This window comes from Acanthochromis polyacanthus, chromosome 21, assembly GCF_021347895.1.
Source record: "Acanthochromis polyacanthus isolate Apoly-LR-REF ecotype Palm Island chromosome 21, KAUST_Apoly_ChrSc, whole genome shotgun sequence".
Classification (NCBI taxonomy): Eukaryota; Metazoa; Chordata; class Actinopteri; family Pomacentridae; genus Acanthochromis; species Acanthochromis polyacanthus.
In genome coordinates, this window is record NC_067133.1 from 25,715,542 (window position 1) to 25,787,630 (window position 72,089).

The 72,089-nt window shown below is 39.2% G+C and overlaps 2 protein-coding genes and 1 long non-coding RNA gene across 5 annotated transcripts in view; 2 read left to right on the forward strand and 1 right to left on the reverse strand.

Moving 5' to 3' along the window:
- Window positions 1–6,482: 6,482 nt before the first annotated feature.
- On the reverse strand, window positions 6,483–52,348 carry grapa (GRB2 related adaptor protein a). Its single transcript, XM_022209402.2, has 5 exons — window positions 51,954–52,348; window positions 43,619–43,716; window positions 42,477–42,596; window positions 26,282–26,450; window positions 6,483–7,806 (listed from the first exon to the last, which is right to left on the reverse strand). The coding sequence occupies exons 1-5, from the start codon at window positions 52,029–52,031 to the stop codon at window positions 7,621–7,623; spliced, it is 651 nt and encodes a 216-aa protein (XP_022065094.1). The 5' UTR covers window positions 52,032–52,348; the 3' UTR covers window positions 6,483–7,620.
- On the forward strand, window positions 18,570–22,091 carry LOC127531578 (uncharacterized). Its single transcript, XR_007938703.1, has 3 exons — window positions 18,570–18,865; window positions 20,461–20,628; window positions 21,731–22,091. It is a non-coding gene; the product is annotated as an uncharacterized LOC127531578 (long non-coding RNA).
- Window positions 52,349–66,971: 14,623 nt separating the features above from the next.
- The window catches only part of epn2 (epsin 2), a 22,361-nt gene continuing 17,243 nt past the window's right edge, over window positions 66,972–72,089 (forward strand). For 2 of the 3 annotated variants that reach the window (XM_022209404.2, XM_022209405.2), the window contains exon 1: window positions 66,973–67,175. The gene's annotated coding sequence lies outside the window, so the exon portion shown is untranslated. Of the gene's footprint in view, window positions 67,176–72,089 lie in introns of all 3 variants that reach the window. The other variant, XM_022209403.2, reaches the window with a different exon arrangement.

Genomic DNA, 72,089 nt, shown 5'->3' on the forward strand with positions numbered 1-72,089 from the left:
AGAATAGATCTACAATGTAACCTTCTTATTTTTTCTCCATGCACAATTCAAGTGACAATGGCTTGATATACTGTTGATACAACACATAAAAAAAAAGAAACACCCCAAAAAAGGCTAATTTAACAATAATCTCTCGACACAGTCACCTCCCGCAGCTTGACTAATTTGTTCTGCCTAACAAGGGAATTAGCATCAAGGTGATTGGCATGTGCTTTAGTCTTGTGGCTGCATTATTATGTGTGCACTGTGTGAAAACATGCACCCTGGAAGCAAACCTCATAGGGATAGTGATTAGTAGGAGTTTCCAAAATAAAAGTTTAAGTATTATTTTTATTGAACTTCACACCATCAATATGACTGTTTTCACCTTCTTTTATATTTTAATGACAGCAGCATCCAAGCGAGCATGCCATCTCAGTTTTATTTTGCATGATCTGAAACCCGTGTTATACCAGCATAATCTGAAGGCATTGCTTGTGATGCCAGAAATGTTTGGCTTTCTCAGTCTTCAAGGGTATCAGTACACACGTGGACAAAATTGTTGGTACCCCTCAGTTAAAGAAGGAAAAACCCACAATTCTCACTGAAATCACTTGAAACTCACAAAAGTAACAATAAATAAAAATTTATTGAAAATTAAATAATCAAAATCAGCCATCACTTTTGAATTGTTGATTAACATAATTATTTAAAAAAAACAAACTAATGAAATAGGGCTGGACAAAAATGATGGTACCCATAACTTAATATTTTGTTGCACAACCTTTTGAGGCAATCACTGCAATTAAACGATTTCTGTATTTGTCAATGAGCGTTCTGCAGCTGTCAACAGGTATTTTGGCCCACTCCTCATGAGCAAACAGCTCCAGTTGTCTCAGGTTTGATGGGTGTCTTCTCCAAATGGCATGTTTCAGCTCCTTCCACATATGTTCAATGGGATTCAGATCTGGGCTCATAGAAGGCCACTTTAGAATAGTCCAACGCTTTTCTCTCAGCCATTCTTGGGTGTTTTTGGCTGTATGTTTTGGATGGTTGTCCTGTTGGAAGACCCATGACCTGCGACTGAGACCAAGCTTTCTGACACTAGGCAGCACATTTCTCTCCAGAATGCCTTGATAGTCTTCAGATTTCATCGTACCTTGCACACTTTCAAGACACCCTGTGCCAGATGCAGCAAAGCAGCCCCAAAACATTACTGAGCCTCCTCCATGTTTCACCGTAGGGACAGTGTTCTTTTCTTCGTATGCTTGGTTTTTGAGTCTATGAACATAGAGTTGATGTGCCTTACCAAAAAGCTCCAGTTTGGTCTCATCTGTCCAAAGGACATTCTCCCAGAAGCTTTGTGGCTTGTCAACATGCATTTTTGCAAATTCCAGTCTGGCTTTTTTATGAGTTTTTTTCAGCAGTGGTGTCCTCCTTGGTCGTCTCCCATGAAGTCCACTTTGGCTCAAACGACGACGAATGGTGCGATCTGACACTGATGTACCTTGGCCTTGGAGTTCACCTTTAATTTCTTTGGAGGTTGCTCTGGGCTCTTTGGATACAATTCCAACGATCCGTCTCTTCAATTTGTCATCAATTTTCCTCTTGCGGCCACGTCCAGGGAGGTTGGCTACTGTCCCGTGGGTCTTGAACTTCTGAATAATATGAGCCACTGTTGTCACAGGAACTTCAAGCTGTTTAGAGATGGTCTTATAGCCTTTACCTTTAAGATGTTTGTCTATAATTTTTTTTCGGATGTCCTGGGACAATTCTCTCCTTCGCTTTCTGTTGTCCATGTTCAGTGTGGTACACACCTTTTCACCAAACAGCAGGGTGACTACTTGTCTCCTTTAAATAGGCAGACTGACTGATTATGAGTTTGGAAACACCTGTGATGTCAATTAAATGACACACCTGAGTTAATCATGTCACTCTGGTCAAATAGTTTTCAATCTTTTATAGAGGTACCATCATTTTTGTCCAGGCCTGTTTCATTAGTTTGTTTTTTTAAATAATTATGTTAATCAACAATTCAAAAGTAATGGCTGTTTTTGATTATTTAATTTTCAATAAATTTTTATTTATTGTTACTTTTGTGAGTTTCAAGTGATTTCAGTGAGAATTGTGGGTTTTTCCTTCTTTAACTGAGGGGTACCAACAATTTTGTCCACGTGTGTAGTTGCTCTGTAAATTGGAGGTCAGATGACTGTGGAGAAAAGTCCATTATAGTCTGAAATCTTAGTTAGTTTGGGCTCTAGTATGAATCCTTCTTGACAAAGATGCAAACCAGACAGTGTAGCACATCGCGAAATATTGAAGCGCTACTTCTGCTTGGTCAGAGTGGAGTTAATTTGGTGCAGAAATAGTAAACCACCCCCAGAATTGAATATCTCCACTGTCGTAATCCACTGTTGGTTCAATTTGCTGCTGTGTAATTATCTCTTCCTTTCCTATTCGTCAGGCTTATTTACCAGTCATCTACAATAAAATGCTGGTATATCGTAGCCAAAGTGTAGTCACATTTTGAGAGAAATTGCATCTTTATCTCTACTTCTGTAATTTCTGGTTCGTTTTTGGAGGTTTTGAGATTGTTATGTCATCAGTAAGTCTCAAGACCTGATGACAGAAAGGACTTTCTGAGGTTTTTGAGTTGGTGGTATCTGAAAAATCTCAGTGTGTCTTGGGGGCTTGATATGAGATTTAAGAGTTGAGACTCTTTTAATGTATCCAATGAATAGGTAACTCCTTAAATGTGACCTGCATACTTTGGTTGGTGGTTTTCTTTGGGTGTTTATGTTGACCTATAGAATTCTGTATGCTGGTCTTCCTTGAGACGTTTGTGTAGTCCTTTTAACTGAGTGGACCTCAAAATTCATACCTATAGAGGAGGTTGGTTAGATTATACTATAAAATACTGTAGTGCAAATTCTCATTAGTAAGTCTATTTTATACATTTTTCTTCTAATAATAAAAAATGTTTTTTTTACATGCATTCACTGCCAGATCAAAGTTACCTGCGACATTAATTCTGAGCCCAAGGTTGTTATATGGTATAGTCTCAAGTTGATATTCCTAATATGAGTTGATTTTTGCCTTCCTGAGGTCTGGGCTTTAATTGCGCCATCTTAATTTTGTTAAGCTTGACTGTTAGTCCAGGTGTTCTTGTTTCGTGGGTGACAGTGACGGTAGGTCATCGGTATAGAGCACAAATTTAACTTCCTTTTTGTTAAAGGTTAAACCAACAGTTCCAGGTTGCTTCAACATTGCTGCCAAGTCATTAATATAGATATTAAATAGAGTTGGAGATAAGCTTTTACCCTGAAAGATGCCTCTGCCTTGAGTGAAGAGATTTTTATGTCACATTTTTGTTATGGTTGACATACATTAACTTGATTCTGTCAGAATTTTTAAACACATACCAAATTTAATAATTACTCCACCAAGGAAGTGGAGTAATGTGATGATCGGCATTGGTTTGTCTGTCTGTTAGCAACATTATTCCAAAACTGATTAACGGATTGGGATAAAATTTTCAGGGAAGGTCCCAAATGTCACAAGAGCCAATTGATTAAATTTGGGCAGCAATGCGGATTATAGTCTGGATCCACGGATTTGTTAAAGATTTCTGTATCAATGCGAGATTACACCACAGCGTCACTTTAACTGTGAAAACAGTGAACTCTACATCAGATGCCTGTTGATGATCACGATTGCGATTCTACTTCAAATCCACTGCTGCAGAGTTATCGGGATTTATCTGTCAGAAATGATAGAAGGAAAAAATGATTAAATTGTGGGGGTGTTTCCGAGTCCCATCTCATTCCTGCCGCCCGCTACATATTTGAGTAACGTCATTTGGTATCTGTACATAACGTACACATGTATAACACACGCCTGTGCTCAGCGCAATGTCATTTTGTTTGTGGGTACATTTATATTAAATAGCCACATTTTATGTTGCTGGTGTTTTCTTAGCATCAATAACTAATAAACACATTTATTTAAAAAAAATTGCTGTATCTTTTGACAATGCTATATGGAGGAATGAACAGCCATGGCGGATTACTGTGCTCTCTGAGTGCTTTTATTGTTTTCTAATAGCTTTGTTAAAATCAGTCAAACATGCAAAAATTTTGCCCTGGATTTTTATAGTGTACATGATGATTAATTACAGTGTGCAAGTGGTCAGTAGTAGAGGTTTGGTACAAAGCCAGTTTGTCCATAACTCAGGCCCTTGTGTTCCATATTGAAGACCAGCATCTGGACATTGATATTAAAGTAAAAAACAATATTTTCAACCAGAAAACCTGACTTGGTTTGGCTTCCTAATAGATGACATTAACCAAATAACCCTTAAACACCTCCAACTTTTACAATGTCTGCTTTTGCTGCCACTTCTGAGAATTTCTTTGGTGACTCAGAAGGTGAATCTGCTTTGCTGACTCATTAAAATCCAATCTCATTCTTTGCCGGCTGGCGGTTTATGACTAATTATCTGATAAACTGTCCTGCTGTTGTAACAGGGTGTTGGAGAGGTTCACAGACTGATGATTTCTCTCCGCGCGGTCAGGGCCCAACCAGCCAGAGGCCAATCAGTCAGTCAAACTGGTTCAACTGTTTTGTTTTATTTGCTTCAAACGCCTGTGAATAGGATTGATGTCACAGCTCACACACCTTCCCCTGCTGTTTGCACTTTTACTGTCAATCTCATTCATGCTGCTGACACACTGCTTGCTCACCCTGCCGCTCCATCGTTCGTCAGTATTCTGGTTCGTCCTGTTTTCTTCTCCCCTTTTACCACACTACCTTTTAGTTCTTATTACTTTTCTCTGTCTGCGTTTTTTGCTTTGCTTTCAGTTTTCTTATATTGTCTTACTTTTAGTGTATGACACAAATACTGTATATCATTACAGAAGCGTTGGTCTCACGCTCCACAGCCCTTCATTCCCAGCACAGATGCTTCAAAGTGACTCAGCAGATTTAAAAATATCAGTGGAAGAAAACAGCAGTACTATTTCTGGTGCACCTTTAACTCCTGTCGTCTTCTCCCCGGTTGGATGACGGAAGTTTTATTGACTAAATGTCGTCGGCAGCCAGAGGTGACTCTTTCAGGAAGAATGAGAAAGCGGTTTGCATTTTAAGAAAGCAGAGGAGACAACAGAACAGAAGTGACTTGGTTCTAGAAGAGTTACAGGATGAAGCCATGTGTCCTGCTTCATTTCAAACATTACATTCTGGTGTGAGAAGCAGCGCTGCATTCCTCACATAGCACCAGTCAAATGTCAGACCACACTGTACTGTACTAACATTAATGACATGTTGACAGCAAGAAATATAGGTCAATGATGTCCTGCCTGGCTTGTGCAAAAGATGCTAAGACATATTTAAAATGTGTCATTTTACAATGTTATTAACATATAAAGATATACACTTTAGTAAATGGTTACAGTAAGACCTGTGTGTTTCAACTGCAAGGACATTTTATTTTTATTAGCAATTTTACAGCCAATTATTTAGCCTATAAAGCAATAAATGCTAAAAAGAGATTGATTTTTAGAAAATAAATGACTCATTGATGAGTCACAGATATGTTCTTCTTCTTGGATTAGATTTACCATTGTTTCTATTCCAGTGGTAATTGTATGCACAAAAATGTGTTCCATGCAATTACAATAAGTGCACAGCTATATCCCAGTAAAATTCCTTTTATAATATTAACATGCATATTCCATCAAATATCATGTCTGATATCATAAAATATGCACATAAAAGTAAAGGTGGAGTCTATGATTCTGGAGAAAGCTTGTCAATATTTAGTTAGAAAGAGATGTCGACTGAATTGCTGTTTTATTCCATTAGTCTATTTCAATTGATGAAAAAAAAAAATCAGAAATGTGGATTGCAATTCACAGGTGCTGAACTGCAAACACCATTAGAACAACTTCTGGAAAGTATCCATAGAGAAACAGTGATCGCAATTTGAAGTGGGGCTCACAAAGCCATTAAGTCGATCATTAGACTGTTTCCACTTGTTTATTTAAGTGAAAATTACAGATGCAAGCATTTGGACTTCTGCCAGTTTCAGATCCTTTTTCCCGATTGCCCATGCTGATATATGCACATATTTTTTCCACCTCATTGCAGAGAGCATTGGGTCTCCCTGTACTGGAATTACCATATTATTATGCCACTTTTGCCGTGATGGTGCACCGGCTGGTGCAGACATCAAATACAATACTTTTCATATGTACTCATTCACCGGGCAACGTATGAAAACTGCTTCAGCTTACGTGCAAAAAATGCTACTTATATTTTTATGTAACGTTTTTAAAAAAAAACTTCAAAATATCAATTTGACAGGCGTCTGTCAGTGTAGATTTTGGGCCAGTGGTGATATATGAACAAAATATTTCTGATCTTTTCATATCAGGGTTTTATTGCATGGAAAAAGGCAAATTAAGGCTCATGATTTCCAATTACAACAATGTCCAAGCTTGAGGTTCAAAGAGGTAAATGTATCACTTTATTTAAATGATTTGTCATTACAGGTTAAGGAAGACCGGTCCATGTTCTTACTGGTAATCACATAAAATGTGGTTCTCTTAAACATTTGTTGCAACAAAACCTTTATACAATGTTTCATCTTACTTGCTGTATATGTTGTTTTTTTAAGATTACACATGAATAAGAATAAATACATAGAAACAAACAAATGTTCCGTAAATGAAGTTGAGCATATTACATTTTTAAGCATTTTAAAACAAAAGCGGCACCTGGGCAGTGTTCATCTCACTGGTCGCTGTAACACACTAACCGGGCTGCACACACACACGTAAAATCACACAACCAACATCTTTAAACTCCTGCAGACATGCAACACTCTCAGTAGCACACAGCTTGCATACATGTATGTAAAGTTTGCAGGTTTACATGTGTTCAGACCCACATTCTACACACAAACCTCGTTACACACACACTCATGCAGCAGCCCAGTGAGAGAGGAATCTGCTGTGTCAGTATCCTCGGAGTGTTTGGCCCAAATATTCACAACACACAATGACTTTCTGTGTCTCTCTGCTCAGTTCACCGGATCTCCTCGTGGGAACGACAACAAAACACTGGAGCAAATCTGCAGTGGAGAGAAAACTCTGCCCTTCTTTCACAACCTCCCATGGGCCACACACACTTTCGCCCCCCCCTTCAGGTTAGTGTTTGTGTGTGTTACTTCAGTTTAGTCTGCACCAGTGCTGATAAGCTCTAATAAATGATTATGCCTAGGAGTATATGTGTGCATGTGTTTCACTGTGTCTATGTGAGAGTTCGCCACAGTGTGTAGGTCCATGTCTGAATTTTTTCTTTTTCTTTTTACATGTTTGAAGAGAAGCGGGTTCTGTTGGAAGAGACTGACGAGCCTGAAGCAGCTGACTGGGCGAGGCTTTTTGTCTGAGAGGTGACATCACAAGGAAACGGGAGGAGTTGATTATATAATGAGCAGCTCAATCAATCCTTCACTCCAGAAATGAATGGACAAGTGTCGAGCGGTGGGTCAGTGTGTGTCTGTCTGTGTGGTTGGGTGTGGTCAGGGTGGCTCATTGAGGAACCTGCAGGAATGGTTGCGTGTTTGTTTAACGTGTCAGGTCACTGGCAGTGGTAAATCGGCTGGACGTACTCTGGAGGGAAGTAGCCGACGCGTCCATGGCAACGGCCTCTCCAGCGCAGCGAATCAGAGCAGTCAATGAGTTCGATGACGTCGCCGCGCAGGAAGCGCAGCTGGGAAGGATGGTGTGGGGTGAAGTCGAAGAGAGCGTGGGCATGATGGGGACGCTGGAGAGGGGTGAGAGGAGGGGAGAGAGAGAAGGAGGGGGAGGAAAAAGGAGAGCGTTAATGAAAAATTTACATCTTTACTTTTGATACAGTGTAGGACCAATAAAACTGGGCCATGCTGAAAGACATTTTTTTTAAAAATGGTCTCATAAATTAACAGAATATACAAACTCTACATAACTATAATGCATAAACTGTATATAATGCTTATACATCTTAGATCCTATAGTTTATATTGCTCACATTGTAGGTCTATATTCCTCAACGCATCCAAAATTCCTCTGTAAACTATTCCATTTTGACATTTTAAACTGCCCTTTAAGTGCTGCTTTAGCACTTCATTGGATGCTGAACTGAATTTCACTGTTTTGTGCAACGACAATAAAGTCTAATCTAATCTTATCTAATCCAAAAGCGTAACACACTAAATAGTCATTCTCACTCCTGTGCTGCAGAGTCACAAATGATTGTCACCACGGGATATTTGCAAATGAGCACAACAAAGCTGAATGATAATTTTATAATTTCACAAAATGTGTGTAATAATGAGGCTGAATTTAAAGTTATAGTTAATTATTTTATTGAAAACTGGTGAAATTACTTGCTCATCAAGAGATAGAAAGCAGGGGAAAAACCTGGTTGTCTGTCTTGCTGTTTTTTAATCTAATGAGCTGCTCCTTTAGTTTCATATTTAACACACAAACATATGAGTGGTATCAGTTGACTATTAGCCTATTTCCAAAATGTTAATTTTTTTCCCTTGACCAAGGCACTAGCTTACAGCTGGAGCTGGTTCCTCATTGCCCAGTGGTGGCTTCCCACTGCCCCTAATATGTAGGATGGGTTAAATGCAGAAAAGGAATTTCCCTTTGGGGCTCATTAAAGGATAACTTTAATTTTTTTTAACACAATCCATGCAAGCGTTTCTAAGTGCATGTATTGTTTCAGCTCACGTGGGTGGAGTCTGACTCACCGGATGTAGATTGCGGGTGTACGCTCGTCATTGCCTGCATATTATATGGATTTGTCTTTCATCTCTGCTATTTACATGTTTCCAAAATCCCCTTCAGTAGGGAAACAACAACCTCCGATCACACTGAATATTTCAAGTTTTTCCGTTGACTTGGATCATGCAATTCCTCCCGATGCCAGTTCCATCACTGATTTAGCTATGCCAAGACGATTGTGATTGGCTTAAAGAAATACCAACAAGCCATAGCGTTTTTTCAAATGAAAACAGACCTTTCTGCTTTTAAAAATGGTCTAACCACGCAGACGTGGCAGCATAAAAAACAAATAGTTGGTTTTAGTGGAATATAACTTGGAGAGGAGGGCATGATGATTAATAAATCCACTCTTAGCCAGTCACATGACAGCAGTGCCAATCGCAGTGATGCATCTCAACAACAGTTCAACAAATAGAATAAGATCTCTTGAAGAAATGATGTTATTTTCTAAATGGTGTTGCATGCACAATGTGAAAACACATCTCAGATCTGCAGTTGGAGGCAGATGGTGTGTTTTTTATTTAATTTGTACAATAATGGTACACAGAAATGAAAAAATGCTGATGAAGCCGTTTATATGACTGCATCCACCCAGCGCTGCATCAACCCAGCCACAAAATGTGACACAACAGCATTTTGCGCTGTGATATATTTCAAAAATAAAACATAAAATGCAACTTTTTCCAAAGAGAAAAGTTGCAAAGGAGGCAATACACGAGAACGAGCTGCTGTAATCCAACATCTTCCACATAAATGACAGAATATTGAGTCATAAAGTGTCGGCCTGATGTGTGTAGTATTCAGTGTGGTTACACTTCTGCAGCCTGGTGTTATTTGGATGTGATTTTATAAAGGGTAAGTCAGTGGATGTAATGCAATATAGCCAATATGTTTGTCCTGCTGCCTTCAGACGGCTGCAGGGATTTAATCAACTGAAGGACAAACTTGTTTTACAAAATGTATCTGGACAAATGCGGAAATCATTTAGTGCTGATCTGACACATTGCTTTACCAAAACACGTTTTTTTTTGATACATATTAAATCCTTTAAGCAATCAGGGGTTACTTTCGTTTTTCTTTCTTGCTGACTTGCTGAATCTATTTCTTAAATACATTTGACTATAAGTTAAATATTTATGTGTGCTGATACTTTTTCGATTTGTCTTGTCATTCTTAAATTGTTAGGCAGATTAAATATTGGTTAGTTTTCCAAACTTTCTTTAAAAAAATGTTTTCTCTGTTCAAAGATTGTGCGATCTTCCGTTGTTTGCAGAATTCCCCACTGAACGAAGTGAACAAGTTCACGGTGGTCAAGGTTTGTTTTCTAATCTTCTGAAAAGTTTGAGCGTTGTTATTTAATTCAACAGCTAGGATCTGGTAGATGAATTTGAAATGGAATGGTGTTTCTTTGAAGCTGGTGCTCTTGTTTGTTTTTTTTTCATTCTTCTATCGTTTCTTTTATTTCTTTTTTTAACCTCTATCGTATTATTAAAACAAAACAGAGTAAGAACGTGTGATCCAAGCAGTTAAAATAAGTTTCAGTGCATTTTAAAGATCTGTCTGTATTCAGGTTAAGAAAACCGGTCGACATCGCTCCCATTTAATAAGCAATGTGTTCTTTGTTCCTGTAAAGTACAAATATATTTTATTTATCATTTTCATTTAACATTTATTTGTCAGACTGTGGTCAGTCTGGCCACTCTGGTTAAATATTAATTGTGCACAGGAGGTCTGATTGGGTCGGCATCATCTCTGCTGCAGCTATGTGGTGAGGAAACAGGTCTGTGCAAGCTGTCAGCTGAACATTAACACAAACAGAGAACAGGTAACTTATATACACTAACATTCAAAAGTTTAGGGTCACCCAGACAATTTCATGTTGTCCATGAAAACTTACACTTTTATTTATGTGCTAACATAATTGCACAAGGGTTTTCTAATCATCAATGAGCCTTTCAACACCATTAGCTAACACAGTGTAGCATTAGAACACAGGAGTGATGGTTGCTGGAAATGTTCCTCTGTACCCCTATGGAGATATTCCATTAAAAATCAGCCGTTTCTATCTAGAATAGTCATTTACCACATTAACAATGTCCAGACTGCATTTCTGATTGATTTAATGTTATTTTCATTGGAAAAAGAACTGATTTTCTTTGACATTTCTAAGTGACTCCACATTTTTGAATGGTAGTGCATATACTGTTCTCTTATATGATGATAGATTTCATGCGAGAAGCTGCCCCTCCGGATTTTTTATGTTAATATCCTTCAAAATTTAAACGGGTGCAGTAACATTGAGATAAGATCTGTCCTGGTAGGGAAACAAAGGAAACTGCTGTCCTGACTGTCGAAGGTTAGCACCATCAACTCACAAACATCTCCGGTGGTCAAAAAAAAAAAAAAAGCATACAGAAGACAAGTTTTGGTTTTGCTGGAAACTACGTCCCTGTTTCTGGTCTGTACTAAGTCAAGCGGCTGTTCCATCTGTTTTTATAGTACAAACAGAAGAGTTGTATTGATCCTCTTCCACTTTCCTGTAAATGCCAAATTATTCCTTTATCATAAAAAAGTTGTTGAGTTTTGTAGTTTCTGCAACATTTTATATTAGATTATATAGTATTATATATACTTAAAAATCTGATCGGCCAAATTATCAATCAATCAGTCCCAGATAGCAAACTATGGGTAAATCAATGTTGAATCTATGTTGAGACCTAACGTAGAAATTATACAGAAAGCGCAAGGTTGATAAAATGTTGAGTCAACGTTTGCTTACATAGATTACATGTTTGCAAACATAGATTCAACATTAATTAAACATTGACCTGTCAAACATTTTAATTAAACCAAAATACAATGTAGATTCAATGGTATCTTTTAAACACAAACTTCAATGTTGACAAAATGTTGTTGAATCAACGTTGATCCAACCATCAATCTTCAACCGTAACCACAATTCAACCTTCTTAACCCTAATTCAACATTGATTTAACATCTTTTGCTATCTGGGTAAAGTGTGATTTATGGTTGAAAAGCAAACGTTGACTCAACATTTTATCAACCTTGCGCTTTCTGTATAATTTCTACGTTAGGTCTCAACATAGATTCAACATTGATTCACCCATAGTTTGCTATCTGAGGTTGCATTTAAAGAACAGAATCATCACACTGATAAAAAATAAAATTAAAAAATGGAATAATAAACGCAACTGTGGAAACAAAAAAGTTGGCTTCAGAGGAGTCATAGGTGTCTTGGTGGCCTCCCCTACACATCTGTTTCTTGCACAGTCACTCAATTTGTAAGGACAAGGCAAATTTACACTGCTATATTCCTTCCATTTCTTAATGATGGATTTAACCAAAGGGCATTACGTGACTTGGAAATTTCCTTGTACCCATCCCATGACCTTTGCTATTTAATTTCCTTTTCAGTGTTCTTTAGTCTTCTTGGTGTGATAATAGTCAGAAGTACTGATTCATCAATAACTAGACTTTCCAGTTACAAAGTGTGTTTATACTGCAGTCACTTAAAACACATTAACTGTCAGAAAATCTCTTTTCCACTAATTGTGAGACATTAACTGGCTCTACCTGTGTTGAAAGAGATGAGCCACATTAAAGAAGTTAGATACTTATGCAATCACTTATTTACACTTTTTGTCTTTTATTCCACCAAGGAAGGCGACAGAGTTATGTGACAATCGGCATACGTTTGTCCGTCTGTTTGTCTGTCTGTTAGCAACAATACTCAAAATCGGAAAAACAGATTTGGATTAAATTTTCAGGGAAGGTCAGATATGACACAAGGAACAAGTGATTCTATTTTAGCAGTGAAGCGGCTTACAGTCTGGATCCACAGATTTGTTAAAGATGTTTGTATCATGGGCTGCTCAGCGGAGTACTGGTTAGCACTTTCGCCTTGCAGCAAGAAGATCCCTGGTTCGAATCCCGGGGTGGGCCTGGGATCTTTCTGCATGGAGTTTGCATGTTCTCCCTGTGCATGTGGGGGTTTCTCCGGGTACTCCTGCTTCCTCCCACAGTCCAAAAACATGCTGAGGTTAATTGATTACTCTAAATTGCCCGTAGGTGTGAATGCGAGTGTGATTGTTCGTCTATGTATGTAGCCCTGCGACAGACTGGCGACCTGTCCAGGGTGTCCCCTGCCTTCGCCCAGGTCAGCTGGGATAGGCTCCAGCACCCCCGCGACCCTGGTGGGGATAAAGCGGTGTATAGAGAATGGATGGATGGATGTTTGTATCATTGCGAGATAGCGGCACAGCGTCACTGTAAGTCTGACAACAAGTGAACACTACGTCAGCTGCTTGCTGACGATCACATGATTCCGACTAAAAACTGACTGCTCTGGACTTATTGGGACTTATCCGTTAGAAATGAAATGAGGAGCAATTGATTAAATTGTGGGGGTGTTTTCAAGTCCCATCAATTCCCGCTACATATTTAGGTCATGCAATTCGGTATCCGTACATAACGTACACATGCTAAACACACGCCTGTGCTTCGCCAGCGTAAAGTGATTTTTTATTAAAGATTTCATCCGTCAGAAATAATATGACTAAGCAGCCACGGCGGAGTACTGCGCTCTCTGAGTGCTTTTCTTGTTAGTAAACTGGCATTACTTTATAGAAATCTGTTTTTGCTTTGACGTTAAAAAGTCTTTCTGTGTAAACTCATGTAAAAAGCAGAATTAATTATGAATATTTGCTTTTTCTGAGCTTTGTACATCTTGGGAATGTTGTCTGCTTTTTTCTTTTTCTTTCTGGACTTTCTTTACTATTTAATTTTTTTTTTAAAAAACAACTGCATAGTTTGTCAAAATAGGGCAAATCTTAATTAGGGAATTGTTATAGGCCTTGGGGGTTTAGTCTGAAAAACATGAAATGTTTCTCATAAAAATGTTACGAAACACGACAATCATACAACTTCTTACAGTCTGGACTGTCCAGAGACTTAAGCAGAGCAAGAGGCAACAGTAACTGGGGGAGGAGAAAAAGAGACCACAGATATGAGACAGAGAGGTGTTAGAAATCCATGATGATGTACCAGATAACAGCATTCGCTTATTATTATTATACACTGACACACCTACTGAAAATAACAACAACAAATAACAGTATTAAGTTTGCTGCTGTGATATTTCATGGCAATTGACGGCAAGGTGAACCGCTTTCAAATCAATCTCCAGACGCTTTGCTTTCTCGGTCTCGCTGCATTTTTTTTGCTTTAAGTTCACAAAAGTAGTGTTTTTCTTCTCCCCTGATAGCCAGCCTCCTCTGATCTCTGTTGACTCGTGAAGTAAAAGCAGTTTAAGGGGAGCAGAATAAAAAGTGGCTATTTTAAGGAGAGCATCTTGAACTTAACTAACCCCTTAGCTGTCAGTTGCACTCCCACAGAGGAAAGTGGATGTGATATGAACTGTGAGGGAGCTGAGAGACTGGAAGGAATACCAATATACTGTTTTTTAAAACATGTGTGTGTGTGTAGATGTCTGTGTTGTAATTCTGCACTTTATTGCTGTGGACGTCTCCGTCTTAGGCCCAATGCCATCCCATTCAAGCAGAGTTAGAGGCACACGAACACTAACCAGACAGCAGGATTAGGATCAAGAGGCACAGACACAATTTATCAGTCTCAGAAAATCTGCAAAATCCTCACCGTCTTGCACCTTATTGTTTCACTGATCTAGTCTAGACTTCTAGTTTGCGGGCATGTATGTACGAAAAGAGCGTTCGAGCGTGTGTGTGCAGGCCTCTTTTTGCTTTCGAATGCACCACCCTGAGTCTTTTGGATGTGATAGTGCAGAGAGAACCCATTCATTTCTCCATGCCAGCTTTTGAGGAGCAGGGGTTTGGAAGGAGAAAATATGCCCCATCCATATCAGCTGAGCTCTGCTGCCCTGTGATCAGCGTCCTCGCCTGCGCCCACTCCGAGAGAAAGCAGTGACAGTGGAACAAATTACTCTGTAACATCAATGGACCACAGCTTTTACTAGATTCGTCTCTACACACACACAGGGAGCAAAAAACTCTTTTGTACTGCTTGTGTCTGCACTTGAAAAAAATGACAAGGTGTCAAAAAATATGTCCAAGCTTTGCATGAGCGAGATTTTTGTTTAAAGAGACACAATGATGTGTTGGGCTGGAGAAACGGGGGGGAAAAAAAAAAAAAACGAGAACTATTTCCCATTCTGTTGTGCTCAGATAAGAAGCGATCTGGAGCCATGTAATGAGCTGATGTGGAATTAGTTTGGAAGTGCACAATAGGAGGGACAACGCAAAAAAGCACTGCAACATGATTCATGGGCTTAGACTAAACCTCGACAGCGTGTTTATGCCTCTGAAACTGACCCATATAGTTGGAATTGAAGAAAAAAACTGATAATCAGCTTAAGGCAACGTTTCCATGAAACATTGACATTGCATGCGTTGAAGTTAACAAGATTTCTCTATACCATTGTTTTATTTAATAATCTAACAACCTTAGGGGACTAGTTAACTCACTTTCCTTTTGTTTTTGTGCTTTTAACGTCAATGCCTGACACTGTACGGAAGACATAATAGTGTAATTGCAACAGAAGCGGCGAGTTTTCTATTAATATTTCACCAATGCATAGAGCGAACACAACGTGCTTACAGAGAAGGAGGAGGGCTGAAGAATGAATAGAGAAGTCTGGTATAATACATGAGGCGTGAGATTGTTTGTTGCAGCTTTAGTTGTCTTGTCGTCTGGTCTGAAGGGCAAAAGTAGAAATGTTTTTGCGTTTCTTGTGTTGGTCCTGGTAAAGCTCTTTAGGTTGATGCAGTAGTAGATCGTAGAAGAAGCTCAGTGAGGATGATGATGCTTCGCATCTTATTTAAATTACAAAAAACAGCCAAATAGGAACCCTGCCAACCCTTACTATAGCTTTGTATTGCATTATATTATTGTATCATGTTAGGATATTCAAATATTAATCTCTGCCGGTAAAGGAAAGTCTTAATATAGCAAAGACTATGCTTTAAGTCTGTGTGCAAACATTCTCAGTAACAGACTGTGGGTGTTAGTTAGCTTTGTTGATGCCGAAGGCCAAGACAAAACCCCACAGATACAAAGACCAGCTGAGTGTGATTTTATGTAACGTGACAGTCAGAAAAGCCAGTTGGGACCTTGGCCAAATGTAATGTTTCATATGCGTTTTTAATCTGCAGTTCTACCTACAGGAGAACCGACATCAGTGACGTGAATTGAAGATGACCGTGATATCCTGAAACATCTAAGAAGCCAACACCGAAATGAAACCTTCTCTTTGTTGGTTAAACAGACTTTATGATGAAGCGGGGAGGATTAAATTAATTCAGAGTTGAGATGCAGGCCCACAATAATGTCTTGCTTTTTTGTGAATGTCTATTGTATGTTTAAAATAGACCATATACCCAAGTTAAACCGATTACACATAGTGAACACAGATATGAACATAAAGATGCCAAAATGAAACATTCTCTTTGTTGGTTAAACAGACTTTATGATGAAGTGGGGAGGATTAAATTAAATTAGAGTTGAGATACAGGCCCACAATAATGTCTTACTTTTTCGTGAATGTCTACTGTATGTTTAAAATAGACTGTACACCCAATTTAAATCAATTGCAAATAGTAAAAACAGATATAGACTTAAAGACATGACTAAGCTGCTTTGATCTTATGTGGAAAGACATGTTTTTCTCAGGCTACATAGTCTTGTAGGTAAAGACAGCACCTTCAGCACGCCACCCTCAGCTCCGGGGCATGTTGTGATTCAGGTACTGATTGTCTCATGATGGAGCAACATGTTGACCTACAGTACAATAAAATCACGGGCAGCGTGCTAATGATAGAAGGTTGTGGTATTTCAAACACGCAGATTTCTTTAAATCCGCAGCAGGGGGTCACGCTGGTGGAATAACTTAATCTGTTTTTTCAAGTATTCTGCATTAACTGATACATTAATTCCAGATTATAGTATTTTTTAAACCTAATAACTCATTTTTATGCCTTGTATGTATACAAAGTCCACCTGACACGCTATCCTTATTAAATCCTTACATTGATATAGAATGGCAAGGTGACCCTTGACCACAGAATTCAGGCCTCAGGCAGAAAAAATACAGAAAACCATCTGATGAACTTTAAATAGATGTGATAGCATTAACTCTCTGACCTGAGGCAAAATAAAGTGCATAATGTACAGACTGAGGGTGATCTGGTTCTATGTAAACAACTGACCAGTGACTCACATCACAGAGCAATGGAACACATTTCACGAAAATATAGGAACAGAAAATAAAACAGAACAAAGTAAACAACAAGTTTTTTTTTCCAGAATCCTACATACTGATTATGTTTTGTACCTAATCAAGCACATTTAAATCGACTTGACAGCATATTCAATGTCCAGTTGATTTTTTTTTTTAATGGAGCAGAAGCATCCTAAAGATTAGAGCAAAATAATTTGCCAATACTGAATTAATCTGCAGCTATTCTGACATTTGATTATTGTAAATTGAATCACTTTGGGTTCTGGACTACTGAAGTAGAATTTAAAGATGCGACTTTGGAATCTGTTATATTATAAAGGCCTTTTTAAAAAAAAAAAAAACCTTCCATTGTGCAAGATCGCCAGGACATGTTCTTACAATTTTACATACTATAGTGCAATTTTTTTTGGAATATTTTTATTCGCTTTACATTTGCTTTACATCAATACAACCCTTAAATCCCAAGTTTTAGTAATATGTAGTGATTTATGTCTTAACTACTACAATAAATTGCTTAAAAGTGCAAAAAACCTTAAAAAAATGACATTTTTTGTTTTGTTTCACATATATTTCAAAATACAAAAATTGCATAGCTGTATCCCTCAAATTTGTAAATGTAAAAAAATTGCACAATATCCTGTGGTCTCGTTTATAAAGATTTTTATGTGCGCTTTATTGTGTATTTTTACAAACCCATCACTGCAAGGAAAAAGCACTCTGGGACCTAGTAAATGTGTGAAATGATAGTGTAACGCCCCAGATTTTATATGCAAACAAATAATCGATCTATCTTATCTGGTTTCAAATCTACCGCCAATAAAAAATGAATATGCAAATTGTAGCACTGGCACTGGGCTCTATAAACTATTTTAGTCGCATATACGTTACTGATAGCATTATTAATCAATTAAATGGAAAATAATTGTTAGTTGAAACCCTACTAAAGATAAGATTTGTGAACAGATGGTCACTGGTTAAACTGCTGGATTAGTTTATGAGTGGGTTGGCAGTAAGTGAGCTCTCTTCTTCTTTCTATAAGGGACACCAGCCGTTAAATTATCAGAAAATAATGAGTCACAGCTGACTGCTAATATGCATTTGTTCGCTGAGAATGATGAGCAAATCACCCACGTTATCATAGTAAAATGTAAAAAAGAGAATAAATAAAGAGCGTGAAACAGCAATGAAATTAACAGGCATGAACAGTCTTCAGTCTGTTTTATAGTAGCAATAATGAAGCATCTGTCTCGGTACCCAAGCAAAAGTTGCTTTACTTTGCTTCACTTTGTGGAAAGTCGTAGAAGACGAAGTGCAAAAGCATACACGGCACCCTCAGTTTAGTATTTTGCACCCTCAGTTGAAATATGAGTACTAACTTATCGTCATTCAGTTGTGAGCAGTGAGTGGGACTTCCTGCTGAGTGCACTGTATCATTAATCCAACCGTATGCAAAACGGTGTTAAAATGTTTAGAGTTTTGCTGTACTGCTGTGTCACATTGGTCTGTGCAGCTGTGCGTGAGCTGGATAACTACTACTGTTAGCTTACATGGTTCCATGGATATTCAATAATGGTTGGGTGGTTGAACACCAGCATCAACACATGTTCCACAGCTGCAGGGAGCTTCATGGAGAAAATTAACCAGGACACAAGAACTCACATCTACCAATTGTTCCTTTAGCAACTTCAGGAAGTGCCAGATGACCTTGGTATGAAGAAGTGTGTCCAAAGGGGTCTAAATGATTTCCCTATGCAGTGAGGTAAAGTGTGTGTTTTGTTGCTTATCATTTAAACAGGGAATAGCAGTAAAATTCCTGCAACAATTATGCTATATTTTTCTATGTTTGTAGAAATTTTGCATCAAATAGCCATGAAAATGTGTTATGAAATTATTACAAGGACATATACTACCATCCAAATGTTTGGGGCCATCCAGGCAATTTCATGTTTTCCATGAAATCTGACACTTTTATTCATGTGCTAACATAATTGCACAAAGGTTTTCTAATCATCAATTAACCTTTCAACACCATTAGCTAACACTGCGTAGCATTAGAACACAGGAGTTTTTAAATCAGCCGTTTCCAGTTAAAGTAGTCATTTACCACATTAACAATGTCAAGACTGTATTTCTGCTTGATTTAGTGTTAGATTAATTGAAAAAAAATGCTTTTCTTTCAAAAATAAGGATATTTTGAACGGTAGTGTATGTATTTTTGCTATTATGGACATAAAGTCATGTGCATTTGCACTTTAAGACTGTCTGATGCAAATTAAAGCAGTTATAGATGCATGTAATCTGGACAATAATCAGTCTTTGGTGGACGACAATCACTTTTCAGCCCTGTTTCATTTTGAATGCACTGTAACTCATTTTGTTCTGGAACCAGCCCCGATTCAGCGCCAGCAATCACGGACTGCGATTAAACTTGTCCTACCATATGTCTGAGCAGACGGAGGAAGCAGTTATTGTTATTATGCTAGTACTAGCACAGCCACAAGGTCAGAGGTCATGACCCCGGCTCAAGACAAGACAACTGGTGCTGGTAGTACCCTTACGTAAGCTACCGCATGATCACGAGCAAATAAAATCCTCAGGAAACCAAAATGCTGAGAAAGTCCTGCTGTTGTTTTCATGCATTACTTGGTCCCATTAGAAAGATTTAGATTGGCGCAGTATTTAGGTCATACAGTTTATTAGGCGCCATGGGACGGCTGTCATTATTCGTTTAACTGCCATCATAACGCCCTGAAGGTAAATCCATTGCTTCCACCTGCTCCAGCTTCACAGAGCTGAATATACTGTGCAGAATCCTCCAGTGGTTTGAAACATACTTGGAACTGTTTAGGAGTGAGACAGGATGCTACTAAACAAGACCTACATTTATGAGGAGCCTATTTTTAGGATCAAACCTGTCACGCTCATTTGAAAGTTTTACCGTTCCACCAGGTGAAATGCGGCTCCACTCTAGCTGCTTTCCAAACCCTCCCTGGATAAATAAAAACTATGATCAATCTCATTGAACTTTTTGTGGCAACAACTCCGTCTAAATGACATAATCGTGCTCTATAAAAACTGATGAAGAGCTGAAACCTCCATCACAGCAGGACTTTTTTGAAGCTCATACATCATGAAGATCAATAAATGTGGATCAAACAAACATAAGATTCATATTCAAGACATTTAATTTATTTATGTGATTCTATTTATATATTGTTGAAGTCATTGCGCTCCAAATTTTAGGCCAAAAGCGTAACACAAATCAAATGAGGAACAGAAATAGTGAGAGAAATACAATGTGTTTTCTTGCCTGAAATATGCTTCAGCTTTTTGTTATTTCCTCTCTCACTTTAGGTCCAATAACACCGCTGACTCATTGGCCACTAACCTCACTTCCTATCTGATCATCTGCAAAATACCACAGAGCAACAGTGACTGGCTATCTGCAGGCCACCACCTCACATGTCAGCGGCTCTTCACTTCTTCTGCTTTAATGGATGCGGCGCAGAGAGCTGATTAAGGGTAAGGTTTTGATTTTAAAGGCAAAATGAATCTGGGACGTCGAAGCAGCAGTTACAAAGGGATTCTATTTGCAACACTGCTTTGAAAACAGATGGTAGCATTAAGGACAAAGCACCTGGATATAGCTCTCATTTGTTGTGGATCTGCTTTGGGATGATGCTTTCCTAATGAGGGTATTAAAGGATGAGGATATCAAAAAAAAAACTTATTAAAATGGATACAAATTTTCAACATAAAAAACCTCGGACAATGGCATCTCCAAGCAGCTTTGCTTTGCTTTCAACTATTATATGAAGCGCATACATTAAATGCATGCATAATATTTAATGATAAGTACTGTGCTACATGTAAGACACCATGGATTCATACACGCAGTGATCAGTGGCCAAAAATGGAGGATCAATGTATGCATCTTTTAGAATCAAACTGTGAGACTATCGATCATTTTCTATAACAAACATTCAGAAATTACTCAGAATAAATCCAGATCCTTAAATATGCATAATAATCTAGTTTAAATGAGTGAATTGTGTAAAAATGTACCAACATACATTCATGAACGCAACATGTAACATGCACTTCAGCTGCTGACAAGTGCCTTTAAGAACGGCTCTCTTCAGGTGTGGTGTTAGATCCACATCGGTCTGCTCGAAATATATGTCGGGCAACACATTGTTATTATTGACACTGTTAAAATCACCCATATTGCTTGTTTTGAGCACCATAAATACAATCCTGTATGTACGCCTGCAGTACTGTACAAAACACCCATTCACACGTATTCCTAATATTGCTGCTGTGCAATAAGCATTATTTACATTTTCGCTGAATTTTGATTCCCACAATACCTAAAAAATAATATAAACTGCATAAATTATAGTTAACACCAGAGTTAGGCAACTAGATTTTACCATCTCAAAGCAGCCACGCCTTAAATATGCATAGTTTTGAGCCTTCGTGCAATATAAATGAGTGCGCTGTGTAAAAATTTACCCCCCATACAGTTGTCATGACCTGGTAAACTAGCTATAGAGGACCAAAATCGTTCCTTTGTACCAGGCTGTCAACATGTTTATTTCTGCTGTACATCTATATGTTGCAGGTCTACAAGGACTGACTCACTTTTGGAACCAGTCTCTCGTGGCTGTTTGAGAAGCTGCAGCTTTTGACACTTCCACGCAAGCCTCACTTTCCAGCACTGAAGGTTTCTGCTTAAGAGCAAAGGGCTCCTCATCCACAGATGATGAAATGCATCTCTAATGAGTAATGGAACCTGAATCTATCCTGTCACACGCTGTTGAACTTTCACTGGTAGGGAGCACGAAATGCGAGGAAGCTACAGTTAAGTGCAATATGCTCCTGTCAACTACTTATGAGCACTCCTGTATGGATTTTGCATTGCAGTTATTAAGACACAAATTGTAAAAAATTCATTGGACATGACAATTTCAATTATGCTAATATTACCCTTATGTTGTTAAAGCTTCCATGTGGGAATGAGTACAAATGACTTAGAGTGTACTGAAAAATTCATCCTGATCAGATTTAAGTTAAGCAGTCAGCTTTTTTTCCACTTAATATGATTGCATTCTATGGCACCACAATGTCAAATGAATGAATATATAATAGGTGTTCAGAGAGACTTCACTAAATATTTTGGCAATAAAAAAATTACTGTTTATGCAACATGATAGCGCAAAAATCTCACTAAGCTTTATAAATGAGGCCCCAGGTCAGCAGTGTGATCTTATCCAGGCTTCAGCGTAAAGCCCTCTTCTTTTCAAAGGTTCGATATAAATAAAGTTACTTATATTATTTATTTTTATTATTTTCTATTTGTATTTTTAATTTTTATATTGTTTTTGCTGTCTAATTGCCTTTTTTTAACTTCATTGATTTCATTGTGGGGCTGCACAGTGGAGTAGTGGTTAGCACTTTCGCATTGCAGCAAGAAGATCCCCGGTTCAAATCCCGGCCTTCCTGGGATCTTTCTGCTGGAGTTTGCATGTTCTCCCTGTGCATGCGTGGGTTTTCTCCGGGCACTCCGGCTTCCTCCCACAGTCCAAAAATATGCTGAGGTTAACTGGTTACTCTAACTTGTCCGTAGGTGTGAATGTGAGTGTGATTGTCTGTCTGTGTATGTAGCCCTGTGACAGACTGGTGACCTGTCCAGGGTGTCCCCTGCCTTCACCCGAGTCAGCTGAGATAGGCTCCAGCACCCCCCGCGACCCTATTGAGGATAAAGCGGTGTATAGAGGATGGATGGATGGATGATTGTTTCTTAGTCTTTGGCCATGCAAACTGCCAAATGGATCTTGGGAACTAAATCAACGGCATCAAAAATGCATCAGCAAGTCCTAGGTCTCATTTTTAGATTTCTTATGGTAACACAACCATCCCTACACTGTAAAATATATAAATCAATTAAATAAAAAATGTATTTAAAAAGAAAACAAAAGAAAACAATGTGACCTTTTTCCATATTTTTGAAACAAAATAAATGAAAATCAAAATTAGTAAAATAATAATAAATTTGCACAGACATATGTTACATTTCCATATCTAATGCAAAATAGTATTTTAAAATTGTTACCGTGAATAACTCACCGAAAAATATTTTTTTGACAATCAAAACAAAACTGGTTTGTAATTAATTTGCATTTTTTATATATGAATTTTATCTAAAATATTTAAATAACAATAAACTTTAACAAAAATCCGAAATAATTCCCATGAACTTGTGTAAAATAATTCTAGAAATTATTATTTTAATGACATGGTTACTTTATGTGATTTTACAGTCTGTTTTTGGCATCTCAGCAGCCAAAATATTTGAATTTTATATTTTTAAAAATGTGATCACCACTTACACACGACACCTCTCTCTGATCTGCAGCACGATCGAGTTTCCTAATGAACGGAGGCCTATTCCAGTCGCTGAGCTGCACCAGTGAATATGATGTGATAAGTATTAGCACGCAGCCGGTGTTACAGTGATACAAACATGTTGTCATGTCAGGATTGCTGTGGATCAAATCCCTCCATAGTAACTGAGTTGGCCTGCGGGTTCGGCTTGGCTGCCACTCCCAGGAATACCTACCAATGTGATCTTGTCTACATGATGACAACAACAACAGCAACGGCTTTTCCCATGCTGACACCATCCTGGGAACTACTTGTCATTTATATTCTGAATGTATTGTCAGGAATAAGCCGTGACTAGTTGTTGCACCACACCAGCATTGTGTAGTATTTCTAAATCTGCATATTATTATAGGATAAAGACATGTACAAGTATTGTTAATAGATTATTCCAGAGCATGTGACACTGATAAGAGGCTCATTAGGTGTCTGCAGGGGAAGTGGGAAGTATAATTTGTCCAAACTTGATCTGCAGCAATTTAATCACGACTGATGCAAACAACTGCCTTAAAAATCTGTTTTCTTTTGCGCCGCTGAGCTCAGTCCCTCTGGCTCGCCGTCTCAGATGACTGATTTGGTTCTGCTCCAAACTGGCGGCAGTCCTCTGATCTTTCATTACGAGCTGCACCTTCTACGTCAAACCCTGCCGAGGCAGTAACAGCTCCAGAAATTTCATCAACATATTGAGTGTTCCCATAGCTGTCAGATCTATTTAAAAAACTGACTATGCCTTGAAGTCACAGTGAAATTAAAAAAAACACACACTTGGGTAGCTTGTTACATTAGTCCTGTCACACTGATTTGACTACAGGTACTGTAAGTGTTTCGCAGTATCTCACTGTCTCACTGATGGTGGAGGAGAAGGAAACGAGATGACAACAAGATCAGATGTGTTTCAAATGATTTGATATATAGTGACACTGCAAAAAGAAAATGTAATTCTCCATACTGATATGGATATCAGTGACGTATTGGAAAGTGATGTGAAAAGAGAAAGTTTGGAAACACAAACAAAGCAGTACTGTCTGCTGATGTGAACGACACAATTAGGGAAATTTCAGTAAACAAATTGAAACTACATTCTACATGAATATATTTTGGGTGGGAGAGGCATGATGCAAGATAGTGAAAGTCAAAAAGAATCTATGATATCGGGAAAATGAATCATTACATTTAAAATAACATTTGTGGAGAGTCGTTATTTATTGTCTTATTATTTAAACTAAAAGATAGTCTACTTTTTTAAATTGATTTATCATTATAGGACAGAGGTGTCAAATGTGGTTAGCAGACCAAAACTGGCCCACCAGAGGGTCCAATCTGAGATAACAAGTACAGAGAAGACATTAACTGCAAATTATAAATTTGTAAAACTATAAATTTAAAATAATTTCTAGCCCATGACAAGTTGTTTTGATCATGAAGTACAATACTATATTGCTTATTGTTCTTTTGTCATTTTGTGTCATTTTTGTAAGATTTTGTCCAGTTTTTGTTGGTTTTTTGTCGGACCTTCGTCATTTGTCTCATGTTTTTGGTCATTTAGTTTCTTGTTTTTGTCATTTTTTGTCTATTGTTTTCGTGCTTTGTAACTATTTTGTCTTAATTTTTTGTCTTTTTTGTTTTGTTTTGTGTCGTTTGTCTCATTTTTGGTTGTTTTGTTTCTCGCTTTTGTCATTTTGTCTCTCATATTTGTAATATTTTGTTGTTTTTTTGGCCTTTTTTATCTGAATTTTGTCATTTTGGTCGTAAAGTAAAATACTACATCATTCAGTTCCAGCTACTTGTGACTAAATGCTTTGTGCCGTTGTCGATACTTTGTGGTCTGTAAGTTGTAATGTGTAAATGATAAACTGAGGTATAATGTTGTTGAAATTGAATTCATTTTTCTTAAGAGGTTTCAGGTTGTTCACAGTGTTCTTTTAAAAAGATACTTCCTTGAATGCAAACTTTTTAGCACTAAGACAAAGGAAAAATTCGGAGTTGTGGTTATTTATAGGTTATTATGCTGTGATTTTGCTGGTCGGCCCAAGTGAGATCAAACTGGGTTGAATGTGGTCCCTGAAGTAAGATGAATTGACTGTTTTTGGATGTCAGTGTAAGCATTTTAAATAAATTATTGATGATTTAACCTGATGATGATTTAAGGTTTTCTTCTGCAACAGGTCACTTACTTCTGGTCACTTCCTTCTTTAGCTCTGGCAAACCAATCATAACTGACTGTAAAATCCATCACTGCCAGTGTGACAGCAGACTTAAAACCCAAGTATACGATGAAATACAGGGATTTTCTTGGTGCTCTTAGTCTTAATCGACGTTGTGTGAATTTGCTTGGCGAGCATTTGAAAGAAAAGGATGTTCATACATAGGTAAAAGTCTCTCACTCTAGCTTTTAATAAGAAAAAATATCTTTAAATACAAACCTCCCCATGTCTTTCCCTTGCGTCTTTGCAGCAAACGTAACCTATTCTGCTAACAGAACAGGTTACATGCAAGTTACTGGAAGAAAAATCCAGAAAATGACAGTTGCTTTATGTGACATTTCACTAGTTATTGTTGTTGTTGAAGTCATATCATTGTTGCTACTTAACTTTTTCTGAAATTAGCATGTTTTTACTTTGGTTGCTATGGTAAAAAAGGGGGGGGGGGCAATTATGTACATTGCATAAAACAAAGAAGAAGAAAAAAGACACTCAAGCAAACAAAACAAACAAGGAAGAGTCAAACTCACTCTAGCAAAGTGCTCAGGGTCTCTCAGAAACACCGTCCTCTCCTTAGCGATGCTGTTGCTATGGTAGAACTCCACCAGCTCGTTCAGGGAGGAGAAGACCTCGTCCCACACGTAGTACTGAGAGCAGCGGTCCTGCAGAACCTTGAAATGCTGAACGTGGTCCCCATAGCTGCAAAATACAAACACAAGAGGGACGTTATGATTAGATTATAAAGCTGTTTCTCATTTAAAAAAGGGCATTAATGAAGATATTTGATGCTTACAAAAGTACATTTATAGCAGTAGTGATCCAAACATATCAGTAAATCATTCCAGATGTTAAAATGTTTCATTTCTCTTGAAAAGTGAAGAGTGCTGCTCGACATTGCTGAAATCAAACTATCCTGTTTTTAAGCCAGCAAGAACTGATTTAGCCCACAGCCAGCCTCAGTATTCGTCCAAACTTCTAAAAACGTTAGAAAATGCAGTCTCATGGCAAAACGGATCATTTTCTCTCATACATGGTTCTGAAACAAATTGGTGGCCAGTTAATGGGACATTCTTTACATTAACCCTTTGACGCTCCAGTTATTGGACCCTACACTCTTCTATAATTGGGTCAGGAAGAACCCGTAAAAGAGTCAGTGTGTTTTATAACATTTTAGTAATTTTGGCTAAGAATAATTAATTTATTATTGTTTGTATATTATTTTTGTCTACACAAGAAGGATTTCATGTTTGAAATGTTTATTTTTCATTTTACAGCGCTCGATTTAGACGGTCGCCAGGTCGTTGAGCGGATTTGGACGGTCGCCAGGTCGCCATTTGCAACTAAAAATGTCGCAAATGGTGACCTGATCAACACTGGCGACCACAGATTTGGACAGTCGCCAGATCGCCATTTGCGACGTTTTTACTCGCAAATAGCGACCCGGCGACCGTCCAAATCCGCTCGATCGAGCTGAACCGCGTATCATGTTTTCTTCATGGAGGCAGCCACTTAGTATGATGTCATCAACCTCCTATCATTCCCGGCGCTCGCGGCAACCTGGCGACTGTCTAAATCGAGCGCTGTTTTATAACAGATTGTGAACATTTTGATAAATGATAAAGAAGATTACTACATAGAACAGCAATAGAAGAATGTCAGCATCCATTTTGTTGACATTTTTCCACTCTTCCTCTGTTGTTGCTCTCCATCCATGCACATTGTGTCACCTCTTATGTGATATTATCAGTGATTAAGAGCTTGGGCTAGTAATACAAATATCACAAATTCTTTAGAAGTATTAAAGGTAACTCAAAAGTTGAAATGGAATGAGATTAAAAACATGTTTTTTTTTTAGGAATAGCTGGAATATGAAATCAACAAACTTTTCATTACAAGAAAAGGACCTCACCACTTACGCATCTAAGGGTTGAACAGGGCATTCATTAACATATTTGCTGCTCACAAAAGTAAATATATAGCAGTAATGATACAAACATATCAGTAAATCATTCTCGATGTTAAAATGTTTGATGTCTCTCCAACAGTGAAGAGCTAAAATCAAACTATCCTGTTTTTCAGCTTATAATTCAGCCGACAAGAACTGATTTAGCGCATGATCAGCCTCAGTGTTCCTGCAAACTTCCAAAAACTTTAGAAAATGCATTCTGATGGCAAAATGGATCATTTTCTCTCAAAAATACAAACTGGTGGCCAGTTAATGGGACATTCTTGTTACACAAACAGTGGAAACTGACAAACCTCGATACAGAATGTGGTCTTTATTTTCTATTCCTGCACTGTATCTTCACAAGTTGTTTTTTTTTTGCATACAATAAATTTGGAGTAGCACTGGGTTTATACCAACACTCTTTAGTCTGCAAATCCTCCCCTTTAACCACACAGCTGTCAGCTGTTGGAGCTGGCAGGCGCTCAGTGCCGTCCTGTTCGCTAAAGTGACCCTTCTTTGGTGTTTCGTTTTACTCTTATTCTATGTTTTCACTTTCTTCAAGTAAAAATCCTGGCCAAGGCAGATGAGAAGACAGCCCTGCAGCAGAGAAAATGTTACAAAAACAGACAGGCTCAGAGAAACTGATGCAAAATCTAAATCAACATCATTACTAGAAAATGGAGACTATTACCAGGGCAGTCTTTTTTCTTTTCTTTCTTTTTTTTTCTGTGTGGCATTTACATGGGCAGCTCTGTGAGTCTTGGGAATCTGTGCAAAGCAGATCATGTCGAACTAACATTCGTCCCAGTTAAATTTGTATTACATTTTTAAAATCAGGCCACACATTAGAAGATTAACAGTTAAATTTGCTTATTTCTGAGAACCTCTCTCATTCTGCTCCATTTACCGTCATATCTTAGTGAGACTGGGTTTGTCAGGAGAACAAAAAAAATTACACTAAATAATAATAAAATAAAGACAGAGGCACAAACAAAAATAGCCACGGTGTTAAGAGTGCACACCTTGTTGTTGTGATTAACAGAGTTTGGCCGATATTCACTGGCAATCATACCTGCTCCCCTGTCCTGCTCTGCGGTGGTTGCTAAGTAACTTACCGGCTTATCTTTAGAAATCTGGACATCTCACCATGATTGTACGCGTTATATAACAGCATCTAATATGCAGAGGAAATCAGTGCAACGCCCCCATATATCTAAACACATCACAGAGTGGGTGTGTTTGGCTTATGTTAATGATTGTTAAAATGTCATGAAAAAGCTTTTTTCTATTTCTTTTTGTGTGTACATTCTAAATATATGGCCAATCCTTCCAGTAAACGACACATCCTAGTTGGAGAGTACGGCCACCTCACTATCAGACTATCTAGTCTGATTGGCTCTGCTCCAAGCTCACAAAAAGTAAATGAGCACAGGCTTGTTTTCACCCAGAATTCCTTTCTCTATTCAGACACTGAGCTCTGTGAACAAGCAGAACCGACTCCCTGATGACTGGATGGCATTCAGCTGCACCTCCACCCTGCCCTTCTTTCCCTGCCTTCTCTTTTTCACCCTCTCTCCTCTCTCACCATCAGTCCCCGAAATGATGAAACCATGGTGGAAAAAAAACATATTAATTCAATCAAATGTGAGGCTTCTGACACGTTTTTGGATTACCAGCCTTTGAACATTCTGTGTGAGTAGCTGTGATATCTGCCTTTTTCTTCTTCTTCTTTCTCTGCTTTGCCTGTGGGTCTTTTGCTCACACTCGTTCTTATCACTCTCTATTATCTCATTTCCATCTAACTTCTCTCTGCTCCTCTTGTTATCTGCTCCACCATGTCTCCATCGCCTCTCGTGATCCAGCCTGATCCTCCACCAAGTCACACACATATGCAGCTCAAAAATTCTTTGTTAATGATCTCCATCAGCCCCAGTTAGCTGACTGGAACCCTCTGCTGCACCCTACTGGTGGGGCCTGGTTACTACAACCAGCTGTGCAACTGTGCATTTTTTTTTTCTAAAGAAGACAAAGTAGTAAAGGGAAGATTAAAGACAGGATGTAGACAGGACATGAACTTTCCCTTTAGGGAGTTTACAATAATGTAAATGTAGAATGAAACACATCAAACGTTCAGAAGGAAGAACAGGCGGAAACAAGGTGTCAAGGTGTCTGTTCACTACATGCAGCTCACATTTCCTGTAGCTGTTATGCAATATGAGCCACACCAGGTGTAGCACTTTAGTTTACAATTTAAAATGCAAAAGATAATAGCAGATAAAAAGGTACAACTTTGGAAAACTAATCTCAGTTGACATGTTGGGAATTATAGTGAAACTTTTTTTATGTACACTGCCAGTCAAAAGTTTGGACACACCTTCTCATTCAATGCTTTTTTTATTTATTTGTGTTATTTTCTACATTGTCAATTAATACTGAAGATTAGCATTTTTTTGTTTACAACATAATCCTATATGTATTCTTTTATAGTTTTGATGTCTTCAGTATTAATTTACAACGTACAAAATATTTTTTTAATTAAAACCATTGAATCAGAAGGTGTGTCCAAACTTTTGACTGGCAGTGTCAGTTTATAACATGGTGTCTTCTTTGTGCTTTTCACAAAATAAGATTAAAATCTTACAATACAATATTACATAGAGAAGTCCAATAATTCCCACTAAGCACCACTTCATGATATATTTAACTACACTACCGTTCAAAGGTTCAGGGTCACTTAGAAATGTCTTTTTTTTTTAAAGAAAGGGTGTTTTTTTTTTTCAATGAAGATAACATTAACATAACAAGTTAATCAGGAATACATTCTAGACATTAGTGTCTTGGTAAATGACTATTCTAGCTGGAAACAGCTGATTTTTAATAGAATATCTCCATAGGACTACAGAGGAACATTTCCAGCAACCATCACTCCTGTGTTCTAATGCTACATTGTGTTAGCTAATGGTGCTGAAAGGCTCACTGATGATTAGAAAACCCTTGTGCAATTATGTTAGCACATGAATAGAAGTGTGAGTTTTCATGGAAAATGTGAAATTGTCTGGGTGAGCCCAAACTTTTGAATGGTAGTATATATAACTTGCACATGGAATCCTTTATTTTGACAAGCAAAAAAGCAGTTTCTAGGTGTTTCTTCTCACATTTTTACTCACTGTAGCTCTTTTTTTAATTGCAATATAAAGTCCTGCACTTCTATAGAAACAGCACAACTATGGCTAGAAGCAGACAGAACTTAACAATGTCTTTTTGTGCAGTATGACAAAGTTATAATGCCATAAATCTGAATAATCTGAAATCAAGTTTCCAGGTGCCCACAAGTGTTACCCACATTGGGGAAAAAGAGTTGCTTCTGCATGTTATGGATTGTTTACCCTTTTTATTTTCACAACCTCGACAAATTTCATAACTCTGCACATTCTGCAAAGATATTTCACCATGCTGAACGTATCCTCCAAAATCTTGCTTACAGTTTGCTCCTCTATACTGCTGTTTAGCCAAGCTGCATTTATTTTATTTATCAAGTGTGTTTTTTTCCCTCCAAGCTGTTATAATTTCTTTCCATACTGGGTTGCACTAAGGGATACAAGGCATTTTATATATATATGTCAGGGTAGAGACTGCGATTTGGTAGAATTGGAGTCTCTACCAGTAGAGTTTGCGATTGTAATCTCTTCCAGTAGAGATGGAACTTTAAATCTGACCCCTGCCCTGACCCCTGACCCTAACCTTAACTAACCCTGACCTTTAAATCTAACCCCTGCCCTGACCCCTGACCCTAACCTTAACTAACCCTGACCTTTAAATCTAACCCCTGCCCTGACCCTAACCTTAAAAGTCTAACCTTAGCCCTGACAAATCTTTACTGGTAGAATTGGAGTTTCTACTGGTAGAGACTCCAATTCTACCAAATCGCAGTCTCTACCATGATATATATATAGATATAGATATAGATATAGATATATTTTACATAATCTCCTGCAGATGTTTTGTTTTTTGTCTTTTTTTGTCTTTTTTTTTTTTTTTTTGCAAAATAAAGTAATTTTAATAGAATATACCACTATTTAAATTTAAATTTGTTATTATTCCTGACAGGAACTCACATCATGTGTGATTTATCCAAGGAAGAAATCCAACAATTCTCCAGTTTCTGACAAAGTTTCATTTAGGCAGCTTTTAGACCCAGTTTTTTGGGTTCAGAGAATTAAGAAGCTGTAATTCCACAAAACATAAAATCAGTGTTTACAAGCTACTTGCCTGTCAAACAAACCAACCCCTCAAAATTCATGCAGCGTCTCTATGCGGCTAACCAGACTCAAATCAAATATTTACACTTGAATCGCAACGTAACATCTTCACACTGAGGTTAACGCTCGAGTGCACTAAACTGCACAACCACACATCTGTATTACTACAGAGGTTCTAAAAAAGCAGATAATAATTATAATGCAGTTTGAGGAGATTCATTTTGAAAAATCTTGAAATTAACATTACTGATAAAACTACACGCTATGCCTTACAAGACACAAACATGAGATGATCTAAAACAAGTAAATCCATATTCTGAGTTATTTATTTTACATCATTGTGATCAAAAATCCCCAGGGATGATTTATTTTTCTGAAACGTGAAGGAAAGGAGAGAGCCCATGGGTAATCTTGTATCCACGGCAGTATTAGGTGATTTATTATTGAAGGCTTTATTAATTATTACCCAGAAACAGTGGAGAAGCGGTTTGCTGTAATAACGCAGACAGCATCTGTCTCAGCTTGATCGCTCACTCACACACACAAAGCCCTCCATCCAAGCGCCCTCTCATCTCCGTGATCCAGTGTAATTAAGGCCTACAGCGATAGAGAGATTATGTTCTTTTTCCAAGTAAAAGGAAATTAGAGGGAGAGAGAGAGAGAGAATATGAGCGAGAACGACTGAAAGTGAACTGGATGTACAGATAGAGACAGATATACAGCAGATAAGCGCGGTACAAGATATTTTTTAAACTTTTACTTGGCGCCAGCACAATCGGAGTGGCGCGAAGGTCATCCGTCCATCGTTCTCTCAACTTCCTCCGTCCATCTATTCTCACTTCCCTGTTCTCGCTGTCTGGCTCGCTCTTGCCAGCCTCCCTTCACCCTTTACTTTAATCTGCTGTTCAGTTTCTAAACCGCTGCAGATGTCTGGAATACTTCACACAGTCGCACTGACACCTCCAGCTGTCAATTCAACTCTGTGACTGTCAGCAGATCCCTGATTGCATCATGTGTTTGCGTCAACCGCCGTGTTGCTCTCATACGTTTGCAGGCTAACCACCATGCTGGCCTTGGCTTTGTGCATGTGTGGGTTTTTTTTTTTTGAAGTGTGTGTCAGCTCCGTCCTTGCATGTCAACCCTGCATGTCAAGCAAGCGAAGGATGCAGTTCGGAGCCGCTTGTAGCATTAATAAAGCATCACCTGCTTCGTTAGACGGGCGAGGACGGAGACAGGAAGCGTGTGTGACAATGCTGCCATGGAGAGAGTAAAGGGGAAGAATGATGGAGGCAGTTTAGTGGCTAAGTGTGTCGACCTGCGTGTTGTTAAACCGCTCACAAGTTTACTCTGTATTTAAATCATTAAGCCATTCATAACCTCAGAGCTTCTTGTTTAGATAAATGTTGGGTTGTGTCAGTGTTTACCAAAGCCGCAGGCCTGCAGTTCCTGTAATAAATATGGATTTGAGTAGTCATGAAATATTTTCTCGGAGCCAGAGCTGCTTCAAGGGAAGAAATAATCTAATTGGGTTATGAACATTTCAACAGACGGAGCCAAAGAGCTGCAGGTTTTCTAGCTAAGTAAGGTTCACCCATAAGCTACACTCCATACGACTGATAGGCGAGGAAAAAGAAGGATCTTATGAGGCACTTTTGAAGTCTTGCTTAACTCTGAGGAAGTAATATTTTCTACCCAACTTAGCTTTTTAAACAAGAAGGTGACCTAATTTTTAGACGCACATTAAGTTAGCATGCTCTTCACTAAAAAATGTATTTCAGTCGTAGCCTAAGTATAATTTCGAATGAATCTTGTTTATTTTTCTGTTACCCTGATAGCACTTTACTTTTGTGGATTCTTGACATTTTGTCCCTTTAAACTGGTATCCTGAATTTGGTGAAAGTGCGGAAATTAGGATACAACTTCTTGATACACTGCCCGTCCAAAAAAAGTCCCACTCTGATATTTCATTTGACTGCCTTTAGGTCTGAGGACAACACACATTTGCTGTGGCATTGTTTCGATAAGCTTCTGCAATGTCACAGCATTTATTTCTATCTAGGTCTAGAGTTGCATTCATTTAAGATCTTGTACTGATGAAGGGATAGGGACTTCTCCAGGCCAATCCATGTGTGAAAATGACATCTCATGCTCCTTGATCCACTCATTCTCAGTGTGAGCCCCATGAATCCTGGCCTCATCACCTTGAAACGTGCCCGTGCCATCAGGGTAGAAAAATTCCATTGATGTAAAGACCTGGTCATCCAAAATCTTCAGGTAGTCAGCTGACCTCATTCTTTGGGAACATAACATTGCTGAACCTGAACAACCCCAGATCATAACCCTAACCCCCACAGGTTTGTAGGTACTAGCGATGATGACTGCATCACTTCATCCACCTCTCTCCTTCCCCTGATGCACCCATCACTCTGGAACAGGGTAAATCTGGACTCATCAGACCACATGACCTTCTTTCATTGCTCCAGAATCCAATCTTCATGCTACGTAGCAAATTGAAGCCTTTTTTTTTCCCGATTAGCCTCACTGATCTTAGAGCTACACAGCTGTTTATTCCCAATCCCTTCAGTTCCCTTTGCACTGTGCATGTGGAAATGCTGCTTTCACGATTAAACAGAGCCGTGAATTCTACTGTTGATTTCCTACGATCATCTAAGAGTTTGTTCTGACCACGTTTGTTCCTCAAAAATAATGGTTCATCACTATTCTTCAGGTTTTAATGATGTGTTGGACGGTTCTTAACTCGATTTTAGTAGTTTCATAAATCTCCTTAGTTGTTTTCTTTGCTTGATGCAGGCCAGTCATTTGACCCTTCTGAGACAGATTAACATCCTCTCTATGACCACAGGATATGTCTTCCAACATGGTTGTTTAAGAAATGAGAAGCTCCTCACTGAATCAGTTAGGGTTAAATAAGTTGTTGCAGCTGAAACATATTCATCACTGCAGTAATTATCCAATGGAAGGCTCTTACCTATTTGTTTAGTTAAATCCAAGTGGCGACGTTTTTTTTTTTTTTTTATGGACAGGGAGCGTAATTGTGCATCAGAGGGAGGGATGTTCATATTTTATTAAATTTGGTAAAGAGACAGTAAGTACAGTACATAAAATGACAAAATCACATTTTAGCAAATAAGTAGAAAAAGATGAAGAGTTCATTTGCAAAAACAGATAACTCCGTTTTGATAAATTTTCAGAAAACTTTTTTTTATTGTTTACTTGAGATAATATCAATCAAACTGAAGTTGAGTGGATTTGACTCAGTAGAAAAATACATGACAAAACAGAGAACAAATAAATTATTGTTGTTATTGTTATTATTATCTCAAGTAAACAATAAAAAATGAGTTTTCTGAAAACGGAGTTACCTGTTTTTTGCAAATGAACTCTTCAATTGGAAACAAGTTGACTTTCCTGTAAATTAGGTTGCAACAACGCGAATAGTTCATTTACGAGCAATCAAGTGATTTACGTAAGTACAACTAACTTAAACCAGTGGCATTATTATTTGGACAAACTTAATTCAAAAGTATATAGTTGAAGCAGTCCATTTAAACTGATCCCACAAATCTCTTCTTTTAGTGTCAAGTAAAGGACGTAAAAACAAGCCATTTAAGGCCAAAGAAAAATTGTGCATTTATGATTTTGTGATTGAATTTCCTCTATTCTGGCATCTGCTAGCGTGTTTTTATTTTTAGCCACTACTACAGGAGCTCTGAGGGAGACAAAGATGAAGCGAAAAGGCACAGAATAGAGTATGGTTCGAATAAAATGTGAAAACTGTAATAAAAAAAGGAGATGACAAACAAAAAAGTGGAGACCCTCCAGCGGGTTTATCTCCCAGAGGACTGGCTGGTCTTATTTCAGCTCCACTGTCAGTAGCAGTAAACAGAAATAAAAAGTTAAATCATACACCTGCTCCAACCACCATCAGCTTTTGCTTCGCTTGTCTGCTTTATCTGCTGTTGCTCTTTTCCTCTGTCTCTCTTCATCTCGCTTTTATATTTTCCCACTTCTCTTTGTTTCTCTCTGTATTTATGTTCCTGTCTCTCTCAGATGTGTTTTTGTTTGCAGACCTGAGGTATTAAATTGTGCCACAATGGGCTGTGCTGTAGAAAAAAACAAAATTAAACATTAAAAAAAATATATCACGAAAGACCGAAAGTAGCATGAATAAAAAAAGATAAAATCAAATATAAATAATAGTTTTTAAAATTCAGGGGTTGGTTAAAAGATATTCTTTAAAAAAAAAAAACTTCCACCAGAGTGAAAAAAGGTTAAATAAAAACTATATTTTGGCAGTTTGGGCTGTTATTTTAGGCCATTTTCCTCTTTATATTATAGACTTTTTTTGCCATATTTTTGAGAAAAACATGAAAAAAGGGGAATATAAAAATAACAAAAATAGACTTTAGAATTTACACGTGCTATAAAATAACATTTAAAAAAAATCTCCAACTTTGAAAAACTTTAAAATTTCAGATTTTAGTAGTTATTTAATATGTGAAAGTGTTAATTTCAAGTATAATACCCTAAAGATGTTTCTAAAATTAGTAATGATAACTACAAGTGAACACTACTTCAGCTGCCTGCTGACGATCACATGATTGTGATCCTACTACAAATCAACTTCTGCGGACTTGTGGGAGAATTATCCATCGGAAATGACAGGACAATTAATTAAATTGTGTGGGTGTTTCCGAGTTCCATCAATTCCCGCCGCCCGCTACATATTTAGGTCACACGATTCGGTATCCGTACACAACGTACACATACATAACACATGCCTGTACTCAGCACAAGGTCATTTTATTTGTGGGTACATCTATATTAAATGGTCACGTTCTACAGTGCTGTGCTTACGGCTACGAATTTTTTCAAGATTTCAGCTGTCGGAAATGATATAATGACTGAGCAGTCTTGGCAGATTACTATTCTCTCTCAGTGTTTGTTTTACCTTAGACTGATATAATTGTATTGTTTTTGTGTGTATTTCAGGAATACTAAAAAACCCCACATATATAGGAAAAATTCTCTTTTTTACAGTGAAGAGTGGCATTGAGACCCCTCTAACTCTCCACCAAAAAGAGAATGGGCGTAGTTCCCAGAATGTCCATTCGTGCTTTGATGGCTTGAGGACACAAGGACACAACTTAAAGGAGAATTTCACATTAAAAATGTATGGCACCCTGTGCCACATTTATTATATAGTGGTGTTGCACAACTTTCCTGACTCACTTCTTCACTCTGACATGCTCTTTTTCTGACACGTTTTCTCCACATGCCTTCATTTATCCAACTAAAATAATCTCATGTCCTTTTTTTTCTGAGGTACATCAAGTGTGAAATTGTCCCCCAAGTGATGACATTCACGGGATGTCGAACCCACTGTGGGTTACTTAAAGCTCAGAGAAGATTGTGTTGCTGTAAAATGGGCCCAGCCTGCAGGGTGAGTTCCCTTTAATGGTTCCTCTCTGGAGTAACGTCCCCGATAAGAGACTAATGATGACTGATGACAAGGAAGCTGAATGAAGGGCCACATTCAGTGCTTACTGGATGAGCCAGCCGCCGGTAGAGGCATGAGTCAGTGATATCAGAGGCCATGTCAGAAATGCTGGTATCCACACTAAATAAACTGTGGTATAGGATAAACCCTTTCAGGCAGCAGACTCGGAATCACCAGGTGGTTTTACGCCTCATTGAAACTGACGTTGGCCTGTTAACATTACAACAGAAGATCACTGTTTTATATGGTTTTACATTCAAGAGTACTTTTAGTAGCTTTCTATGCCTGAACATGCTCGAAAAGTCATGAAAATTTGCACACACATCAGAACTGGCGAAAAATTTCATATTTTTTAGGGCATGTGGAGGTGTGTGGCAAAATGGCTCCATAGCGCCCCCTACAAAATTTAAAAAATTGGAATTAGGCCAACTCAGAGGACATTTGGTCTAGACCTACAAAATTTGGGAGGCATATGCAGCACATCAGGAAACACAAAAAAGTCAATCACAGCCATGTTCTGAATCCAACAGGAAGTGTGCCATCATGCGTTAACTGTACAAAATCTATGAGCGAACATAAAATATTAACTTTAAGTTCAAGAAAACTCATTTTTTAACCACTGTAAAAAGAAATCTGTAATTTTAGGCTATTTTTTCCTCTTTATTTTATAGACTTTTTGTCGTATTTTAAAAAAGAACATATAAAGGGAATATAAAAACAACAAAAATACACTTTAAAATTCTCACATATAATATAAAATGGTACTAAAAAAATTCCAACTTTGAATAACTCTAAAATTTTGGATTTCAGTAGTTATTTATATTGAAAATGTCAATTTTAAGTTTAATACCCTGAAAATATTTTTAAAATTAGACATGATTTGTGACAAATAACACAAAAAGAAGTACTGACTGTGTGTTAGTAAAATTACAAAAATCCCAAATATGTATAGGCCTATGCATTTTTAAATAAAGAAAATATTCTTGAAGAAAGTTAGTCAGTTTAAAGAAAATATTTCTCTGTTGTATTTTGATGCAGGTAAATATCCTACATTAGTAATTACAAAGCTATAAAATACACTTAGTCTCGTGTAAAATCAAGGTTATAATTTGTGTCATATTTTAGACTTGGATGAGTTTATTAATCCCTGGAGAGAAATTTAGCTGCTACAGTAGCATGGGGATTCAATAACAAAATGCTGAAAACAAAAACTAGAGTTTTCATATAGCTTTGCAAACTTCTGAACAATAATTATATCAGTGAAAGGGACGTGAATGCCTCAAGCACGGACAAAGTTGTTGACAAACTCGATTCAGACAAACAAGTGTACAGGACTGTTCAGGCAAAGAAAATGTCTTTCGCCTTGTGTGACCTTCACGTGACACAAAACAAAGGCCACAGGAAAACCAACTGTGTACGTGTTTGCTTGCAAGTGAGTCTGTATGCAAGGCTATCTGCCGTACTGTTCAGATAAACACGTCATAAAAAAACAAGGAAGAGACAAATTTAGCTCGACAACATGATAGGAATCAGAAAGAAGGTCGGACAAAGTGATGTCTGCTCTCACAGGTTGGTCAGAAAGAAAGAAAAAATACCTGATATGCTGCCATTCACAACACTGCTGTATGAATAAAATAAATAAAAGCGAGTTTCACCATCCACTTTCCCTTAATGCGTACTGTCTGTGTCAGTTACTCATTTCCTGGAGAGCCTTTTGATCATTTACACAGTTGTTGCTTTCAGTGACATTTACGTGTAGGTGGGAGGCCCGGTATTGATAGTAAACGCTGTGTAGTAAAGTGTGAAAAAGGAAGTGAAATTTTCCATTGGAGATAAAGTAAAAGCTATCTCTCCTTCCTGTAAGAATCTGAAAAGTACCCAAATAAGAAAAAGGGACCAGGTATGCTTTAAGAAAAAAAACAACACAGAACTAAGTTTTAGAATTGAGGAAAACTTAGAAAAGACCAAATACATCCTTTGGGTGCATCTGCTGCTGAGTCAAAGAGAACTGGGGAAAATGCCCAGCTAGCAAAAAGGATTTCTCATCTCTCTCTGTAAAAGTCGAGCTTGGCATCGCTTTGCTTCACTTTCCAAAAATAAGCTACTAAATAACCCATTGGGACAGTTTCTCTGGCAAAGTTAGAAGTTAGTCGGCTGCCACAGATTTCACCTCTCAAAGTGTTCTGAAGCAAGCAGTGTCTTAAAGAAGTGTCCTGTATGTTTAGTCAGACACCAACAAATACGTAATGTAGACCACATGTCGATCACTTTAAAGGGCCCCACTCTGAACCATGTGTGAAGGCAGTAAGATGACGGTCTTTGTCTAGTCTCTAGGAATTTGAAGATTTTATAAACCTGGAGAGTTTGCATTCTGCATCAGTGCTAAATTGTAGATCATCCAGTCCATGTGTGTTTTATGAACTACAAGAAAACCTGCAACAGCGAGCTTATGGCTACCAAATCTGTTGCTGTGAGCTAACTGGTCTTTGTACAACCAAAGTGATTAAATGTGTTTATATGCTTGCATGAAGTCAAACATGTTTTCCACTGGGTGCTCTACCAGGGTAGCCTTGTTGTTTGGGATATAAATTGACAGTTTTCTTTCTTTGTGTGTGCAAAAGATGATGTTGGCATCATCAAGCCATGGCCTAAATTGCACAATGAGGCTGTTAGCAGCCATTTCTGAAGTTTCCGGGATGGATGCCAGCACTGTCAAGTTTTGTGCCACGGTTCTCTGATGAGAACTGGTAGATTTTTTTTTTCTCTGGGTTGGAAGTAAGTTGCTGCCCCAAGCCAGGGACTTTATGTATCTTGGAATCTTGTTCTTGGAAAAATGAACAATGGGATGGACAGATGGATTGGACCGCCGCCAGCAAGAATGTGGATGTTGCACTGGACCATCATGATGAAGAGAGAGCTAGAAGGCAAAGCTCTTGATTCATCAGTCGATCTGTGTTCCAAGCTTCACCTACCGTCATGAGCTCTGGGTAGACATAGAAGCAATCAAAATGCTTCTATCGCTAACACTGATAGAACACATTGAGAACAGAAAGTTGTTACATACAGTATAACTTAATATTTAACCCAATACATCATTTTTGTCTTTATTTTTCTGACGTACTATTCTTTTCTGAGAAAACTGTAATCTTATCTTGGTATTAAGATACATATACTATGCATTTTTGATCTTTTAAATGCACTGTATTGAATACCATGGTGGTAATTTCCTTTTATCTTTTGATGGTTAATTACATTTTTCCTCAGGAAATGAAGCCTGCAAAACGCAATAGCAAAATAAATTAAAGAGCAAAAGAGATAATAGCAGTGCTTATGACAAATATAATTATGACTAATATCTTTTGTTGTGGTCTTACAGTAACTGATCACCACAATCATATTTCACACCAATAACTACTAATATATCCTAACATCTCTGTGCATGCTTTATATTTTTAACACTATTAGATATTTTCATGATGGATGAAGGTGATTTGAATCTGTGAGAATAATTCATGGTGTGGAGTCACAGGTAAAAAAAAGTAATTATAGATAGAAGAGAAACTCATCCCTTCTGTAAATATATCATCAAACTGTTGTATTACATTAATATGGAAATGCTCCCTCCATGTCCAAGATATTGGATCTTGTCTCTCTTCCAGGTACCACCAGTGTTGCATCTCTTGAGCTTAGTTATTAAAAACTGCAGCAAAACGTATAAATTTATTGAGAAATTTTGCTAATTAACCAATTTAACCTTGCATCAAATTCATAGTGTTTCATGATTTTCTGCCTCCACCAACAGTTTTCCAGTATTACGGAAACAAAGTCCCATCTTGGCTTCATTTGTGGCCGTGAAAGTGGATCTGATTTTTCACAGACTGACGTCAAAGCTGGACCGAGCTGAGCTGTGACTGAAGTCTCTGCAGTTACCGCTGTCAGGACGTCTCCTCTGACAGGAGCGCTGTCAGCACACAAGAACCGCACGCATTCGCGAACTTACACAAACACCTGACCCATTTTTCAAGCTGCTACACCAATCCAGCAACAACAGCCAGAAAGACATCAGTAACAGCCAAATAAAAAACACAAGAAGCATAAAAAATCCTCCCTGTCCCCTCTTGGCAAATCTATTTTACACACCGCACCTCCCTTCTCTGCCTCTGCTATAATTTTCCCTTTATATTTTCTTAATATAGGCAACCTATTTTTCCCTTTCCTTGCCTTTCCTGCTTCCAAATTGCTGTCCTAAGACAAATCCACTGAGAGAGAGGCAGAGGGAGATATCACGCCCAAGCAATTTCACAACCAACCACAAAACAACCCACAAATCCAACTCTTAACTCCTGACTTCAGCCAGGTTGTCTTACAGCCCCGGGAGCTCAGCTAAGAGCCAACTCTTAGTTCCAAGTCTGGCCTTTATCATCTCCAAACTCCAGACTCCCCATCACACACACACACACACACACACACACACACACACACGCTCTAACTCTCCACCTCCGATATCCACACAGCCACCCGAGGCACCAACACCAAGCCTCAGCTGCATTCCTGACCGCCGTCCACTGACAGGACAACCGATCAGCCCCATCAGCAGCTCCAGATGCTGCGGTGTGCCAGACAGGATTAGCTCACATCAGGCTGGAGGGCTTGCAGATCCTCCCTCTTACCCTCCGCCCCACACCTTATCCTCTCACGCTCTTCTTCTGATCTCCTTCTGCCACCAGACACACACAGTGTCATGCATGCACACATCCAAAATGCATTAACGGGAAAAAAACGAGGACGTCTGCATGCAGTATATGTCAAGATTCATTTAGACTGCATGTAAATGACACAAAACTAGCTGCTGTGTAATGTGAATATGTGTTATATAAAGGAATGAGTACAACAAAGTACTCATAATAACCTGAGAAAAACAACAAGCATTCATTTAAATGTGCAGAATGCAGAGCAAAAAGGGGACATTTGGAAATGCGAGAGTAATTATCTCCTACCTGACGGACATGGAGAACTCCCCAGGTGCACTCTCGCTCTCTCTGACCAGAAAAGCTCCACACTCTCTGTGTCTGAGTCGACTTTCTGCCACGCCACGAGAAATACGACCGGCAAACCAGCTGGAGGCGAGACAGAAAGTGAGTAAATAAGCAGAAAGGTCACCGATGTTGCTTTTTTAAAATACATATGTTGTTAAGGTCTCTGAGCAGCTCCGGCACAAATTTGCACACAAGCCTGAGAAATTGTTGTCTGCGGATATCTACTGGCTCGAAATGTTTGAAAGGATTTAAAAGAAGAAAAAGCTCCAAAAAAGTAAAGATCAGTGCTGACAAAGAAATGAAAGAGAGGTCAGAGGTGAGAAAAGAACATGAATAATTCTGAAGTTATTTTAAAATGTGTTGCTAAATATGCAACACCAAAAACGTTGAATTTGAGTTGTCAACTGTGGAAGCAATCGTGTCATTTTTCATTTCTTTTTTCCCCCCTCTCATTAGTCTTGCTTAGCGGAGCATTTTTCCTTGGATGCAATGTTTGCATAAATGACATTCTGCTTTCATGGACCTGCAACAGCAGTCGGTTTGATGACTCATATGAAGAGAGAGCCATCCACAAATTGCAGGATCCCCTCGGTTGAGGCTATTTGGCCAGAATTCTGGGTTTTTATTTCCCGACTCTGTGAAGAAATGTGGAGGATGATGAAGAAGGAAAACACTCAGAGACACACATCCTAACAGACATCTCCCAGGGGGGTGAGCACAAACTTAACCTGGAAACTCGGAGCGGGCCGTGCATCAGTGTTCATTAACGACCCCGAGCCGCTGAAATGGCTGCGTTTGTCACAGCAAATGTAGAACCCAGCTGGTGTTGAAGCATCTGATGGAGATCCAGGGTGTACCAGCAGCTTCACTGTAAACACACATGGCTATATCATGTGTGATTGCGTAAGGCAGCCAGTGAGTGTACCCCCTTGGGTGCACTGCCTTATGTCGAAGTACAGATGTCCAAAGCAGAGCAGAAAACACCCGGAGCTGTACACATCCTCACTGATGAGCTGTTTAGATAGACCAGCACTGCATGTGTGAAATGTTTGCATCTGTCTGACAGATCAGCTGAAGATGTGTGTGCGCGTTTGTGTACTTACGCGTGTGGCCGCAGGTTAATGTAGTTTTTCGGCACAAAGCCTTTCCTGTTGTGGAGCTCAGCCGTGTACCAGTTTGGATCATCCTCCATGTTCGTGATCTAAGAGCAAGCACACACACGTACACACGGATGAAATGTTGCCCACATTGATGTTGGTGCAGCCTATTACTGTAAGGTGAAAGGCCACTATCATTCCTCACCCTCTCTCTATATATCGCTCCTCGCCCCAGGTCTCTCTGCTGAGCCAGAGCTGCCGCTTTCATCCATCTTTTTTTGTATCCTAAGGCCCTCAACTCAATCAAATTTGAAAGAATTGTCGGTCTTTCATGATTACACACATGACAGCCAGCAGACGTGAGTTAAATTAACCAACACTTTTGATCCAGTCGACTCACAGCCTCATTTGGTCCCACTATGACCACAAGCTCTTGGTGGTTTGATGTTAGCTAATGTTGACTTTAGGACTCTGCATTAGGGATGCAGAGTTTGTTAAGTATTTCTGAGCTGATTTGTATCGGGATGAGCCTAAGCCTGACGCTTTGTTTACACCTGCTGTCACACAGGTGTCACAGCTTTTAGGACGACTTCAGGGATGAAATTTCTCAGTGTAATTTTTCATCAGTAAATGCTTAATTGATAACACAAATGAGGTACAGTAGAGTTTCGTATCGTTGCTGCTTTAGTTATTTGGGCTAAAAAAAAAAAAAAAAAGAGAGAGCGCAATCACATATATCACCAGGGAAACAAATACTGCCCTAGTTGCTCCCAGTTTGACTGAACCACATGAGTTCTGGAGGTCATTAAGCATCACAGAAGTCTTTGTCATAGTGGCCGCTGCTAGCTAAACTCCCACAGTGTTCTCAGCTTACTAACACCTGTTGGCAAGTTAAACACTAAGAGACACAATCAGGTACTACAGCTAATCTACGATACATTTTTTGAATTACTAGCAAAAAATACATCTTTTTGTCCATCTTTTGAAGCTTGTGGAGCCACAGTATATCCACATGTTCTCGACACTACATTTCATTGAACTTTACAACAAGGTTCATGACCGCATATGTAACATAAAGGGACAGCTTTGATGAGATGCAAATTTTCAGTTGTTCAAACTACTTGAATTGGAATGGCAGCAAAAAAAAAAAAATTTGATTGGGACATCCCTTCTGTGCTTTATTTGTGCCATATTTAGATTACATTTTCATATGCCTGAAATTTAGTTTTTTTTAGACGTTTGATCACAAAAGTTTAAAATCTAACTTAGCAATGTGTAAACCATATCATGCAAAATCCACTTTTTCATTGTTTTTGAACATAATGGAATTGAAGTGTTAGAATCGGGCTGGGATTTTAACATGTTAATTTCCATTAATTAATTATAGAAAAAATAACACATTTAAAAAAATAATGCACGTAATCGCACCTTTCTGAGTTCCCTAATTTCTGGCACACTGGTAAGACTGATGCACACTTGGGTAAAAGCATGGTTGTGTGCAAATTATGCAGCAAACAGTTTTCTTACCACCGCAGCACTTCAAGCCCATGGTATCACCTCAATGCAAATCATGTTGCTGTGAGCATCAGATCTAACGTTAGCTACGACAATCCTGGTACAGGCAAACGGTAGCCTAGCAGCGCTAGACCCATGTTCTGAAGACGCAAGGGTCTAGGCATGCTTGACAGGGAGGGAGGCGGGCTAAAAGATTGTCTATCAAATCACTCTGCAGCAATTGGGTAGGTATACAACCAATCAGCGCAACGAATAGGCTCCTAGAGCGCCGGAAATCAGAGGATGCAGTAGTTCGGTGAAGCCTTATTTATACAGTCAATGGGTGAAGCTCAAGTATATTACAGACATGTTAACAGAAAGATTATTCAGAGTCGGTGCTAATGGAGCTCAACGACTGTTGTCGTTTTTGTTGTCGACCCTGGCAGAGAATTAAATTTGTTGTCGTGGGTTGTCTAGCGCGGCTAGGCTAGTTGTTTCCGGTTGTTTCTGTCAGAATCGTCGTGCCTCTGTCGTCACTTAGTTATGCCCGCCTTCTGACTCTACACTTCATGGTGATTCGTCCGGCCAGTTTTAGGAGCATCCAACCTCGAGCCTTACGGAGGGTAACTAGACCCACCCTGGCAGAGAATTAAATTCTGTGGGTTGTCTAGCGCGGCTAGGCTAGGCAAACGGTGCAGCCATCCTACAATAGACCATTTTTCAAGGTAGTGTCTACAGATACGGACCCGTACCCGTAGCGCTACGGGTACGGCACTTTCCATTTGCCAGACAGATACGGACCCGTACGCGAGTCTCGCGAGTCAAGAAGCTGCCAACCACTGCAAACTGTTGAAAGGTAAGCAAAGGTTAAGGTTAGAGTTAGTGCTAGGGTCAGGTTTAGGGTCCGTACCTGTAGTACCGATGCTACGGGGCCGTACCTCCAGCGTCTACCGGGAGTCACGTGACCAGATCTCGCGTATCTGATTGGCAAATGGAAAGTACGGGTCCGTACCTCTAGCAACTACCATTTTTCAAGTCAATGAAAGTGCTTGAGTTTACAAAAAGTCTTAGAATGTTGGATGTAAGAGCTATAATTACGCGTTGAGTTTGCAGTAATCTGTAAATGTAGTGGACAGATGAAAAATGCACAGATAAATATGAATGACACATAAACATTTTTGTGGTTTAAGTTCACGTATATGTCTATTTATTGATTTATTCGTCAACCAAAAATTCTTTGAACTGACAAATTTTGCTTATAGTGTCAAATATTTGACAAAAAAATGCGATTAATCGTGATTGATTAATTACCAAGCCTCTAATTAATTAGTTTTTTTAAAATCACGTCCACTGGTTTAGAGACTTGCAAAATATGAGAAAAGCCATCCCTCATTTCTTTGCATTGTGTATAGCTTAGAAAGTGTGTCTCTAAACAGGTCATTGAGGGCAGGGACAGCAACAGCTCAGTTGGATTTAAAGCTACAGACATCTGACATGTTAGATCTGAGCAGTATTTTGAGCCGAAACTTGAAATGCACTTTCTCGGACAATGTGAAACATACTCTGACTTGACAGGTGTATGGGACCGTTAAAAATTTACTTTCTGCAATTTTACCAACATTTAACCCCTAAATGTCTGAAATGAGGCTCAGGTTCCGTTAATCACAGACGATAAATATGTGGACAGTTGACCAAGCATTTATGGTAACTAAAAGCAGGATGTGCAAGCTTATAACAGAGAGTGTAAAATAGCAACAAAAAAGTTGGGATACATTGTGGTTATGTCACAAATCATCAACAAAATTAACAAATACCTGCAAACAGTATATTCGGTGCATTTAAGTAATTCTTGCAAACACAGGCGGTAACTGAAAAAAGTGACAGCTGTTTGTTCTTGCATTGACTCTTGTGATGCAGCCCTCAGCTTCATTTTGAATAAAACTGGCACTTGTAATCGAAAATTATTAATATTTTGACAGTTTTTTGACAAGCTTAGTGTGTAGAAGACAGTCTGTAATTGTGAGAGACACATTGTCTCCTGATATGTTCCCTCCTTTAATGTTTACCTGTTTTATCCTCTCCCATTTCAGTGCTTGATGCTCTGCTCGGGTTCTTTTGTCATTTTTTATTCAGTATGCTAATCCAGCTGTGACACGGCACGTCATTTTGATATTTTAAGATGCTGCTTTGTTTGCTCTGCCTGCCTTGCTGTGACACATTTTAGAAACCTTCTGTTTTGCTTATCTTTCCTACAGAGCTGCAGTTCATTCCGTTTTTGAACTCTCATTGCATTGCCTCTGTGCTTTATTGGGGAAACTAAAGACTTTAAATTAGCATGTGACATAAAGTTAAAGCATCCCACCTCACCTAAAGTTTCACATTCCATCCTGCCAGTGAGAACGTCAGCGCGGCTATGATGGAGAACTCCTTGGGCAATGTTGCTCATCTGCCATAAAGTTGCTGCGTTCCCTCTCTGCCCTCAGAAACTTCATTTCATGCACCAGCTGTTTGGAATGGCTACACCGCACATTTGTACAATCATTTTAAAATGTGTTGCAGGCTATGGAATGATTTACTCTCCATAGCATCAGTCATTGTTCACTCACAAACCTGGATGATTGCCTTTTCGATAAGTTGCCGGTTTCAGTCTCAGCCAAACAACAGTGTGACTGAGTGGAAATCTCTGTTGAACAACTCCTTGCAATGTTTTCGACAGTTTAATGCTTTATTTTATACTAAAACTTTTCTGTGGACTACCATTCTCACATAAGTAGCACAGTTGGGTGTTTTTCTTTGCCATCGCCTCAATGAGTTTACCACTTTAACTCATACTGTGACTATCAAACGTTGATTTTTCTAACCACAATTTTGTGGAAAAAGCAACGTCTCCACCTCATCTCCTCTTCTCATGTCGAGTGACACCGTTTGGCTTCTTAATTTCATTTTTCCATTGCGTACATTAGGTTAAACAGCCACTAAATGAACTGTAAATCTGTCATTACTGTACTGTATTGTGAAAAATAAGATTAAAATCCTTGTTTGTTGCATTTTTATTGCTTACAGAGTCTCTTGAGAGAGAACACTGTTAGTTTAGATCCTGCTGCAGTCTGCTTGGGGGGAAAAAAGGTCCACAGTTTGCTCCGTGTTTTAAATTTTGCAGAATGTCACCTGAATTAAGTAATAATTTAACTGTAGTTCTTGGTACAGCTGTTGGGAAATTTGAACAACTAGCAACACTGTTTAAATTGTTGTGTTAAATGTTTTCCATGTCCAATATATGTTTTATTTATTTAGATATAGACAGTCTTGGGGTTGTCCTACACATTACCTTTAAAAAGTAATACGCTCCTCCTTTTAGGCAGTAATTTAGTGCACTAACTGTTAAATTACTTTTGTCTTACTCTTAAACACTGCCTAAAATGCATCGTCTTGTAATTTCCATCGGCAATATAACTTTAAAACCTCGCATGTTCCTACGTATCAGCACAATATCTCTGCTACACAAACACAAAATGCTTCTTTTATGTTTTTTTCATAAAGTATTATTACAAAGCCAATAGCAAAGTTGCTAAAAAAAAAAACAGCCCATAGGGCACTTCAAAGAAAAATCTTCGAGTGAACAAAATGTAATTGTATGTGTAAGAGAATAAAGGTGCATTAATGTGTTAAAAACAAGTAATGTGTTACTTTGCTATGCCCTACCATCTCCCTGGATTTGAAATGTTCTTCTTATATTCGACCCATTTCCTGTAAATCTGCACAGAAGTGGTATATTTCAGATGTTTGTCCACAACCACCCCCACTGATTTCGCTGTGACTAACTCATTCCAGTGAATTCAACAATTACACAATTAACCCTGAAAGTGACAATCATACTCCGAGCCCGAAAATGCATACAAAATTTGAACATGGCAGTAGACTGCAAAGATTGTACCCTGAACTCTTAATGAGTCTGAAAAACAGGTCAGGTATGATTGCCTGCACCTGGTTACCGCGCTCAGGCACAACGTGACAGGAAGCAAACAAGTAAAAGGAGCATTTTCCCCCTCAAGTCCAGTTAATTTTTCAGAAACCATGCACAAATTCAATTTTAGCGAAATCTGCTGTGTTTGGGGTCAATTTGAACACATTCAGTCTTTTAATGTCTCTAAATAAATGATCTATCATAAAACGAATCTTTTCTTTTTCTTCATATTTAACCCTCGTATTACCTTCAAATTTACTAAAATCTTTTATCCTCGGGATCAATTTGACTCCAGCAATTTAAACCTCTGGAAAATTATTTTTATTAAAATTGGTCCTGCAGTTTATGCGTCATGTACTTTATGTCGGTTTGTTGACTACCTAAGTAGCCCTTTCAATAAAACCCCCCCCCCGAAACTCACTCCCCTCATACATCCAGAATGCCAGAAATTTGCAGATCACAATGAAATTTGCAGATCACAACAGAAAAACGACTTCTGTTAACAAGATTAGTAGCATATATTGTTCTGACCCCAGAAAAAAAACGCAATTTCAAGAAGTTTAGGGTCCTAAAGTTTTTTGAAGGTAATAAAATTGCATGTTATAGTGACCTCAGTAACCAAAGCTAAACGGTGTGAAACATTGATATTTCTCATATGTTTTCTACAGCTAAAAGCCTAGGTTCAAATTGACCCCAAAGAACACTGATGTGTACAACATGTGTACAGGACATTGAAAACATATCGTCACGTTAATTTTGTGTTTACTCAGTTGTCCCCATTAAATCAGGAAAAGTCATTTATAGGAATATCATTGCAGTAACTGGATACTACCTGTGATTTTATTGGCAGCCAGAGAGAGACAAGTTATCGCATTCCCGTGTTGGTGTTTGTCGAACAAACGAAACGCGTGTTTTTGCGCTCCACTTTTGTCTCCCCCGTGTCAAACTTGGCCACACTGTCTTCCAGCTTTTAACAGAATGTCAGAGCTGCGACTTTTTGTTTATCCGTGAAGCTATTTTTATCCTTTCTTTATGAGTCAACTCAGTTCCACATGGCTACTGCACAATAAAACATGAAGAAACCGATGCACCCCAATAGAACAGTATATATAAACCCATCTGCTCTCCTCCGTGTTGCCAGCAAGGTGTAAAGACAAAGAGCATCTCTGGGGACTAAATGAAGCCTTTTTATGCTGGAAAGGTGGGGTCTGACACAGTAGAAGGACACCAGTAAGCAGCAGCAGGAAAGTGTCTGACTGTCCATGTAGCCTTTTTGGACATGATGGACATTTAACATGACGCTGTGTGCGTCATTATGATGTTTTAAAGCTTAGGCCATCTGGCACTTGAACCAGAAACGGACAAAGGTTGAAGAATTATTTAAAAGCACTGTTTGACCTAAGCCTGAACCAGAGCTGTTGGCATGTTTGCAGAGACAAGAAAGCCGTTTATCCCAGCAGAAGGACCGAAACCGTGTCGCATAAAGCTCAGCAGCGTTTTAGTGTTGGCCCCATTTTTAGTTACAGTAAATGCCTCGCTGTGGCCAGGAAGCATAAGTTCAAATAAAAGACTATTGTAATGATATTCACTGACAGCAAATTGAAATGCCACCTCATACTGGCTGCATCATTCACTGACACTCAGCTCCGAGCAAATGACTTCTCAGACAGCGGAAGTGAGAAGCATTTTTATTCATGTGTAGTGACGGGATGAATAGTAAATGAGCCTGCTCCATACAGTAAAAAGGTAAATTCCATCCTTGGGCATTATTGTCTTGTAAGACGTTATCAAAAACATGTCATGGGGTGATTTTGTGATGAAGTCTATCCTTCCACATGACTCAAAAGTCCCCAAAAATATCTTTGGAAATATAAGTGGATATAGCAATATCCCAATGAAAACAAAACTTGAAATGCAGCTGGTCTACTGAGGCAAAATTCAATGGAGAAATTCATCTCACTGTGTCTTTTATCACGGATTTCTTAGTGTATGACTGTGCAAGTCTAGAAAAAAAAGCTTTTTATCTTCAATTCTGAGGTTTATGTTTGATGTCTTAGTTTTCTGCTACAGTAATTTCTTGCTGTCTCTTGTCCATCCAAAAGAAAAAAAAGACTATTATGCATCCTCAAAATTAGATAAGCCTGTCATTTCAAGAAACATGCTTATTCCATTTCTTCCATTGCCCAAAAACCCAGCAGACAGTTCAGCGTGTTTCAGTTCAGCCAAGAAACAGTTCGACACACAACAAACCACAACTTCTTGTTTTTAGCTTTTGCACAGATTAACCAAATAAAATGTGATGTGTTCGGGACTTTTAGAGGTGTTTGAGGGCAGATTTGAGGAACAGGGATAACTGTGAATCTCACTGTTTTAAGTCTGTATGTTAAGCTAAGCTTACTGACTGAAGAAAAGAAACATATTTCCAGAAATTTCAAACTATTTCTTTCATGTGGTTTGCAGTAGCTTCCATAACAGAGCTGTGCAAATGAAATACATTCTTATTTCTGTGTATTCTTTGTTGCCAGCCACATCAAATACAACAAATCCTAGTTTATAACGTTCAAAACAAGTTCAAGACTTCTTCTACATGCTGGTTTTTCACACTGATCTTTCTTAGTACGCAGCAGCACCAGCGCCTGGATACAGAATGTCAAGAGCTGTAGGCGCTAAAGTTAAAATTGTTGTAATTATCACAGTCAGTGGAGGCAGAGACAGAGAGAAGAAAGAGATAGATAGATAGATAGATAGATAGATAGATAGATAGATAGATAGATAGATAGATAGATAGATAGATAGATAGATAGATAGATAGATAGATAGATAGATAGATAGATAGATAGATAGATGAAGTGTAAGAAAAAAATGAAAAATTCTTTATCTTACCTTGAGCAAGTCTCCCTTGTTGAAACTGAGTTCATCGCCCTCTGTGGCACGAAATGTATACAATGCCACTGCTTCCATGCTGCTAAAGCCCCCCCCACACACACTCACACACACACACACTCACACAAACACACACGCCAGGACCCCCACTAATGCCCCTGGCACAAGCGGCAGGGGAGGGGGGGTGGCAAAAGAGGGAGAAACGTGGCCAAAAAAACCAAACAGATGAAATAAGACAATATGATGGGAAAACAAAGAGGGAGAGAAGAAGAGGACAAGAAGAGGTCTGGTCTGTCCGCTGAGCAACAGAGCGTGTGAGAGAGTCAGAGCAGAGGATGAGAGAGAGTGAGCTCGGCGAGGGGAAAAACACGACTGGCTGCTGCTCAGCAACACACTGCCATGAGTAACATTCAGAGAGAGAGAGAGAGAGAGAGAGAGAGAGAGAGAGAGAGAGAGAGAGCAAGTAGGGGCAAGAGAGTGGGAGGCACTTCCTGAGTATATATTTGTCTTTACACTCTCGGTGTGGCTTCTGTGGATTCTGTGTATGTGCTTCCCTCACTCAGCGTTTCTGTGTGTCTGTGTGGTTTGTCGTCTGCCATCCTGCTTTAGTTTGACACCTTCAAAGTGAAAAGTGATCTCATGTTCTCACTTATCACCTTTGAAGATTGTAATCTTTGATGTTATTCATTAGCATTTATTAAACATAATTTAAAGCGCCCTCAGAAGGTTGTTAGATTTCAGGTGCAGTATTCACTTGCACAGCCGCCATCCTCTCTTTCCGCTCTTCTGCTTGAACCTTCTATTTATGTGACATTTTTTAGGTAGTTTTTGTCACATTGGAGATTTGCAAGGCCTCTTCGGGGCTGCACAGTGGATTGGTGGTTAGCACTTTGGCCTTGCAGCGAGAAGATCCCCAGTTTGCAAGCCGGCCTTCCCAGGATGTTCTTCCTGTGCATACGTGGGTTTTCTCCAGGTACTCCAGTTTCCTCCCACAGTCCAAAAACATGCAGGTTAAGTGCTGATTCTAAATTGTCAGTAGGTGTGAATGCGAGTGAGATTGTTTGTATATGTAGCCCTGCAATAGACTGGCAACCTGTCCATGGAGTCCCCTGCCTTCATCCTGACTCAGCTGGCATAGCCTTCAGCTCTCTCTGTGACCCTAATGAAGAGGACTGTATAGATAATGGATGGATGGAAAGCATCTGGGGTTGCACAATGCATTTTCCAAAACAGGAAAAGCAGTACTCCACCAAGGCTGCTCAGTTGTGGTATCATTTCTGATGGCTGAAATCTTGAAAAAAATTTGTGGCAGAAATCACGGTACCATAGAATGTGGCCATTTAATATATACTCTACTCACAATAAGTTAGGGATATTGTGAGGTCCTCAGTGGATTTCATACATTAGGTGTTTGTTTCACTTCAGTGATTTTGGGGATAGGGAGGCAATTGTATTAGGATGCTAGAGACACCTCATTTTGTGTTTTCCACGTAATGGTCTCACTGTGTACAGTGCACCTTACATATTGGGGTAAATACCAGAAAACACAAAAAGACAACCCTTTTCAATGTGGCATCAATTTCAACATTCTCTGATTATAAAAAGCTGGTATTGTCGGTAAGTCATTCCCAGTTCATCATTCAAGCAGCCATGAACACACGACGTCACTTAACAGACAAACAGCGCCACCTGGCCATAGCGCGCCTTCAGGTCGGTAGCAGGCAGTCAGATGTTGCTCGTGAACTTGGTGTGTCTCATCAGCAGACTTGCAGAAAGACACAGAACTACTGGCAGTGTTGGTGACAGATCCAGGAGTGGAGGCCCACGAGTGATAGACAGCAATGATGACCAGTACCTAAGGACCTATGCACTCAGACACCGTTATACAACTGTCACACAGCTGCAAGCCTGTTTACGACAAGTGAGGGGTACTAGGGTTTCCAGACAAACCATTCGCAACTGACTCCACTTCGGCTTAAATGCCAGACGACCATTGCAGGTGACTCCACTGACACCAAGACGCCGCCGTGACTGTTTGCAGTAGACACAAGACCATGCGACCTGGACAATGCAGCAGTGGTCCTGTTCACTGATGAGTGTCAGGTCACCTTGCACAGAAATGATCATTGTCAGTGTTGCTGGAGAAGGCAAGATGAGTGATAGGCCGAGGTCAACATGGTCCCCAGGGTTCGCTTTGGTGGAGGAGATGCAGCAGTCTGGGCAGGCATCACCAGTCAGCGCAAAACAGATTCGGTGGTTGTAGATGGCTCAGGTACTGCATGTTCTTACCTCAGAGACATCATAGAACCTATCACTATGCCCCAGTTCTGCCAGCACACCCCCAACTTTCTGTTCATGGATGATGCTCTACCACATGGTGCCAGAATTGTCACAGCTCGACTTCAGGAAGTTGGAGTGCCTCATATGGTATGGCCAGCAATGTCCCCTGACCTGAACCCCATAGAGCACGTCTGGGACCAGCTGAAGCAGCGACTGGATGCTCGTACCCCACGTGACCTGGCAGAACTATGTGTAGCACTTGTGGAGGAGTGGAACGCATTGCCTCAGAACAACATCATGAGGCTAGTTAGGAGCATGAGACGTCGCTGTCAAGCTGTCATTGCAGCAAATGGCGGAAACACCCGCTACAGACTTTGTCAGTTTTGGTTATTTGGGGCTATCTTTGTCATTGTCTAAATTGTTGGGGTAATAAATATTGTACTAATGAAGATGGGGCATCTTCTCTTTCATTAATATTAATATCAAATGGAACTATTACTTATTTCATTAAAATTCAGACCAAATAGGAAAAGCACTCATGTAAATAGCAATATCCCTAACTTATTGTGAGTAGTGTATGTTCCCACAAACAAAGTGACCTTGTGCTGAGCACAGACGTGTGCTATGCATGTGTACATTATGTACGGATACCGAGTCATGTGACCTAAATATGTAGCGGGCAGCAAAAACTGATGGGACTTGAAAACACCCCCACAATTTAATCAAATGTTCCTTGTAATAATTCCGACAGGTAAGTCCCAATAAGTCTGCAGCAGTCGATTTTCAGTAGGGTCGCAATCATGTTATTGTCAGCAGGCAGCTGACGTAGTGTTCATTTGTTGTCATAGTGACGCCATGCCGCTATCTCACATTGATACGGAAATCTTTAACAAATCTATGGATCCAGACTATAAGTGTTTTAGTGTTGGCCCCATTTTTAGTACGGTAAATGCCTCGCTGTGGCCAGGAAGCATAAGTTCAAATAAAAGACTATTGTAATGATATTCACTGACAGCAAATTGAAATGCCACCTCATACTGGCTGCATCATTCACTGACACTCAGCTCCGAGTAAATGACTTCTCAGACAGCGGAAGTGAGAAGCATTTTTGTTCATGTGTAGTGATGGGATGAATAGTAAATGAGCCTGCTCCATACAGTAAAAAGGTAAATTCCATCCTTGGGCATTATTATCTTGTAAGACGTTATCAAAAACATGTCATGGGGTGATTTTGTGATGAAGTCTATCCTTCCACATGACTCAAAAGTCCCCAAAAATATCTTTGGAAATATAAGTGAATATAGCAATATCCCAATGAAAACAAAACTTGAAACGCAGCTGGTCTACTGAGGCAAAATTCAATGGAGAAATTCATCTCACTGTGTCTTTTATCACGGATTTCTTAGTGTATGACTGTGCAAGTCTAGAAATAAAAAGCTTTTTATCTTCAATTCTGAGGTTTATGTTTGATGTCTTAGTTTTCTGCTACAGTAATTTCTTGCTGTCTCTTGTCCATCCAAAAGAAAAAAAAAAGACTATTATGCATCCTCGAAATTAGATAAGCCTGTCATTTCAAGAAACATGCTTATTCCATTTCTTCCATTGCCCAAAAACCCAGCAGACAGTTCAGCGTGTTTCAGTTCAGCCAAGAAACAGTTCACTTGAAAACACCCCCAAAATTTAATCAATTGTTCCTTGTAATAATTCCGACAGGTAAGTCCCGATAAGTCTGCAGCAGTCAATTTTCAGTAGGGTCGCAATCATGTTATTGTCAGCAGGCAGCTGACGTAGTGTTCATTTGTTGTCATAGTTATAGTGACGCCATGCCGCTATCTCACATTGATACGGAAATCTTTAACAAATCTATGGATCCAGACTATAAGCCGCATCACTACCAAAATCTAATCACTTGGTTTGTCATTTCTGACCATTCCTGATAATCCAAATCCGTTTTTGAGTAATGCTGCGAACAGACAGACAAACAGACAAACTAACGGCTATTGCACATAACTCAGACAAGGCTCCGCCCACTTGGTGGAGTAAAAACTGAGTAAACCTTTTAAACCTTTGTTCTTTAAAAATAAAAGAACTACAATGGATGACAGAACCAGCTATGATACTAGACATCATAGTGTCACTGGCAGCCAACATTTCCTGTCCCAAATTATATCATCCGCTGAGTAGAATCCAGAGTTGCAAGAAAATGCCCTGGAGTAAAGCTGGAAATACTGGACAGTATATAAAGGCTTTGTGAGGGAAGAGCTTTTGATTTCATTTCTGGAGGGACCTGCTCAGGATTCACTCATACTCTGTGGAGCCAATCACCCTGATGTGCTGTGGGTGTAACAGAAGAGAAAATACACGTGCAACTTTAAACTAAAACTGAAAATTGTATTGAAAAGTTTGCAGACGTGAGGTGTGGAGTTGGAAAATATAGTTTCAGTGAAGTCATGCTGGTGCATCAGTTAGCACTGTCACCTCAGCGCAAGAAGGACTGAAGCTGCTGGTCGGTCTTTCTGAAACTTGTATGTTCTTACTGTGCCTGTGTGGGTTTTCTGTGGGTGCTGCAGCTTCCTCCCACAGGTGATACATGAAAAACTGTCGGTGTGAATGTGAGCATGCATGGTTGCTTGCCTCTCTGTGGTAGTCCTGCAATAGAACTAGAAGAGTTTTTATTTATTTAGAAGACCTTCACTGTTCTTTTTAACCACTTACATTACCTCTAAAGATAAAATAAAAACAGCTGGTATCTGCAGCGTAATCCAGTTATTTGTTTCTGCATGGTAGAGTCCACACTGATTGGAAATTCCGTTTTTAAATGTATTCTTTTTCTACTTCCAGCTGCTCTCGTTTTAGTCGATTCATTAGTTTCTAAAACTAATGAATCTTTCTATTGTTATACTAACTGATCCTTTTAATATTTTCTTGGTATTGGTTTCATATTCATGCACCTACATCTTTAATTTTCAGCTGCATTGTAAATTAGACCTCCATACCTTTCAGTTTAAAAAAAACTTTAATGGACGAGTAAATGAAAGTCAGCTGGAATAGGCAGGATAAATGAAGTGCTGCTTGACTAAACTTCTGGTAAATGTGTCTCAAACTGCAAATCATCTTGCTTTTTGTGTTAAAAATATATTAAAGACAGATCATTTTACCACTAATCAACTGTGTGAAGCACTTCAATGGGTCTCTCTAGATGTTGGAATATTTTGTCTGGCTTTTGGCTTTGGAGGCGTTTTTTCATTTTGTATTTCCTTGTAACTACTGAGAGAACCTTCAAAAGAGCCAAATAGAGATAAAAAAAATGTATACAGTCTATCTGATAGGGTGTCATGATCAAGCTTCTTCCATATTTAAGGCAGGTCATGCCTATTGTGGCAATAAAAATAGGCTCTGGATGCTGTAGGCTGAACTGTGTCAAATACCGGTACATAACTAACATCGGGATATAGCAGCATCAGCGCTACCATGGAGGCTGCACACGCTGCTGTTTTCTCCTACAGGTCTCTGCTGCCAGGAAAGATTGTCAAGAGTGAAAACAACATGAAGCAAGTTGAAAAGGGGCGGAGTTATTTTCTATTCACTAACATCTCTAAAAAATATAGATAATTTCACTGCAGTTTTCTACTCATCTCTCTATCGCAGTGGATAAAAGAACACAAATGTGGCCATAGTGCACAACAATAGTACACATATTCCAATCCATATTGAATAACGACACAAAACAAATCTTCCAACTGCAATCAGCAGGTCATAAAGCAAAAGTAAACACAGTTAGAGAGGACATTATATGTCAATAAAGAAGATAAGGCCTTATCGTGTGCAGTACATCTGTCTCGTGTTGATGGTAAAACTGTGACTCAGAACTAGAAGTGAAAGTTGAGTCCATGCAGTTGGACTCCTGTTAATCCCCAAGTCTGACCACAAATTAGCATTTGCTGTCACTTCCAAAAAGACATTAATGCTTCCTCAGAAAATGAGAAAAAAAAAAGGATGCATCTCTAGAAGAACCAGTAACCTTTAATTTTAATAGATTTTACCCTTTCTGAGTCCAGCCAAACATTAGAAATAATTTATGTGACTTTCAAAGTCTCTTATTAATTTAAAATATGGAGGGAAATGTATGACCTGCACATCCAAATAACAAAAGTGTGCTCAGGCTTTGCTCAAATTTAATCGTGTCACTATGCCGTGGAGAAAAAGCTCAACAGAATAGTTCAATAAAGTATCACAGTTAATGAATAATAAAGGAAACTGTTATTACTAGCCTCATTTCCCATCAGGAAGAATTGGTAAGAGGCAAAAGTGCACAGATGTTATTTTGATTTCAATAGAAACATGCAGTAATTCTCTGCTTATTCAGGGCTGCAATATGGCATTAGGGTTATCTTCTATTATAGGCTCTGGTTAAGGTTAAAGTTAAGTTTTGCAAGTGTTCTTATTGATGAGAAAACTGTGACTCAGGACTAGAAATGAAAATCTACGCCGTGCAGTTGGACTCCTGTTAATCCCCAGGGTGACCACAAATTACCATTTGCTGTCACTTCCAGTGAAGCCAAAAAGACAGTCATGATTCCTCAGAAAATGATAATAAAAAGATTGCATCTGTAGAAGAACTAGTAAAGTTTAGTTTTATTAGATTTTACTATTTCAGACTCCAGCCAAAAACTAGAAATAATTTATGTGCTTTTAAGCATCTCTTAGTAACTTCAAATATGAAGGGAAATGTATGACCTGCAAATCTAAATAACAAAAGTGTACTCAGGCTAGAACTAAATCATGTCACTACAGCACAGAGAAAAGGCTCAACAGAATAGTTCACGAAAGTATCACAATTAATGAATAACAAAGGAAACCGTTTTTACTAGCCTCATTTCCCATCAGGAAGAATTGGAGGCAAAAGTGAACAGATGTTATTTTGATTTCAATGGAAGCATGCAATAATTATCTGCTTATTCAGGGCTGTGATATGGAATTAGGTTTAATTTCTATTACAAGCTGTGGTTAAGGTTAAAGTTAAGTCTTGCAAGTTTTCTTGACAGGAAAACTGTGACTCAGGACTAGAAATGAAAATCTACGCCACGCAGTGGGACTGCTGTTAATCCCCAGCTTGACCACAAACTAGCATTCTGTGAGGCCAAAAAAACATTCATGATTCCTCAGAAAATGATTTTAAAAAAGGATGTATCTGTAGAAGAACTAGGAATCTTTAACTTTAACAGATTTTATCCTTTAAGACACACTGGAAATAACTTATGTGCCTTTAAAAGTCTACTTAATAGCTTATAATATGGAGGAAATGTATTGCCTGCACATCCAAATAACAAAAGTTTACTCAGGTTTTATTCAAATTAAATCATGTCACTAACTCTCTGAGAAAAAGCTCAACAGAATAGTTCACTGAAGTATAACCATTAATGAATAACAAATTAAACTGTTTTTGCTATCCTCATTTCCCATCAGGAAGAATTGGAGGCAGAAGTGCACAGATGTTATTTCGATTTCAATAGAAACATGCAGTAATTTTCCACTTAGTCAGGGCTGTGATATGGAATTAGGTTTATCTTCTATTACAGGCTATGGTTAAGGTTAAAGTTAAGTTTGCATGCAGATTCCAGCATGCAACATGGTGAGGTCCAAGTCAGAGGTCAGGGCATCATCTTTGTAAAAATACTCCCATCACACCTCACACACACAAGTGTGTGCTAGGTGTGTGATTGCGTGGAGGAGTCTGGAAACTATTCTTTGCCAAACACAACAAGCAGCAAATCAAATTAACTGCCAAAATAGCTGCCACACCTAAGCAGATACCATGTGGGTGGTCTGCACGAAGAGAAAAATGAACACAGCTAAAATATAAAGAATAAGACAAAGTAGAAGAGCAGGAACAATGTGACTGTGGTTTCTTTTCCATGATCTGTCCAGGAAATACCCGGTCAGCTGGCTGGTTGACTCAGCCACGAGAAGAAGGATTGCAGGAGGAAGAGAGGACAACAAGATGTGTGGTGATGTGAAGAATAGAAGAGGAAGAGAAGGAGAGGAAGTGGAACTGAGTTTCAGCTCAAGGCTAAAAGCAGTCTTATCCTTTACTGTTTTTCTCTTGTACTGACTTCCTATGTGTGTGATTTGATTGTTATATGTAATTGAAAAGCATCAAATAATTTACAGATCAGTATAAGATCTACACATTCACATCCACCTGTAAGCTTATGATGCTTTTTTCTGCATTTTTATATTTAAATGTGCGCCGCAAAATGGCAATTTTCTGTTGTGTTCCTGCTGTAGCACCTTATAGCCTCACTTGTCAAACAAACAGTGTGGGTGATACTTTTGTGTTTTCTTTGGATTTTCTATTTCTCAAGTTTGAGTTTCTGTAGGTGGTTCTCTTCTTTGTCTCAGCCACAGCGCTGCTCTCCGCTTTTACCCTTTTCTTTTGTTCGAGCCACTCAGCTGATGCAGTTACATCATTTCCTGATTCCTTTTCCAGTAGAGACAGGACCGGATGTTTTTTTTAACAGCATGTTGAAACTTTAATGAAGTTTTTCATTCCATCAGTTGTCAGCGATGCATTTTCTGATAATAGTGACGATATATGTACCTCAGTCTTCACATGTGGTGAACTTCTTTACAGTTAGGGGTTATGTGTGGTACCAACAACACACAGGCACATCGAGTGTGCAAGCTAGAGCTTTCTGCTTGAGCGACAGTAACAGTTCATCCTGTCACGGGCACTGATGCAGAGGGCATGAAATAGACAGGTGTGTGTGTGTGTGTGTGTTCTTGTACTTGCTACATTGTGAGTACCATTTTCTGCATTTAACTATCAAAGTGAGGACATTTTTACAAAGTGAGGACATTTTGGCCGGTCCTCACTTTGAAACAGCCATGTTTGAGGGGGAAGACTTGTTTTTACAGAACAGGTATGAATTGAGGTTTGGTTAGGGTTAGGGTAAAGATTAAGTTTAGGCAATCAGTTGTGATGGTTAAGGTTAGGGTAAGGCTCTAGGAAATGCATTACGCCTATGGATGTCCTCACTAAGATAGAAGTACAAACATGTGTGTGTGTGTGTGTGTGTGTGTGTGTGTGTGTGTGTGTGTGTGTGTGTGTGTGTGTGTGTGTGTGTGTGTGTGTGTGTGAGAGAGAGAGAGAGAGAGAGAAAGAGAGAGAGAGCGGAAGCAAGGGGGCAATGGCGGAAATAGCAAGTGGGCACAAAGTCTTTCAACTTCCCTTCAAAGACCAAAACAGCCACTCTTAGCCTCTGTTTCATATGAGGCCTAGTTTCTTATCAGTTTGTTCCCACCCTGTCTTCTCTCTTCTTGTCTTTTTTGCTACTACTTCCACCTCAGAAACATATTTGTGGACTCTCTCAGCTGCTCCTCTTCCATCTTATTCTTCCTACATTGTATTGTAAGGTTTTTTGTTTCTGAGTCAATATTTTTTAAAATTAAATTACTTGTAGACAGAATACCCAGAATGTTAAAAAAAAATGTTGGAGAGTTAAATCAGTAAAGAACGCCCACTGCTGTGCTCAGCTTTATTTACTCACTCGCTATCTGTAATTGAAGTGTTCCTTTTTGTGTGGAAACATGACTGACCTCTATTAGCATCTGCAGTTTCCCAAGGTTAGAAGTTTCTGGCCTGATGCATCCATAGTGGGTGCAGAAGTGAATTTTGTGGCTATGCAGTTAGGACAAGAACAGTATTCAGAGAACACAGTACTCAGCAAGGCTGCTCGGTAGTTGTATCATTTCTGATGGCTGACACCTTGAAAAAAATCCATGGCAGAAATCACGGCACCATAGAATGTGGCCATTTAACCCCTTGAGGCCTGAATTTATTTATGTGTGTATTTTTGCTTTCCAGCTGATTCTAAAATAAGTGGAGATTGGTAATTTATCTATTACACAACAGATAGGTAATAATAATAATAACAGGTATATAATAATTACGTCCCACTCCAACCGGTCCTATGAGAAACCAGTGTTAACAAAAGGTTCTGAGGTATGTACTGAATATACACAAACTGGCGTTGGGGGAATGGACATGCTATCTCGGCTGCAGTCTGAATGAAAGTGGTATGTTGCGAATTTGCAACAATAGGCATCAAGGCGGTTAATACAGATGTACCCACAAACAAAATGACCTTGTGCTGAGCACAGGTGTGTGTTATGCACATGTACATTATGTACAGATACCAAATCGCATCACCTAAGTATGTAGCAGGCGGCGGGGATTGATGTGACTTAGAAACACCCCCACAATTTAATCAATTGTTCCTCGCATCATTTCCAGCTCATAAGTCCGCAGTGGTTGATTTGTAACCTTGCCAGCAAGTTGATTTCTCGATATTTGTGAGTTCACAAATCTCTCAAGAAACCATCTTGCTCCGCTCCCGCATTCACTGTTCGTACAGAACCAAGTTGGCACGGGCCAATCACGCAGCAGTATTCGTGTGTGGGGCGGGATATCCGGGTGTGAAGACGACACCAAGCGCCAGTAGATCAAAACAAACATGGCAACGGAGGACAACGATCGTGTAGATGCTGCTATTAAGTCAGTTTTAGCTAAATCTCCTATCGCTTCTTTGAAGGAAGAACAACGAGAGGCGCTTTGCGCATTTCTGGATGGTAAAGATGTTTGTGCTTTTTTACCTACGGGTTTTGGTAAGAGTTTAATCTACCAATTGGCTCCGCTTGTTGTGAAGATCCCGCGATTGGCTAAAAACAAACCTGTCAGAGGCGGGACATACTGTTGCATTGTCCAATCCGTGCCTCTTTCCTCCGAACGGATTTACATGGAGCGGTCCCAGATTGATATTGTGGAGTACTATGAAGTACTACACAATTATTAATCTGGCTATTGCCAGGTTTGTTGATTTGTAATAGGATGACAATCATGTGATCATCTGCAGGCAGCTGACGTAGCGCTCACTTCTTGTCATAGTTACAGTGGCACCGTGCTATCTCGCAATGATCCAGAAATCTTTAACAAATTTGTGGATTCAGACTATAAGTCACATCACTGCCGAAATCTAATCAGTTGGTCCTTGTGTCATTTCTGACCTTCCCTGAAAATTTCATCCAAATCTATTATTCTGTTTTTGAATAATGTTGCTAAAAGGCGGACAGACAAACATATGGCTATCGTCACATAATTCCACATTTGTTCCTTGGCGGAATAAAAATGTTTCCAATTTGTGTATAAACGTAAAATTTGGCATGAAACTGTGCAGAAGAAACTGGCTGTGCTTGAGTAAGTATGGCTTTTTTGCACTTCCTTAGTGTTTCCGCTGTAAATGTTGATTCAAGTCATATCAGTTGTGGTCTAAAAGTTACTCACTGAACAGTTCAAACAAAAGCGACGGGCTGAAGTTACAACTGTTCTAACTGGTGGAAATCTGGACACTAAAGCAGACTGAATGAAAGGTTGGCCACGTTTACTTTGCAGAACATGGAGGTTTTGATGGAGTGAACTGATGGGGAAGGCTGAGGGCTGAAGATGACTGCAGGTTTGGAGGTTGGGGGTGACTGCAGGTGGTGGCGGATGGGTGAGTGAGTGAGTGAGTGAGAGGCAGGCAAGCGAGGAGGTGCAGAGTGGAGCAGCAAACGGAGATGGAGAGCTGCTGTGATTGATGAAGCGAAGCTGGTCGAAGCAGAGCTGCAGGCAGGCAGCAGGAGGACTTGAAGCACAGGAGAGACTAGGTTACTTGAATGCAGGAACACGAAGAAGCAAAGAACTGAACAAACACCAGGAGGCCTAGATTTCAAGATGTTATGTCAGCTTTCCGTTACTAGTTATACGATATGATAAAACTCAGAACTTTATCATTGATTCAAAATGACATCCATAGGGGAGTTCATCAGAGTAACTATGAATGTGCAACTATAAATTACTGGAGTAATTTGCACTTCTTCTTTTGCTCACCTTCTCCAGGTATAATTTATGTCATCCCACGCACAGTACATTTACATATAAAAGGATTTAGCTAATAAGCTGGCAGGAGTGGCAGATTTTATACATTATCCTGTTTCATGCTTTCTTTCTTTTTCTTTTCTGCTGATCTAGGCTTCATCTGGAAACAAGCGTGCAACTGCAGGCCAATAACTGAATCCCGCCACTCTTTTCTCCTTTTCACATTACATAACTTTTTAGGTTTCGAAAGAGATGCACCAGTTACATGCATCTGTAAGTTTCCTCGTGTGCACCTCCCATTTTCTCACATACTGCTGAATGGTATTGAAATGAACGTGACTCACAGGCGTCGCTGCCTTTGTGCCTGAACTGCTGGTGTACGATAAACACTTCACAGTTACATGATGAGAGTTAGACGAGGCGAGTCTGACAAAAACATGACATTAGGAGCTTCACCTTATTAACACTAGCTGTAGGTCTGATGTACACCCCCTGTCAAAAGTTTTGAGACGGGTTCTCATTCATTTGAATGAAAACCCGTCTCAAACCTTTTGACAGGGGGTGTATGTTCTGGTGTTTTCCCATTTTGAAAAAGGCTGAGAAGAGGGGTAATGTTGTGTCGCACCTAGACATGATTTTGAAGGATTTTATCGATCAGCTCCATATGATACTGTTTTTTTTTCAGTTATCCTGTTCTGTTACTACACTTTTATGCGATCAGGACTAACCCTGCTTGGTACATTTGACATAAAGGTGCAGAAAGTGAGCTGTGGGCCCAACGAGGGTCTAATAGGGTGTGGGTGTTGTAAATGAGGGTGATTTAATGTTAATGAGCTGTAATGGCTTTAATGCTAATCACTTGTTAAAGGACACACATGGCTACAGGGGGTTTTGGCAGAAAGACCACTGAGTTACCTCCACAGTGCAACCAATACCTCAGATTAAAATAAATAATAGAACACTCCTGACCTCTAGTGGGTGAAATTAGATCTGCAGATGAGTGAGGAAACTTTGAATGACATATCTGAACTTTAATGCATTCACTAACCAATAAAAAGCACAGTAGTTTTGACGGGTTGGCACAGGACTTAATGTTTGCACAAACTGTAATTGGCAATGAAACAAATGTGATAAAACTCGGTTGTGATAAGAAAGCATGTGCCTTGCTATTAAACGCGATAATTAAAGGCGATAACAGGAATTAGTGAACGTTTTAATACGTCAAGGTGAAATTTTAAATTTAGATAAATTTGCATTTGTTTGCAAAATAATCTCCTGAGGTGGATATCTGGTCTACCCTTTAATTTGATCTGCAAGGTTATCTTTGATCACATGCTGCAGAGGAAGTAAGTATTTACCACATATATTTGTATATTTAATGGCGCAAATGTGTGACACGACCTACTTTGGTGCATATTTCTCTTGTATAATGGTTCTCGTAAAAACTAAATATATTTGGCTGTGTTTCAGGAGTTCTGCTTTTCATGAAGATGTTGGAAGTCGAGCTTGATGAGTCATCCGCTCAGATCAGCGGAAATTTCAACACAAAAGACACTGTGTGAATCATTTTTGGTAATAATCAGTTGGTTTTTGGTAATAATGGGTAGAACCTCTCTATCTTTTTCCTGAAATTAAGCAACCTATTATAAAAATCCCATCAGTTTATAATAATAATATCATTTTCCTTCCATCATACCCTGGAAATTTCCGCTCATTTTGCTTTAAGAAATAAAACAGTGTCCTTGTATTGTTTGAAAAGTCTTTTCACACCAGGATCTCCAAGCCAATCTCTCTTTTTCACTCTCATGCAGAGAGCAACACACCTAAATCAGCTTGGCTTAGGCTTCCTCTGGCTTATCCTGCTCTCTGAACATAGCAGGGAGAGTGAAAAAACTTTAGTAAGAAGCTCTATATAAAGAAAGATGATGACAGACCAGAATAAAATGTGACTGCCAGCCAGGATGGTGTATTAATAGAAACCCCAAAAAACAGCTTGCAGACATCGCATCGGCCACACTGTAGTTGGGCTGTTGGCAACTTTGCTGTGTTTGCTGGCAGAGATAGTGAAATTGTGACGTTTTGATCCCCACATCTATTTTTAAGCTACACACTCTATCTACAACTTAAACGCACATGGAATTCTATTCATAGCTCCCTGCACACATTTCAGGGAACCTTATGTGCCTATTCTTAGATGCTGATTTGAATAAACAAAAGCATTTCGTGCATGTGTGTCTGAAACATGTGTGACAGGTGTCCCTCCCTCTGTTTAAATCCCTGCTCATGGGACGGTTGAACAGAAACAGAGGTAAAGAGTAACTGATGGAATGCTGTCTTGCAAAGTCTGCGGTTTGGGCTGACACACCTGCAACACACACACACAAAGCAATCCCTCGGACTGGCAAATCATGACTTGCACATGGTTGTGTAATGAGGCTGTGCATTTAAATCCTTTTGTGGTATAACTTCCTGTACAAAGAATGAAAATGATTCCTGTGAGGAACTAGATTTTTGCAAGAGCTTTGATCAAACAGCTAAAACAACAGAGAAGGTTAAAATATGTTAACTGACACTGGTGTGTTTTGTAGTTGCATTCCTCCAGCAAGAAGGCCCACAGTCATCATTCCCAAAACTTGAAATCATCATATGAATTGTAATGGCTACATAACAGCCCTGTTGCTGTAAACTCACACAGTACTTGCTGGGTGACATGACTGCAGTTTTCAGCAGGGATGAAGGGTCTGCCTGTGCCCCTGGCAAGTCAAGCCGACTTGGTCACACCCTTCCCGGCTACCCCCCACCCCCTCCGCTCCGCCCGCCATGTTCTGGAGGAGGAGATACGTGTAGTCCTGGCTTTAGCTGGCTTAGCATTAGCAGCGCATAGCTAGGCGGAGGCGCAACAAGCTCCTTGAACGCCGAAATAAGTACTCTGTCTTGATTTTTTTTACCCTTGGAATTTGCCCGAATATTTAATGGGTGTGTAACCCTGGAGTACCAATAGAGCCTGACGTAGCCCAAAAATTATGGTAAGTTACCGTCGGCTTTCAAGGCAGTCGAGTTGTTTTGTTTTTCCAGGGTGTCCTGTAATCCAGTTTGCTCTGGTGATGTCTCCACCGAGCACCCGTCTTGGCTGCTAGCTTGAAGGGGGTGCTAACTAGCTTAGCATGCTAGTGAGCTGCCTTAACATAGAAAATACGTTTTGGAGCTGGCAAGAACGGTTGTATATTTCGGTGTAGGGACTAAGAGCTCATGTATTAAATGGTAAAACTTACATTTAGACGAAGAGTGATCAACAGTTGTGTTTCTATCCTAACTACTGGTGGGACAGAGGTAGAGTGACTGACCTAACAGAAGCTTTGCTAGCTTTGATCCAACTTTTTCAAAGCTAAGTTTTGATAACGTATTAGGTATTAATGTTAGTCAGCGGTTGGCTCGTCTGACGCAAATCTGTGCATCAGTGGCAAAACTATGTGGCATTTAGTATGTAGTAAAAATAACTTTAATCGGGTTATATACTTTTCTAATGAGCTGAGGCAACTAGTTAACGCGAACTCAATCAACGCAAGCAAGTTAACGTTGTTCGTTAGCTCATCTTGCTAGCCAACGGCAAGTACTTGCCGCAAGTTTGCACTAAACTTGCTATGTTAGCGACAACCCCAAGTGGCAAGAGGGCTAGTTTATTCACCCGATATTTCAAAATGACGTTGCACTAACTTGAATCTCTTCCACACCTTTTATAATTTCGCAATACAGACGGGTAACTTGACTGTAAAAGGCAGCACAAAAAACGAACGTTAGCTAAAGCTACTTTAGCTTTTGTGCTATCAATCACATCAGTCCAAGGAGGTGCCGTGATTTTTTTTAAAGAGCGTCTTAGTTCATATTTTCTCCATCGATGCAGGGTGCTTTTTTTATAGGTGACTGCTAAATTGCTACTATGCAGCAAAGTAAAACTTGACATACTTATTTATATTTATCGGGGAATTCTTTACGATGTGGGCGCTGTCTATTTACTCGCTTCATTCCAGTCGGTCAAGCCAGCTGACTGATAAGCTGTAGAATATTTGCTTTCAGCTAATCAGCAGTGGCAGGGTTAATTTTTACAGGACATAGTCGAAGATGCTGGTGTTTCGATGGGAGTTTTTCCACCCTGGTGTTACATTTAACCCATATTAAAGTGGCCCGAGTGAGGGGCAGGGCTTTGTCTATTGTCAGGATGATCAGTCAGTCACAGTGGGTGACAGATGCATCATCATCGTCCTCCTCCCGGTCCTGACTTGGCTTTGTCTGTCTTCACCAGCCAGGGAGGACAAAAGGCGAATCAGGAGGTGGCTTCTTGTCCTGTCTTCTCTGCACTGTGTCAGGGTTGATGCTCATCATAGCTCAGATACACTCATGGCCACTTTTAGGGCTTTTGGAGCAAGTGTTAGCGGTTTGACTGTGTTTTGGTCACACTATATATGACTGTCTTAATCCTTGGGTGGCTGAGCAGTCGAGGATTAATTACTGGTGTATAATGCTTGTGATTACACTGGATTGTCACTGAAAACAAGTAAATGGACGGTTAAGGAACTGGCTGGATAACTTAATGTCACGCTGTTGCACACTCCACTCACACAAATATACTCTGTCACACTCGGGCCCCGATTGTGCAAGCCTCCTATCTCTAGATCATGCCTTACTCTTTCTGTGTGACAAGGTGGACCTGTTCTTAATGTACTGCGTCTCAACCCTTAATGCCAATCACAGTTTACCCAGGTTTTTGCCAAGACTCACTCACATTCAAGATAAGTTTGACTTGTGTTTGTGTATCACTTGTCGAGCCGTCGCTTATTCCTTGACGTGCATTTGCAGTCATTACTGGGTTTTGAGTTCAGTCAGATGTCTTTAGGCCATGACACAGCCAAAAGGTTGAGAAAGGGGGAACGAGGAAAACTTTTTATTACACTGGCAGCACAGCAACAACTTCCGTGAGTTCTCTGCCAAACAAAATATGCTTGTCCACTGATGTAGTTCTGTTGCACACATCACTGTCTCGATCATATTTTTCTGTCCCCAATCTTGGTGTTTCAATGTTGAGTCTTTATGATACAGAAATTAAATATGATATGAAATTGACAATTTCATATCATAAGATGAAAATACTGTTTGTGTGCTCTGTAGTTTTCTCACAGGCCATTTACTCAGCGCTTTGCGTAGGTTAGCTGTAGAGCTGAAACAACTAATCGATTTAATCGATTATTTAAATAGTCAACTATTTTGGTCATCGATTAGTTGGTTAATAAGTCTTTTTTTTTACCGTAAGCGGCATGTTTCGCGCATATTTTAAGCCAGCCTGTAATCGCAGTGTCCAGGTGTGGCAGTAATGAGCCAGTGTAGGTTTTACGCAACCAGAACTGCAGGAGAAGAAGCAAACAACCAATGGGTTGCTGTGCTTTAGGTCACGTGATGGTCACTCAGCGTCATAGACTCACGCTCAGTGGCTGTGTACTCACTGGGAAAGTCCGACAGGAGGTCCTCGCATACTTCGGTGAGAAACCAGTTTCCAAGGGAGAAAATCCGTTACAGTGGTGGAAGTCAAATGAGGTGAAATACCCCTTTTTGTCAAGGTTAGCAAAGTCCTACATCTGTATACCAAGCACTACTACACCAGCAGAGCGGCTGTTTTCTGCAGCAGGGAATATAGCCTCTAAAAAGAGAGCTGGCCTTAGCCCAGAGCATGTAGATATGCTAACATTTTTGCACTGCAATGCAAAGTTCATGATTCATTCATTAGACTGTTTACATTGTTTGTAAAATGCACTTGTTTTCTCTAAATATTCAGTTTTTGTTTGTTTTTTAAAAACTCTTAAAAATATGACTTCCATTTAGGATCCTGAAATGGCGCTTTATTGTTTACAGTTTCACCGCACGTTTATAAGCTATAAAACTCGTTCTCAGGTGAAATCTGTGTTTGTTTGTTTTTGGACAAAATAAAATGCAGTTAACAGTAAAATTGTTTCTATTTTCTTTCTGTTCTCAAATTACTGCCTTAAATTTAGTTAACTACTTTTGGAGCCCTTACTTGTGATATTATTGTAGTATAGCTTAAAATACATGGGTGCCCAGAAAATGCTTCTCTACAGGAAAGATGTTTTTAAAGTATAAATGTTGCCTTGGTGAAACTTCATTTAAGATCTTGTGACGTTGGATGGTTGTATGAATATGTATGTGTTGATGAGTCAGTGTTTTGATTGCTGCTAATTGAGACACACTAAAATCCAACTCTGGATAGGTTTTTGAAGAATTTAGGACATTGTAACATGGTTAAAAGCTCTTAAAATGTACACTGAATGACATAGACCCTTTATAAATATTTTACATTGGAAAATAAAGGCAAAACTAAAATGTAAGTGCGTAAACCGATTAATCGACTAATCGAAAAAAATAATCGACCGATTAATCGATTATCAAAATAATCGTTAGTTGCAGCCCTAGTTAGCTGTAATTAAAGTTGTATGGGATAGTTGGCATACTGGTAGCACAAAAATGCAGTTGGCCAAGCTTCATATTGTTGATGCTGTTCATTGATTTAGACCATGTCTTGACCTTACAGGTGTAGACACCTTTTTCAAATGACTTGTTTTGCAGTTCAGTGAGGGAATTTCACCTGTTGATTAGCACCACCACAGCATTGGATGGATGCTGCCAGGTCAGATTATTTAACTCTATTTCTGTGATTGATCATTGCTGACAGGAGATAAATTGCATTTAGAATTACACTGGGGACATTTGTCTTTTAATCGTGTATCATCACAGTTGTCCTGCAAATTCAATCCATCCATTTTTTGATGGTTACTTTCAAAATAATAACTTAAAAGCATTTTTGTTTCACTGTAAAGCACTGACCTTATAATAATATGTCCAGGTTCACCAGGATGTTGTTTGAATAAAACGGGATCCAACAGTAAGGCTTAATTTGAATTTATTTTAATTTGCATGTCACAGTTAATGCTGTGTCCATATCCACTTCAGAGGTAATGGTAGTGGTTATTATTTTCGTTTGATCTGCATTATAAGTCATTTCTCTGCTTCATTCAAAAAAATCTGTGCCTGCTCTTTGACCACCATAAATGTACATTTGTAGTTGCAGAACACTGACAGTTTTCTGCTGATGCCACCATTCCGTCAGTTTCTCGACATCAATAGATACGTAGTTTTATATGAATTTGACAGCTTTATGGCAGTAAAAGCTGTCAGATCTGTCAATCGGCAGGGCTGATTTTATGAACATTAAACCCAAAATGTAAGTTGTAGTAGTGGGTAGAAAATCTATAGTGTTAAGTTTGATTATCTGTAAATCAAATACTACCACCAGGCAGTAAAAGATCTCCAAGTCTGTTTTGTTTCATGTACATATAACTCAACCGCAAGATCTGATATTTAGTTCACTGATAACAAAATAATTTATCATGTGGGTAACAATCCAAAGAGGTATAGCTGTGATTGAATTACAAACAGGAGCTGGACTGAGTATCTCTTCAGTTTCGATGTACGTTCGTCAGATATGGAGAGGTTGGCAGCAGATGTGTTTGAGTTTTGATGTTGTAAAAAGCTGCACCAGGACTCTGTAATTTCCTGGTTGCCCTCCTTTTCTACATGTCAAACTGAGAGTTTGGCAATAATGATAACAGTCTCAGGCATTTGGGTATAATTAACCTACACTGAGGCATGAATATGCATTTCTGCACAAACACAAGCAAGTCCTGTGTGCTGTCTCTTCTGGGCCTTGAGAGAACTAAGCATAGAAGGACTGAACGAATGTGTGCTGGGGATGACTAGTGGTGGTGGGGGTTGTTCCGGGATGTGAAGGGGGCGCAGGAGGGTGGGATGGACAAGACAGACTCTCCTCTCTTCCTCCTGTCTGCTACGGGTGAATAGGTGATTATAGCAGCAGATGT

Excerpts from the sequence above, each read along its gene's own strand:
- grapa (XM_022209402.2), bottom strand. The coding sequence starts at position 52,031 with ATGGAAGCAGTGGCATTGTATACATTTCGTGCCACAGAGGGCGATGAA. Across the intron at positions 43,717-51,953 it reads ACAAGGGAGACTTGCTCAAG|ATCACGAACATGGAGGATGA; the intron begins GTAAGATAAAGA and ends GCTTGCTCTTAG. Across the intron at positions 7,807-26,281 it reads ACCCTGAGCACTTTGCTAGA|CGTCCCCATCATGCCCACGC; the intron begins GTGAGTTTGACT and ends ACCCCTCTCCAG.